Below are 72,089 nucleotides of genomic sequence, written 5' to 3' on the forward strand. Positions count from 1 at the left end.
CACCTAATATTGGCATGATGATAGATCTCTCCAACCCAAGGAGTGTAAGGTGGGGTCAGCTGCCTGAAAATGAGAAGCTTGAGAATGTCCTGGTGGGAGCTCCATGGAGGCAGGTTCTGTGAGCAAGGACCGATCAGGTGCTCTGCTGCAGCCTGATAGAAGAGTAATCCTTTGGATAGTGTATCAAAATAAGGTGCAGGTCATTTATTTGTTTTGCTGTTAGAGATCATATGATATTTCCTATGAAAGCCGGGAGGTTAACATCAACGTCTTTGCAAAATTCCTAAACAAATTATTATATGCTACTTTCCGAATTCCTCTTCTTTGCAATTAAAATTTCTTCCTCTTGCCCTTTTTTTCTTGGACTGCTTCAAGCACTGCAAAACATATAAAAAGATAACCTTATTTCAGTTTTTGCTGAAATGTGTTTTGAATACATCAGTAAACACAGTTCAGTGTGTAAATGCTCTCCACTTCTCATTGCCGTGATAGCAGTGTTTGGTGTGCACTTTTTAGTCCAATTACAACCCAAAGGAAAATAAGGGAATTTTTTAAACCTTCAGCTTTCAGCTAGGAACGTAGCTGTGCTATAGGCAGTGGGCATCAAAGAGCAATTTGTGCCTTCGAAATCTTCTTGCCCGGTAAAAGAGCCTCAGCTTTATCTATGAAGTTGTAGGTGATGCCAAAGACAAATGGACTGATTTTGCAAGGTGCTTACTGTCTGCATTTCCAACTCAAGCTAATGCTTAGTATTTGTGAAAATTAGGCAAAAGATTTTTTACAACCACTTGAAAGTGCTTTGTAGTCTCTTTTCTTAGTATCTTTCACATTTATCTAGATTGAAGGAAGTTTAGAGGAGCAGATAAAATTACTAGCACTTCTTTGTCAACCTGGCAATAGTTTCTGTCTGTTCTGTTTAGAAATATCAGTCTAAACAGGTAAGATACGCACGTATTACGGCTTTCCAGAAAACATCATTATGATATTTTAAGCTGGTGGACTAGTGTCACTGTTTCTAACTGTTTATTCCCTTTTTCTAATCTCCCCAATAGCAGGTAGCTCCAGTAATTCCTTAAGGACATATTGACCCTAGTTAGAATTGGAGTGAATAATGGAACACAGTTTATCATCTTCATAAATCTCTGTAGATGTAATTTACATTGTGAGGTGGACATCCTGCTGTTGCATTTATTTTGTCTGGAACCCCAGTTAAGCCATCTTTGCCCAACCTCTGACCACAATGTTGTGTTTTAGACCACAGTTATTTTATGTACTGCATCGGCATCTCTTTTTGGCTTCCTGCAACACTTGCCAAAGTCTTTCTTTGTGTTAACTTCCCTGTACCCAAATTAAAACATCATCCATTAAAAGTCTGACACCTCGTAATCCCTCAAAGATCTGTGCAATTACTCTTTGTAATACCTCGGGAGCAGAACTTATACCAAGTGGCCTTTGCTTAAACTCACTGTATAATATCCAAATGGTGTATTAAAAATCACTAGCTTAGAGCCTGAGATAATTTTTTTTTTTTTTTCTTTTCCAAAAATGCCTGTGTTATATCTAGTATTTAGAATATTTTTGTTTTTCTGGCAAGATCTTAGCTGTGCTTTCTTTAGTGATTTTGATCAGATGCTTTACAGACTTTATGGCTTCATTTCAGTTATGTGAATCAATACACATCCATAGCATATTTGACTCAGTTACAGCCACGTAATTCTTTCAAACTATAAATTGTTCTTCTCTGCCATAAGTGCTTGCTTTTTTTTCCTATGATCTGATTCAGTTTTCCTACTCATTAGCCTGAGCAGTACATTTTTCTGGGTGGCCATCACATGAGAATGACTGATTTATCAAAGTGGTATTTGGGAATGTGAGGATTTGTGTAGTCTGTTTAGGATTCTGTAGAGCTTACTACACACATCACTTTTTACTAACTTGGACTATGTCATTTTCAAGTCCCAGCATTTTCCCCGGAACACGTTGCAGTTACCCAATTTAAAAGAATACAGCCATGCCATTAACGTTTAGCTGTGTTTGCCTGTCTAAGCCATTTGTTTTGCACTCTCTGTGCCTACAAAAAATATATATTCCATTGCCTTTCTGTTCTCTAGAGGTGCAGACTCTCTTGGTTTTAATGTATGTGCTGCAGCTTTGAAAATGTTTGGGGTTTTTTTGTCTTTGCATCTATAAGGTATTTGGCCAGATTCTGAGGTTTGGCTTAGATTGTGTACCCAAAGCTGTTGTGTGGCTAGGGGTCTGTGATTATCAGAGGACCTTTTATTTCTCTTCTGGATTCTTTTTCAGATTCCCTTCATCTCCAGCTTTCTCTTTTTGAAATGATGCAACATGGACATTCATTCATCACTGAGTCATACAGAGCCCAACTGTGCATTTCACTGCCTTTTCAAATGTCTCTCTTCCTGCGTTAAGATTATATAGCCTCTACTTCAGAGGTTTGCATCCATCTGGGGTCTGATCCAACGCCCTCAAAAGCCTGTGGCATCATTCTAGTTGCCTTCAATGGATTTTAGATAAGGCTTCGGTCATTTTGTCCCAAGGCTATGAATTTCTCTTTCATTTAAGGGTTGTGGAGCTCTTCAAATTCATGTGACTGAGCTTAAATTTCTATCCAGTCTCCAGTGCATCAGCTAGATCACATTACCCATGGTTGCAATGTTTTTAAATGATCACATTTTGTATAGTAGCAGCTTCTCCCTCTGCTTTTTAGAGCTTGAGCCAAATCCTCCCCAGTCGCTTCTCCTCCCATGCAAAAGCAGCGCACGCCAACAAATACCACCAAGTCCACTGCGTAGATGGTACTGCGGCTTTTTAAGTACCTCCTCTGCAGCTTATTGGGACTGGGCAACCGTTCAAACTCCTCCTGATGCTCTCTTTTCTGTTCTGAATTCTTGACAATTCCAAGAATTTGGGGGAAATAAACGTTCCTCTTCCAGCTGTAACTCGTGTCAGGGTTTAGTGGGCACAAAGGAAGAGAGGCAGGTGCTGTTAAGAAAAGGAAGGTAGCTCGTATGCATATGATTTTACTGAGGATGCTGGGAACATCTGAGTGGTACTGGGTGTGCTCAGAGTTTTAATACACATGCCTATGTGGTCCATCCCATGCTAACAGAATGGCCCCTTGGTTCCAGAAGCTAGCCGTGCAACTAAGCACTTTCAGGGTTAGATGAAGCATTGAGCTTGGGATTGGGCCAAGGCTGGCTGCAGGCCATAAAGATACAACATCTTTGGATAAGAAACAGGGCAAAAAGCTAAAAGTTGCAAGCTAGCCTTCCTGGCTGCTGTGAAAGAGAGGAGATGAAACACAGGAAGAAAGAATTTACTGTGAGGCATCCATCAAAGTCCTTCTCGAGGTGAATAATTACACTCTCTGTTAATTACACGTAGTACCATAGCTTGGCTTTCATGATATATGTCAGGTTTTATTGCTCTTGTTGTCAGTTTCTGGATGTCATAACTCTGCTCCCCAGCAGCCTGTCATCCGAAAGAGCTATGGTAAATGAATTCCATAAAAAAGCATTTGCTAATGTTTGTTTTCCCAGGAACAGCAGTGCAATAGGGTAGCTGCACCAAGCTCTCCCAGCAGGATGATGCTCAGAGTTGGTTTAGTTCAGCACCTTCCATAATAGAAGCCCTGAGATGAAACCCGTAGCCCGAGTAATTCTTGCTGCAGACGGCAGGGAGGTGTTCCTTTGTATGGGGTTTATCATGCTGCCTCTAATCTCAGTCACAAACCAGACAGGCCGCCCCTGGTACCCAGCTGGTTATCCCTGGCTCTCCTGTCCCCACAGAGCACCTCGTGCAGCTGTGGCTGCACAAGCAGGATTTTAGGTCTTGTCACTCTGGTGTGGGATCTCGTGACCTTCCCTCTCCCTGCATGTTGGCAAGGCTTGTTTTCAGTGCTCTGCTGCTTTTCTTTCAGAAATGTTTCTTGGGTGAATTTTGTTTACGATTACAGAATCACAGAAGTAACTAATGAAAAAATGTATGTGCTTATAAAAGTCCTGTCAGCTTGAACTCATCCAATCAGGGAGAATTACCAGTATTATTTGACTTTGCTTTGTCATACCAAGTGATTTGCTAGCCAGCTTGTGAAGAGCATATGAATTCTTGAAAGACTTATGGTTGGACGTTGTGATTTAACTTATTCAAATAGAAATGTGTGAGGATGCTCTCGTTTTGTCCCTTTCTTTGCCAAGAATAAATACATTTCACTTCACATTTGAAATTTTTAATTTGCTCTAGTCATGGGGAAAAGTTTTATGTTTAGTCCACGGGCTGAAATACGTTCTCATCAATTTTGATTTGAATATGTTTGCATAAGGAACAGATTAATCAAAAATGTCTATGTGCCAAAAATTTCATGAAGAAACATTGCCAAATTTTTTGCTGCAAACAACTCGTCCAGCTCTACTGATCAGGATGAATAAGAGAGAGCAGAAGTTCTCACAGTAGGTTTCTGTCTCTGGTTCTTCTGTGCTCTTGATCATGGTTAGTATCTGCAGGCCTGAAAATATTTACCGTACTGATGTGTGTAATAACCCTGCGAAATAACAGGGAGTTATCTTCTTTCTTGTGGAAGGCTCAGAAACTCAGAGGCTAAAGACAGGGGTCAAACCACCCAAATGAAATACCAGGTTTAGGATTGGATGCAGTTCTGGCTGGGCCTGTGATCTTCCTCTGTAGGCTATAATGGGAGCTTATGATAGAAGTCCGCCTTGTAGGTAAAATGTTAGACGAGATAAATCCTGCTCTGTGTGGTGGGTGTCCATGGGAGGTGCCCGTGGCTATGCAGGAAAGCTCTTGGCAGAGCAATCTGGGATCGCAGGAAAATTACGGGACCTTTTTTTTTCTGTGTCATTTCAAGCCATCCTTCCCTCTTACTGATTCCAAAATACATACATGCTGATGCAAGCCAGCTAGCAGCCCAGCCAGAACAGCACTCACATCACAAGCAAGCAGAAAAATAAGCCCTCTGAGCGCAGCAGAGATGCACTGATATAGAGGATTGAAGCCAAGAAGCATCTTGTCTAGGACAATGCTGGTCTAACTGGCCACGCCTTGAGCAAGGAGTTGGACTAGAGACCTCAGGGCATCCCATCTGCACAGTTCTCTAAGCCTCTGACCCCCTGCTTGTTCTCTGGTCTGATCTTCAGTCTCTGAAGCTTAGGTGTTGCTCAGACCAGGTGCTGTAGCTCTTTCCCACTAACCACAGGGTTTAGGCACTGAAGTTCACTATGGTCTGTTCTTGGTGGCTGTGAAACTTTGAAGCCCTCTATGTCCATCTTGATCAAATGACCCTAACACACTGGCGTGGAGACGTACTGGAAACATACTGGAGCACCAAAGAGAAGCGGTGGGGAGCAGTTGTACTTTGGGTACTCAGGAAGGTTTGCAAGTAGGTGTGAGCACCCTCACAGGTTCACGTGCTGATAGGAAGGAGCTGGGTGTACCATCTCGGGTACTCCCCTTTCTGGAAGGGGGGTGCAGGAGCATTGCACAAGGCAGGCCAGGGCTCTGCTCCCTACACGCTTAAAACACCTCCCGCTGAATCGCCACCTTAGCTGCCTCCAGAGCCACAAGGCAGCAGCCTCAGCCCGGGACCCCCCAGCTCACGGGCTGGGGGCTGGGGGGGGGAGTGGGGGGCTGCCCCTGCCCTCCTGCCTTGCCTTCCTTGCCCTTCAGGGCGGGCTGAGGGAAGGAACAGGGAACAGCCTCCCATCCAGGCTGGATCTCACCCGTGGCTCTTCTGTTTTCAGACCACTTGGCAGTGCTTTGCTTTCCTTTGGAAACCAGACTCTCTGAATCTGGCAGTAATAATTGCCTAAAATTGCTTTTTACCCACGCTAAACCCACACACATCACCCGAGCAGTGAGCGTGATGCCCTCTCCGTTGTCCCGTGTTGGATTCCCCGGTGTCCCATTTGGCTAAGGCAGTCCTAACACCACCAGCCCTTGGGATGTCGCTGATGTCTAATTAGATGCCTTTCCTTTTTGAAAAGGGGAGACCATAACGGGACCTCTGCCCTGCTTTTCACTCTATTTCCGAAGTTCACAGGGCCACAGCAGCTGAGACACCACCGTTTTTGTGTCAGAACTACCCCATATTGTCTCCTATGTGGTGTCTCAGGTGACAGTGGCACCAGCTATGCTCTGCCTTCTCATGTAACTGCAATCAAGTCATATAGAGCCAGCTCCGTAAAGGCAGGTATGCCCTGGAGAGCCCAGAAACACTTTGGAAATCTGGGGCTTTGTCTCTCTTTCAGTTCCCCACCACTAAAAACGGAGTCCACGGCTCCATCTTACAACTCAGGGCTGTCCTGGTAACTTCCAGGCTGAATTGTGCTCCCAGGGACAATCCCTGCTATCACTGAAGTAGTTTTCCTACCAATATGTAACACTGTGAGATCTATTTACCGTTCAGCCTCCCAAGTAAATTAGCAGGTTTTGCCGTCCTGGTTGTCAAGTAGTTGGAAAGGCTTGCTGTAGAAAATCAGTGGCATTTGGAGATGTCTGGAAAAAATCCTAACTCCAAATGTAAGTGATATGAAGGAATACTGCTTACATAGATATTTGTGTATTTATTGTTAGCTCTCCCTATAAAAACTTGGTTTGTGGAGGAGTGATTTAATTCAATTACTTCGACACTGTGCTTAAAAGTCTTCCCTTAAGATCTCAGCATGCCTCTTAACCCACCAACATACTCGAAGACACTCTGCACAATGGAAACCTGAGATCTCACATTCAAGTTAAATCCCACACAATCTCCGTTGTTTTAACTAAATCAGCTTATGCCTTCTCTCCAGGAATATGTTGCCCAGATGCTTGGGGCTTTATAAGAGCAAGTGTTAACAAGCTTTAAGTCACAACAAAAGTTTTCATTTTCTCTGATAAATAATATCTTTGAATTGAAGCCATATAACCCTTGCTACGACAGTCTCTCGCCAAAGCTCAGAAGGCAAAAGTCTGGTGGTTTCATAGTGCAGAGTAGTGGCAGCGAACACACATTTTAGGAAATACACCTAAAGCATTTCTTCCTTTTTTTGATTGCATCTCTCAAACATGATTTTTAGTGGAAAGCAAGGCTGATGCCAGCATTGAAAGTTCTTTTACCTGAACATTTTTAGAGTCTTAGAAACAGAACTGGAAGAGTCCTAAGAACATTTCAAGCCCATCTCTCCACCTTGAAGCAGTGTCACCTGTATCTCTGTCATTCCTGCCAGTTGATTTGTTTTGAAAGCTGTCCAGTAAAAGAAACTCCACACTCTCCCCATGCCAACTTCCCAGTACTTTACCATGCATACCCACAGAGCTTTCATTCTGCTTGCTAGCTAGCATGCATCTTTCTGTCTGAAATTTAAGCCTTGCTCTTGCTGCAGTGGACATGAACAATTAATTCCTTCCCCATTTGAAAACAATCTTTTATATGCATGAAGATTCATACCATGCCTCCCCCTGTCCTCCCTTCTGCTGACTGATGGACCCAACTCCTTTCAATTTACCCCTGAAAGAGGTGTTTTTCTAGAATTGTAACTGTTCTTGTTTGCTCTTCTCTAGGCTTTCTCTTCTTGGGTCTACATCTTTTCTTAAAGTGTCGTGCCCCAAAGAGTACAAAGTATTCCAGCTGAAGCCACTCAATGCTTGATGGAATGGAAAGATCATATCATGTGTCCACATTCCTATCTCTACATGATATATGCCTTTTTCACAATGATTTAACGCTGCTGATATAAGTCCAGCTGGCAAATCACTACATTCTGCCCACCTCAAGATTATTTTCTTTCTGAAGAACTTCTGACTAATTAGTTGTTCACCTTATCTTGTGTCCATGCAGTTGTTTGTTCTTGTTGAAGGCTTTAATTGATCTTTGCTGAATTAATTCAATTTTTAAGAGTGCTTCTCCACATTGTAAAGATCCTTCTAATTGTAACGTTAGCTTTCAGCATTCTTGCAGCCTTCCTAGCAAGGTACCATCTACATGATTTATAAGCCAGATCGCCACTCCTCACCATCGTTCAGGTTGAGGGTAATGTTCGGCATATTTGTCCTGAGAGAGACCCCCGGGGAATCTCACTCGGTGCAGCTTCCCTTTTTGACAGAAACCACTGAGAGCTGCCCTCTGAGGAAGGCTGTGCCACTGGTTTTACACCTACGCTTGAGTACTTACTAGTCTGTGTTTTCTGAGATTGCTGAAGAGAATATCACAGGCACCGGTGTCACAAATCCTACTAAAAGTCAAGATATATGGCACCTATTGCTTGTCACCTTTGCCCAAGGTCCATTACCTGTCACACAAAGAAATTAAATTGGCTTGATACAATTTCTTTCTGACAACTCAACAGGGTCTGTTACTCATCTCTTCGTACTTATCCTTTTAGTTTCTTAAATATAGTTCGATTATTTGTTTCAATATTTTTTCTTGGGATGGAAGTTAAACTGAGTGGTCTGTAATTCCCTTGCATAATTTTTTTAGAGCTAGACACCATGTTTCCCCTTTCCAGACTTCTAAAATCTTTTCTGTTCTCTGTGATTCATGTTCTCCATGAACTGAAATTGCTTCAGCTGGTTCTCTGAGTATTCAAAGGAAGACGTTCATCAGGACCAGCCAGCTTGAAAACGTATTCCTCTGGGTTTTTTTCTAGGCTTTCACAGCCTGAGCTTTCATGCTGTTGACATTAATAACATAGTGTTAAATGCTTGCACTTGACCTTCTTAATGAACTGGCCTCCAAAAATTATTCAGCCTTTAGACTGTCATCTGTCCCTTTCCATTAACACTTTTCTTTCTGTTCTTACTAAATGAAGAGGATCCTTTTTAGTTATTTTTCGACTGCATCCTTTTACCCCCGCTGCAGTAGCCTGGTCTGCTGTCTGTGTTCCCTTCGTACGAACTCAAGAAACTGCTTGTGATTTAGTCAGGTTGGTTTCCTGCTTCCTTCCATCGTGCCTTCCCGTGTGCTGCAGTAGGACACCTTTCACTGGGTCTCTTGGTGGTGTTTCTCTGAGAAACTGCCAGCTTTCCCTGTCCCTCTTGCTTCCCATGAGAGACCACCGGCCTGTTTTCTGTGTGTATTGCAGCCTGTCTCATTGAAGCTCCTTGGGTTTATATCACTGGTTTACTTCTTACTCTTTGAATGGGTTTTGAACTCTTATCATTGCTTGTTCGCTCTCAGCAAAGTTGCTTTCTGCTTTCCTAATCCCAGTTTACCTTGGTTCCAGGTATTAAGCGAACTTGTATCACCAAAGAGATTCTGTCTTTCGGACTGCAGCTCTTTCTGCTCCAGAGCTTTTGCTGCTGTAATGGTGTTTCCCTTTCACTTCTTCCTTCCCTTCCTTGTCTCACCCCGAGCTGATGTATGTGCAAGAGCAACACTTGTAAGTGCCGGCTGAGCTGCAGCGGCAGAGATTGGAGCTGCTGCAAAACTGCCCTTCTCCCACTGGGTCACCGGTTAGCAGTTTTGTTTACTTGGGCTTTTGAATTCCTTTGGGCTTGCCTCACATTGCATGAACTTCATGGATGCTTTGCGTTTATTTTTTCTCATTTAATGCTCATCGAAGTTGAACAGCCCACTTCTTGCAACTCTGCTTTGATTTACGTATCAGTACCAGTAGCAACCTGATTGTGTTATCTTCTTGTGTCAAATCTGGTCACTCCTACAGCTGATGAAAGTCCACATTAAGGTCGTTTCTCTAAAAGAAGTGGCTTCTCAAATGTCTTCACTTTTAAAAAATTTTCTTTTGATTTCTGTTTTGAATATTCATTTCTGTTGTCACAACAATGCAGAAGGACTAAACCGTAAATGCACAAAATACAGCCAATGCCTGTTTTCATTTCTGTGCTGTTTTATATGGAAACTCTTTTTACATTCCAATCTTAAAGTTACTTGTGTTACAATGCAAATTTTAATGTGTGTTTACTTCTGTAAAATAATTTGTTGTTTGTAGTTTTCTGCATATGGTGAATAATTTGGGCAAGGGCTCTAGTGAATGGATTTTTCTAAGTAAAGTTATTCTGAATTGAATGTAGCTCTTCTGTAGTTAAAGTTTCAACTGGAGTTTACCTGATTTTGAACAGATGTTTGCCTTACGAGATAGATAAACAAAGGAATAAAACCCTCCCCAAAAGACAGACCATGTGAAGCCTTGACTAAGAGGTTTTTACCTAGTATGAAATGTGCAGGATTCACTGGGTTCCTGGCTGTAGCTACCTAAAGCTGGAGTTTTTCAGATGGCAAAATGTCCTTCCACTCACTTTGCTACTTTATAGCATAAGAACAAAAAAAAACAAACCAAAAGACAGATTAAAACTACTTTAGTAGGCTCATCTTGTTGAAATCTAATGCACAAGTGCACTGAAAATTAGTTGATTGAACTCTAATTTTAAAAGTCACTGACATTATAAAAAAATGTCAAAGGCCATGGCATCAAACACAGGCTTAAAATAGGATGTCAGCTGACTGCTGAAGACCTAATTCTTTTTTCTGTTTCTGTTCTTAATTTGTTTAGCAGTTTGCAAATACTGAAACTACAAAGCAATTGTCAGAGGATTTAGTAACAGAAATTTCCGCCCCCCCCCCCCCCCCCCCCCCCCCCCCCGCGTAGACACACACACACTCAGATGACCTGCATGTAAACGGTAATGCAACAAGCAAACAAAAAGCCTCTTCAGGAGGAGCTGAGCTGAGCCCCAAGAGAGTAAACTCCACCACCATTTCTCTCTCTTCCCTTTGAATTGCATCATCCTTTGTTCAGGACAGTGCTTTTAGTATGAACAATTTAATGGTGATGACTTTCTTGTCTGATGCTGATAAGAATTAAGTCTGTCAGAAAAGCTCTGTGTTGATACAGACAAACCAAGGAGACCTATTGTTTCATTTTCTGTTTCAGAAACATGCCCTTAGTTTGTAGGTGATTGCTTACTTTGGATTTCATTAAAACTAGTTTTCTGTAGTAAAAAAGCAAATGGAAATGCTCTGCGCTGATTTGGAGAACCGGTCGTGAATTGTGGCCACCGTGCAGAAGCTGTTGCGAATGCAGTGGTGTAATAAGGAAAGCTTGTTAAGTCTTGGTGTGTCTCCTTCAAAAGGGGGACAGCATGAGACTGGGGGGAAAAGGAGGGCAGATGGACAGCCACAGCCACAGCTGATGAATAGTTTCTTCAGAGAAGGAAGAGGGAAAGAGAGTTATCTTCTACCAGAAGAACAAAGATGCCAGGAATTAATACCAAGTGATGCTGCACACCGTAAAAGACTCAGATTGTGGATCATGCCTGTCCCATCCCTGGACAGTTGGGCTTCTCAAGAAGGAGATCCTGTACAATTGCAGTGTGTGGTCTGGTGTTTTCATGTTTCAGTGATGCACATTGAAATTTGTGACTATTCGCCTTAAATTTCCAGGCTGCAAAGTGCAGAGCTGTACGAGCTCCTTATGAGCATCTCAAGTCCGTCTGTATTAGGACAGAGACAGGACATTTTAAGTCAACACGATGGCTGTCATCCTTACTCATGAGCCAGAGCCTTCAGGGAGAATGAAGAACCAGAAGAAGCCTGGTCACAGGGAGGAGGAAAAATGCATGTTCAGATAGCACAGGGCTCTGTCTCCACTGTGAAACCGGGTAGGAGAAGGAAATTTAGCTGCTTGAAAGAAAAAAAGCAGGAAACACAACTGTTGATGAGCTAAGACCCTTGGCTACCTAGCAGGATCATCCCAAAAATGTCTCCAAGTGGTGAGGAAACAGAGTCAGAATACAACTGAAAATCCTTTTTACTGTTCTTATAGATTTTTCGGTTTCTCATGCCAGCCAAAGTAAAGAACGATTGATTGGGGAAACCTCAGCAGAGCCTGTAAGTTTTCTCTAGGATGCATTTGTGGGAGGGCGAGTGTCAGTTACCAGCTTTTGCTTGCGGTTCTGGAGGTCTGGGGCAAGGCTGGGCTTGAGTCTGTCGGAGTTCGGGGCTGAAGCCAGCGCCGGAGTCTGAGCTGCTGCGGGGGGCTTGGATCAGCTGTGCTCCACGGGGGCGCAGGGGTGACACGGAGCAGGAGGCAGAGAAAAAGCTTAAGTGTGCCGGGGGGACTAGGGAAGACACAGTGCAGCAAGCCTGCTCAGATCAAGGCAAGCTGAATTGCACATGGGCCCAGCACGTGAGACACAAATATAGCAGCCTGATGAGTGCCCAGCTGGGGCGAGCTTTATTTTGCTTTTTAAAGGAGTGCTGTCAATTCCTATTTGGCTGACAAATTTTTGCTTTGTTTAAAAAGGAAAAAAAAAAAAAAGAAAAGAAAAGAAAAAAAAAAAGGTGATGGTTGGAATTTTTTCCCCCTCACAAGCCAAGAGCAAATAATTCCCATTAAGCAGTTCATTTTTTTATAAGAGTTCCAGTGCCAAGGGTTGTCTTAAAACAAAACCAGCTCCCCTGTCACCTGATTCTCAGATTCACTGGAGAGAAAAAGGAAAGCGGCTGCATTGATTTTCATTGTCCTAGCTGAGAGGAGTGCAAAAAGCTAAAAGGGAGAGAGTAAAAGACAGGCGGATGGGAGAATACTCCTCCTGACAATAATCTGAGGAGTTGTTAGCGATGTGAGTAAGGGGATGTGTTCCTTTAAAAAACATTGTTGCTTTTTAAGTGGCTAGTTGTGCCGTAAACAAATCTTGGGAAGCACCTGTGGAATTAGATGTATTTCAATTAAGGAACTCAAAGGAAATAGGTTTTTACCTACAGCAGGGTATGGAAATGAGGGTGGGAACATAAAGCATTTTACAAAGCAAGATGTAAGTTCCTTTGAGTAAACGGGGAAGTAACAGCTGTGAAATGTTGCTAGCAGAAATTAAATATTGTGGCCAAAAGTTTGTTTCTCTTTTCGCCTGTTTCCTAAGGCATAATTGTTCAGGTACAACACCACCCCCACCCCCACCCACCCACCCCAATCCATCTTCCAGCGTAAAGAAAGGGTTGGTGTGTCCATTTCATCAAACCAGACCAGTACATTACTGACATGCCAGATTAAATTGTCCAGAGGTGCGAAGGATGTCAAAACATCGTGCCTGCGATGGATTTGTTTTCCTCTAGACAATGATTTTTTGGGTGTCTGGTTGCAATAGTTAGAAGTGTGTCTTTCAGAACTGAGAACTCCTCGCCTACCAGACAGGCAGAATTAAGGGTATTTTGGAGCATGCAGCAGGGTGTTTAATAAGTCAGCTCTTGTTTTGCCAGACCTCATACAGCAAGATATATTTGCTTTCCTTTTCCCTTATTTATTTATTGGCTATTAGATGCCTAGAAGGGAGATTTAAGTGCAGCAGCCAGAGGTTTCTCTACCCATATACATATGTAACTTGTATAAAGTTTGTGAATTCTTACTGGCAGCAGCAGAACTACGGGTGACTCAAGCTACACGTGCCTATTTACAGATGCAAGTCACAGTAATCGTTAAATTCAAATTAATGAAGCCTGTGCAAGGTTTAGTATCTTTATGTGAGGCTCGTATTTCTGCTAGTGCTCTGCACAGGCTAATTCACAAGCAGCTTTGGGACCCTGTTTGCCCCCGTCGTCTTCCCACTCTGGATACCTTTGGATTTCTGCCCGTTGACTGCTCTGCTCTCTTGCCCTGCCCTGCACACTTGCTGTAGTTCCCTTATTTCTTATAGGAATCTTCCCTGTGTATGGGAATGAATTGCCAAAAAAAAAAAAAAAAAAAGTGTCTGCAAGGCTTATAGAGCGCCTGTCAGGGACAGACTGGAGATAAGCAGCTCTTTGCCACATGATGTTCTCCGCTACAGCAAATGCACTTGATTTCTGTCTTTCTAATTATTTTTTAAAAAGATTTCTTAATTGGCCATGTGCAGAAATTCGAAAACAGCAATTAATACAAAAAAATGGAATATTTACAACTTGCAGGGATGGATACTTTTTTCTTTTTTTGGCGGGGGCGGGGGGAGAGCTACTTAGGAACAAACTAAATGTCTGGGTTGTATTTTATATTGCATCCAGTGCAAACATGAGGTTTATGCAAATAGCAAAAATAGCAACTACATATAATTGCGGCCAAAACTTTAACCTCTAGAAATAAAAAACAGAGCCAAAGTAATGGAAAGTCTAATCTGCTTTAGTACAGCATAGGAAGAATTTTGTGTTTTGTGTGCAGCAATTTGCTATTTCCAGGGCAAGTGGAAAGTGTTTTGATAGTTTTCCATGTCTTCAGTGGAAAAGAGTCTTCTGGTTTTTAGGAGATTCTGGTTTTGTCTAAAACCAGAAAGAGTCCTCCATCATGTGATTTCAGCTTTTGTGAGGTTTTCCAGCTAGCATTGGCTACCAGAATACCACCTACATATATGCTTAGTTTATTACAGCTGAATGCTTTGGTTGTTTATGACTTTCTGACTTGTACCTTATTTTCTGCAGCTGCTGCTTATGCTTATGTTTTCAAAGAGATTTGAATTTTGAGTCATCGAGGGAGATGAAAAAAAAACCCCTCTTTTTCGGTGGGGGGTTGTTTTGCTTTGTTTTCTCCAGTGAAAGAAGCTAAGGAAACGTTTAGTCTGGCAAAGGTTCTGTCTGGCATTGCCTAACTCTTTGAATTATAGGTCCAAGTTCTTCAAATTGTAGTGAGGAGGAGGGAAGGAGGAAAAACAATCTTTTTAGCTTCAATACCAAACCCTGCAATTATGAGCTGAAGTTAGAGGAATCCACATGAAGAGTTATTTAAGTCAGAGCTGAGAGTGGAAACTGATTACAACCTCAGCTATGAACGAAGAGACTCCAGCCCCTCTGTAATAAAACTGCAGCTCTAAGTTTTTTGCTTTTCCAAATCTGCCACTGTGATCACCTTTGACCAATGGATGCAGAATGAGGTAGAGGGCGGATGTTCAAAAATCAGAGGTCTCTGTCCTCAGTTGCCTCAGAGGTGTCAACTTCTGAAAATTTCACCTTTGAATTTTCCCTAAACCCTCTTGTTTGAGGGCAAAAAGCAAGGAGGAGAATAGCTTTCTTGGCTGAGGATGATAGGCAGTATTTAAAGGCAAAAAAGCTGGAGCCTTTTTGAACCCTCCCCTGTTAGTGCCGTGGATGTGGCTTCTTGCTTCAGCTCCAAGGGAAGGGGTCTCCTGAGTCCCTCCGATCATATGTGGGTCATCTCTACAGTAGGACCTCAGTCCTTAGCATCTTAGGCTGATGCTCCAGCACTGGTGAGTGAGATCATCTGGTCACATCGATCATGAGTGTTTTTACCAGCCAGCAAATACAGTGACCATGGGAGGGGGGTTGCCAAAGTGCCAAAGCCTTGGTCTCACAGCAGCTGGGAGGTGGTGATGGAGGAAGGCACACCGAGCAGATGCGAGCAGAAGCAGCTTTTACTGCAGTGTTGCGGGGCAAAGGAAACAGATTTCATCAAATCTGACTCTTGGCAGCTTGCAGGTGGTGACTGTTTGTCCTGGTGCAGCTGAGGAGCTGTAACATGGTGGACACGGTGGGTATGCAGCATCTCTTCCTGCAGGTTCCTCATGTCCAGCAGCAGGAGCACAGGAGAAGCCAGAGGGGTGGACCTGTTGGCCATCACCTGCTCAGCAGGGGACCATCTCAGATGGAATTCAGCCAAGCAGAGCCCTGTAAAGAAAGCATTGGATGACTATGTGATGTTTTGCTTTTTCTGACATCCACATATGGATGTCGATTCTCTCCTTTTGCCTTCTCTCTTGCTGTCTGTAAGAGATAAAAAAAACCACTTTGCGGACTAAGCCCAAGCTGGGCAATAGTTCCCCACTCTTGGCTGGTTGGGAGCAGACCCCAGGGAAGGAGCAATCCTCAGGGCACTGGGCTTTCTGCTGTGTGAGCTGCAGTGCTGGGGGTGGCCTCCTGTGGGTCAGCTTGGGGAAATGGTGCTATTTTGTTACAGGGGTTTAGGGTGGATTTTTTGGTTAAGCTAATTGTACCTATTTTATTTTGTGCGGCCTCACGGTCACTTGTATTGGTGCAAGCGAACAGATGCAGACACTATTCAGACAAGAGGATGGGGGTGATGGGAGGCTCACACTGCACAAGATGTGCCTGGGAACCCAGATCTTGGTCCTTTCAGTGTCTGGGAGCCTAGTAACTCGGAGGTGGCCACCCGTTCCTCATTTTGTCAGGCATGAGCAACAGAGAAGAGATGAAGGCAATAACAACAGCTGTCAGAATGCAGCCTTTTTAGCGGTATGTTGGAAAGGAAGTTTGGCCTGTGTCCGTCTCAACTGAGAATGCATCAGCGAATCCTGGGAAAGATGAGGAAATGAGTGTGCAGCAGTGTCTGTTCCCTCGTTTGCTGTAAACCATATGTCTGTCTGTAGCATACACAAATACTGAGTAGGTGAATAGGTGACTCAGATGTTCAGTTGGCCAGATATTATGATTACCAGCACTACCCAGTCATGCAGGCTCTGCCAAATAACTTCCAGGCACTTAGCACCTGTGGATGCTGTCTCTGTCAGCATGCCAGAACCGACTGCCATCTGAATAACAGCAGCTCCAGCCCCTTGGTGGTGTCTGCGTGTCTTGCTGAGCCAAGCTTAATGCACACAGGAATTGTTTTACCTACAAATGAAGTAGAGCCACTCTGGTTGGTATTTTCCTGTGTTGCTGCACTACACGACAGTGCAGGCAATGAGAAAGATGCAATTTCTCGTTGAACTGCAGGTAACACAAATGCAATTAGCTGTATTGGTATTTGGCCAGCAAAAATACAGTAACATTCTCGGAAGCCCGAGAGTTAATGATGTTAAATCTTCATGAGTGGCCAATGTCTGTCCTCTCCTACCACTTTCTTTTTGCCTGCCTTAATGTGTAACTTTCTAGCTTTGAATTGTAGGTAATTAAGCTGGTCTCCTCTGTGCGGAAATGTCACACTTACCACCTATAGGCTTCCTATCTTCAGCTTTAAAAGGAATTATTCTTCCTGCAGCTCCTGCTGCTCCTGTGTTCGACTCTTATTAACCTCATGGCCACAAAGAACAGGCTCTCCTGTGTTTTCATTAGATCTGCCTTCTAAAGAGATGCAACCAGAAACCAAAGGAAAATATTCAGGGAAGAGGTTCGACTTCTTTTGCTTGTGGGGTGAGGTGAGGATTTGGAAGGATTCCTTCCAGCTCTCATGGTCCCCTCTGACCTGGTCCTTCTGCTGGATCTGTCACAGCCGTGTTTTCCTGGTTTGTCTCTCAGCAAGGAAGCAATTGCAGATACACACGTTTGCCATCATTCAGTCTCACATTTCAAAGCAACCTTGATTTGATACTGTCATAGAACTGAAGAGTATTTTCACCCAGATGGGGCCCTGGCTCTTGGAAGGCTTTGCAGAATAGCAGTGCACTTTTTCTGTGTGGTTAAATCTTAATTACAGCTTGAGGTCACCCTGTGTGGTGACACTGGACGGCACAGACAGTGCTGGTCTGCAAATCCAGGTTCTGGAGCTGAGCTGGAGAAACTATTACATCCATTTGAGCAAGAGAATCCATCAAAACAGTGCATTACATTATACATTCAGATCCCTTCACCCATTGCAGCACTTTGCTGGTGCTTTGCATTGCTCTGTGCCTGCTCTGCAAGATGTGCAGATGCACCGTGGCGGAGCTGCAAAAGCATTGGATCCACAGCGGATGCCAGCAGGAGACTGATGAAGTGTGGTGACATGGTCAGGTATTCAAACTTGTGCAGTAACTGTACCTTCTGGGTACAGCACAGACGCTCCTGGCCTGACCTTTTTGATTTTGAGAAAAGATAAATGTCACTAGGGAGATGAAAGAAAGAAGAGCGTGTGTAAACCGAAGCTGGTTTTGGAGCCACTAGAAGTTGAAGGTTCTTCTTGATGAGTTCATATGAGCAAGATTTTCAGTTCTCTTATGCTGGCTGTAGCCTTTTATGCTTATATTGAGTATTTAATTCATTACCAAATCAGACAGAGACTGTTTGGTAGCTGCTTTGCCCAGATTTTGAAATTATAGTTCAGGGTGCCAGGTGATAAAAAACAGTGCCCAAATTGTTTGGGAAAGAGCCTGTCTGCCCTCACCTCATGGATTTTGTATCTGGAGGGATAGGATCATCCTTTCCTCTGGCAGGGCACGGAGCACAGAAAAGCAAATACTTGGGAGCTGGATGTTCTCTCCTGCCAGCCTGGGCTGCGCGACCAGGCGCTGCTGAGAGCTTCAAGACCTCACCTCACCCCCAGGGGAGATTAAACTATAACTGGGTGGGTTGAATTTTCATATAGAGCTTGTTTCCACAATTATTTTTTTCCCTGCAGTTGGAGTGGAGGGAGGTCTGTGGGCTAGGATGTTTGCAAGATCTTGTCCTCTCCACCCCGTAGTGCTGCACCCGTCTTGTAAGGCAGAGGCACAAGGAGCACTGTTTGGTTTCCTGCCTTCTGATGTTAAAAGCTTATTCCCTGGAAAATGTTTTCCCTTCCCTCAGGACCCTCTTCTCATCAATCAAGAACAGGAGTTACAAAGACACACAACTGATTTTTAGATCTTAATATAAACAATTAGCAAGGCTTTGGTATGTACCATGCTCGGGAGCCCTGGCATGTACAGAGATACTGCTTTTCATCACCTATTCCACAAGACAATGAAGTCCCAACTGCCCCTTACAGCAATCTGAGGACACGTGATCATTCTGGTTTCCTTGGAGAATTCAAGAGATGGAGGGCTCCGCCAGTAGGGCACAACTGCCAGAGGCATCCCCAACCTAAAAAGCCTCTCCCACATGCTGAGGGGAGGTGCTGCTCACCTGCCTCCGCCTTTTTCCGTGTGATGGAGATGTTTGAGGCACTGTGGGTGTGGGATGTGGTGGAGCCTAGAAGGGTGAGGTGAGCAGGGCAGGCAGGTGACATCCGTGCTGCTGCCATTCTGCACTGCTTGGCATGGCTTCTATGTACTGCTGGTATAGGCGCACAACCAGCCCCAGGTTTCCGATATCTTAATAAAGGTCCTTATAGTGAGGATCTGAGAAGAGAATTTGGTGATCAAGACACTGCCTGTTTTGTTAGGGAGTAAGAAAACAAGGGTGAGGCTATTTTTAGGAACATCATGTCCAGGCAAGTGGATGACAGTCATACTTCACAGCAGAGATTCTGATGCTGAAGTGCAAACGCTGCTGAGCTTGTGCTGCCAGCCTAATGAGCAGAGGAACATGACGAGCCAACTACAGTAAAACAGGGATTGCTGGCATAGTTCACAGCAGATTTGAATGGGAAAGAGGAGATGTGCAGGAGTGGATGGCAGAGAGAGTGCTGCCTTTGTGGGTAAGTCCCCCATATAGCTTTCCCCATAGAGGGCATCAGTGCCGTGAACATGTGGAAGGGGAGGTATGCAGTGACATCCGTTGAGTGGTTTCTGTCGGAAAAGCTGAACCAAAGCTCCAGGCTTGCCTCATTTGAGAGCTGCCTAATCATACCTGGTGGGGAGAGTGCTGGTCCCGTTTCTTTTGCCTGAGCAGCAGCTCTGGAGCCGTCATTGCTTCTGTTCATCTCACTCTGCCAGAGCCAGCCTGTCTGGGGTCAACATTCAATCCTACTCCCACGAGAAGGAAAAGCAGAGTTTTGGAGGCTTGCATTTCATCTCCTTGCAGACTTGCCCCCCACTTTCTCCATCCTTTGCTTTGGATCACAAAAGATAATAAACCCAAAAGAAAAAAAATCAAAACCCCAAAAGCCCACCATACGTGTTTAAATTTAATGCACTCACTCCCCTAATTCAAACTTTGTGAAGACTCTGCAGAAAATCATAGCTGTGTCAGGCAGGGTGAGCCCTCCAAGGTGAGCTCAGCTCTGGAAGCTCTGAGTTGGAGGGACGGCAATATGGTCCTGCCTCCCAAAGGGATATGCTGGTAAATTGCGTGGTAATTGTGTTTGTTATCTGCAGCGTGTCGATTCATTACATTAGGTACAGGTAACAGGCGATTGCAACTTAACCTTGTCATTTAGGATGCAATGCGAGCATTCCCCCTTCCCCTGGCCCTGCTATCAGCACACGTGGCTGCAGGACCCCTCTGCAGCAGGATTGCGTGTGTCTCTGGCCGCTGGGTTTCAGATGGTCTGTTCGGAAATGTGACATGGGCACCCAAAGTATCCAGACTTGGGGAACTGACAGGCAGGCAATGGGAAAGAGCTGTGTGTGAGACCACGTTTATCAAAAGCCTGACATGAAGGGAGGGGTGCAGGTTGAATGTAGCTTAGCCATAAGGGGTTGGTTCTCTGCTGACTACAGGCCAGCAGGCCAGACTTTGGCTCCTTTGAGATGACGGTGAAGAGCCAGCCAGTTTCATATTTAAGCACTTTGATGAATATCCTGGTCTGCTGAGTCCCCTTGCTGCTGTCAGATGGGATCCCAAGGCTTGTCAACATGAGTGATTGCAGCGTTATGTCTCTCTCTCTACATATGAGTAAGAGGCCCCATGCTCATTTGGATGAGCTTGGCTGCGCAGCCCCGCCTGAGGTGGTGCTGTGGCCGAGAAGGCAGCCCGAGGAGCCAGGTTGCTGGCTTGGGAGCAGTGAAGCTGTCAAGTGACTCAGCACTCACCCCCCACCACCCTCCCCCCCCCCGCCCCGTGGTGGCGAGAGCAGCAGGACAGTGCCTGTGGGGCATCAGGGTTCAGGCAGTTGTCACCAGAGAAGAGCAGGGCTGGTCTTGACCCTTCTCCCTTGACAGCAGCTAATCGGAGGGGACCAGGCAGCGTGGCAATGACACTGACCCCAGAGCAGTTCCTACACCCACGTGGAGATGCGGTGTCACGCCATGGTTCCCGTGAGAGAGTACCATGGTCATCGTTGATGGCTGTTGTGGGCAATAAAGGAGCACATCTTCCCTTGCTGATGGAATGAATGTCATGTATCTTGTGCTGTGAGCCTTTCCTCTCTCCTTCTCTGTTTGCCAAATCTCTTGCGTCGGCGCTATATACAGGACTTGCACTGGTTTTAACTGGGCTAGCTTAGGAACAGAGTTAATTGAACTGCTGGAACAGGTTGGTGGGGTCTCTTGGTTTGGGTTGGGGGAACCCGTGTGGATGTTGCCCGTGCACACCGAACTGGCACCAGAACCTCTTACATCCCAAGCACAATCAGATGAGCAAGGAGTCAAGTAAAATTCAGCAGCCTGATTTAAAAAATGATTTTATTAAACCAGAGCAGTTCCTGTGTGTGGATTGGACCCGAGCTAAAGTGATTGTTAAAGTCACTGTAGTTAAACTCATATAAATTTGAGTGCAGGCAGGCTTTTACGAGTTCATTTGTGTGGATCAATCATACTGTTGATCCCACAGAAGCACTTTGCAGAGCTCAAGAAAGAAGTTAATATGCTAGAAGTCGGTTATGGGCTGGTATTCAAAGGGCTCGCATGTTGGTGAAGGCCATGTCCAGGCACGCGAGGTGGGACACTGCCATTTTTACCATCGCAGGGGCACTCAGATCTCCATCTAACCAACCTTTCAACATCAGCTGCTGTCCATGCTGAGGTGTTAGCCCTGTCCCATCTGTAGCTGAAAGAGATTCAGACGGGTATTTTTTCCACAAGCTGTGACACTGCTGGGGCATTGGGATAATTCTCCTTTGTAGGGGTGAGATCCAAGACGTTCAAAGCCAGTAGCACACCTGACAGCTTTCTCAAGCTCAAAATAATAAGGACAGTTTGCGTACCAACTCCAAAATACCAACCTTTCCCTAAAGGAGGCTCCAGCGGGAGTGCGAACGAGGCTGCAGCTCATCTTTAATAATGCTACTTTTAAAAATAAATCATGTTTTATGGATCTAAACTTAGCCTCTCCAGATAAGCGAGTCCCAGGGCCGCTGGTGATTAATATGCAGCGCTGGAGCGGGGCCCAGCGGGGCCCTGATTAATAGCGATGACATCATGACTTTTAAACATTCAGTTAATGCCGGCCCTGGTGACAAATGGGGCCGCGTGGCATTGCTTCCTGTGGCATTTGCGTCGCCGCAGCGAGGGCTGGGAGCAGCACCCTCTCGCCTCCCCAGGGCTGGGCAGCGGGAGCCTGCGGCTGCCTGCCAGGATGACCTGCACCGGGGCCGGGAGCCGTGGGGCTGGGAGCTGTGGGGCTGGGAGCCGTGGGGCTGGGAGCCGTGGGGCTGGGAGCTGTGCCCCAGGGGCCGGCACTGTGCGGGTGCCCCCCTCCTCCTGCAGCGGCTTACATGAGTCCCTGGAGGGAGAGACAGGTGCGCCAGGGCTTTTTAGGCACTTATCCACCTGCAGCTTGCTCTGCTACCCCTCTCATCAGGGAGCTGCTTATGCTGGGGGCCACGCAAAGGCTCCTGCTCCTTGTTGCAGTCCCTGAGCCTTAGGGGGCTGGTACCCCATGCCCCTGGCACAGCACGTGCCCCTGGCTGGTGTCAATCCTGGGTCCATGCCCTGCTGGGCATCATCAGGCGACAGCTTTGCTTCAGCCACTGCCTCTTGCCTTCAGCCCCCGGAATTAATTAATTCGTGTGGGTGCTCGCTGTGCTGCCAGGAGGAAGGAGCGCCGCGGTGCTGTACCATTTCACGCTGTGCAGTTTTGTGACCTCCAGGTCTTCAGTGCCTACGGTCGAGCTCCCGTGCCGTGGGGCAGCACGCTGCAGTACCCCACGCCGTGGGGCAGCCATGCCTGGCAGCTCCCCAGGTTCGCTCCGTGCCTGCAGGCTGCAAGCTGATGAGCAACCTGTTTGCCTCCATTGCCCTCTGCTGCTTTCCTGGCATCTTAGAGGCAGGAGGCTTAAACCGGAGTGCTGGCCTTGACCTCCAGGGATGCTCTGGAAAGTTCTGGCCACATTGGTGTCTGGTTATTAGGGCTTGGGATCTGTTTCCACTTCTTTTTGCAGGGCTTGAGCTTGACCAGTCCGGTGTATGGGGAGCAATCTAGTAGACCAGACTGCTAAAGCTTGAGCATCCTGCTGAGCAGGTTTCTCAGCTGTAAGATTTTGCTGAGATTTTCTTTGGCCTGGTTTCGAGGTAAATTCTCCTCCACCATCCCACCAGCACCAGCGAGAAGGAGGTTGGTTGAAACGCTCTGCCTGTGTGTCCAAATCATAAACCCCCGTGAATCCAGGTTGCATTTTAGCATCCAAAAATAACCGCAGGAGGGTCCTGTACAGTTTGGGTTTTGTAACACCAGTTCTCCTTTGCAGTGATCTCAATGCCACACTAATGTGTAGCTTGAGGACCAAATACATGAGCAGCTGTGAACTGGCAAACATCCACGGGAGGCTCACTGGTTGTGCTGGGATAAGGGGCTTTTCCAGGCACTGCCCCATGGCATCACGGTCATTAACAGTTCCACGAAAAGCTGGTGGTTGGAGACTGTTGTATTAAAGTTATATTTGGCCTTTTGCTGTCTCTTTGAGCCTTCCTGTATAAAATGACTGTGGTGTGTTTTTAAGAGCTTTTATTGTTGAGTAACCAGGTTGCTTTGGGCTTGCTCAGTGTGTGGGGAGGTTTGGTTTTTTTTTTTTTTTATCCCTAAACCCCTCCCTCTGAAATCTGAGACATCTAACTAGTGCTGTGCAGTACAGAGCATATTTTATGATCTTAAAGGTCTGAGAATATAAAAAGTGTTATAAATATATAACCTCTGAGCTACCGAGCATCAGCCCGGGAGATGTGCCCCCTCCCCTTTGGCATGACTAGGAGAATGCAGACACGCTCCCTGTCAGAGAAATCTTTGCTTGGTGGCATCATCTGCTCTGCAATGCTTCACCCTTGCAGCAAATCCTCTCACCCCTTCTCCAATCAGTCTTGTTCTTTGCACTTTCAAAGTCTTTGCCACCCCACCTTTAATGTGTGCTCCTCATGCGGTGATAAAGCGCGCCTTGGAGTGAAGGCAGCGTGGATGGCATCAGGGGCATCTATTTTTGTGTCGCAGCCACGGACTCTTGGTTTCTCTGTGCTTCAGCTTGCTCCTCAGCGTCAGGAACAAATTGGTATTTGTCATAAGGATCTTTTGATCCTTGAAGAAAATGAAGGGCCATTTAACATTTTTAGAGTAATAATAATAATGGAGGAAAAGGGACGTATTCTGGTATCTGAGAACAGCAGGTATTTGTTTAAAAGCGTACTTTAGAATAATAGCAAAAGGGACCTTTAATCTCAGAATTTCAAGGCACCTTGTAAACTATAAACATCGATTCTCCTTCTTCTTGTTATTCCTTGTGGGCATTTTACCGCTATAAAATAGAGCAAGGTTCCAACCCTGATGATCTTGCAGCAAGAACAAATGAGTATTAGAGAGAGCTGAGGCTAAGCGCAAGCAGGGTTTGGGTGGCAGACACCACCAGGGAGGGTGCTGGGAATGGGTGGTTTATGGTCAGGATATCTCACCCATGGGGACATGCATTCTGGGCAAGTCAGCCTCATGGACACCTGTGAGAAAGGAATTTATCCTGCCCTGGGGAAGCTGAGTAGTGGGGCATGTAAATGAGATTGGTCACTCGGTAAATTTCTCTTTGGGAAAATGTAGCTTTTAACCTGACAAGGAGGTGAGTGGGTGAGTGTTGTTGGATTGCGGAGGGGACAAGCAGCAGCCAGGGGAGTTCTCTTTTGGCTCCAAAAGCTAAAGATTCGCTACTAGAAGCCAAAGGAAGGGGTTCTAGGTTTGCCTGTGTGCGTATCTGCTGTGTCACCTTCAAACTGATAACGTTATGCCTCCTTTTTTCTTTTTTCTTTTTTCTTTTCTTTTTTCTTTTTTTTTTTTTTCCCACTTTCTCTAAAGTAAGCACTGAAAACCAATTCTCAGTTGATCTGAAATTTTGGGTTCCTTTGTTTCTCTGCATTTCTATTGGATTACGTCCCTGACATTATTGCCAAGAAGTTAAATAATACACCCAGAGATGGCGGAAACTGAATAATGCAGCTCTGCAGCTTATAGCTTTTCTAGTGCTTTGCCAGAGAGCTTTTTGAGTTGAAAATTGTGACTGGCAGGCAAATTTAGACAAAAATGTTTGGGAAATTATTTTTTTCTCTTTTCTTTTTTTTTTCATCTGATAAGGACCAAAATATACTGCTGAAAGCTGTAATATTCACAGCAAAGTAACGACAGAGATTCAGAAAAAGCAAATGCAGATAAGTAGGAAACTTGTTTGCTTAACAAGCACCTGTGGTTGCTGGTCGTGGGTTATTAAAAAAGCAGGGGCTGTGCCACTCCATAGCAAAGGAACTGGACACGCCTGACTTCAAAAGATCAAATGAGAAAAGGAAATTCAGACTGAGCTGTAGGGCTGATGGAGGGCTCCCCCAGCAGCTATGGAAAGGGTGGACGGAGTTCTATTGTCACATATCTGTATCAAATCACATGTATGGTCACATATGACCAAATCAAACTTGCCAGATCCAACGCCAACCCCTTGCACACCGCTGGCAAGTTCTGCGGCTTTCGCCCAGTTTCCTCCTCTCTGCAGCACCCCGCGTTGTTGTATACGCTACAGTCTGGGCTTAGCTTGTCTGCTTTGACTTGTCCTCTCTCTGTCCTGGGATGGTAGGTAGAGTCAAGGGTAACTGAGTTGGACCTTGTGTGCCTCAGGTGTGACAGCCTGGATGGTCTCCTCACCCTATTCATCACCCGTGGGTTCCCTCTTTACCACCTGCTGCACCATCCCAAAGCTCGTTCAGGAAATTACTGGCCAAGCCTCAGTCAGCTGAACTCTTCCTCCCTCTCTTGCCTATGGGAAGAGAAAGAGCTAATGAAACCCCTCCAAAACAAACCAAACAAAAGCCGTTGTTTTGTGTCCAGGCCTTGCTGAGTAATAATGTTCTGCCTTTAACCACCCACTCGTGCCTCTGCTTATCCCTCTGCTTGTTCATGACCTTCACTCATTGTATCCTGTTGAATTGAGCTTGTATATTCCTGACACACAGGAGCTGCATCTTCATTCATTTGCGGTAAATGCCTAAGACACTCAGGGCACTTGAAATTAAATAATCAGCCGTGAAACAAAAGACCCCAAATGAGCACGCAGGCACATTGTCTGTTTTATTTGTGGATAAGTTCTGTCTAAAAGCCAACGATGTGTGATGTTCTTGCTGCTTTTTTAGTTTAAGGCAGATGTTATATACATTGTTAGAAGCCATATCATTGCAGTCCATGATGCAATGAGAGCAGCAAGCAAGAGGTGAGGAGCTGGGATATCTTCTACTTTTTTTAGTTGAGGCTGCAGGGAAGGGAGGAGTGTGAAGTGAGGGCTCTGCACTCAGGCAAAATGTCCTGGGATTTTGTACCTTTTGAGGCTGGGTGTTTATGACAGGTTGCAGGTGGTAGGTGCGTAGGAGGGAGGGAGGGATAGAAATAAAGGTTTTAGTGCTCTGTCTTGGATCCATGGGGCAGGGGTCAGGGGGGATGTGATGTGTGCTGGGCTCTGCAGGGTGGTGTGTCTGTGCTGGAGGTGAGAGAAGAGTCTGTGGGTGCTGGATGCTCTGAGAAGCCAGTATTTTATTAACACGAGCGTTGTAAAGCATGAAAAACTGTGACACATAGAGGCATATATTTGCACCCACGATAGAGTCAAAAGGGCCTTACATCCCAGAAGAATCCCCTTTCTCTTTTCTTCCTCTGCATTTTTTGGGAAAAGCCCTGGGAAGATGCATTTGCTATCCCTGATGAAGAAAAGCCACGTGAGAACAGTCCCATGCAGCACCCTGAGCACGGGTGGGACATCTTCAAGAGGGAAATGTGTAGCGGCACAGTGAATTCTTCCCATTTTATTTCTCTTCTTGGGAGCAGATAAATGCATTTGATTTAAAATTTTGAAAAGACAGAAAGTATTTTGTGTTTGCATGCATGCACCTAAATCTCCCCTTGGATCACTGTAAGCGGCTGCTAGGCGTGTGCAGCTGGAAGATAACACGCTCATCTCCTCCGCCGAGGGCAGGCAGCAGCAGCCGGGCCGGCAAGCCCAGGTTATCTGTTACCAGCACGCCGCTTGCTGTGTCTCTCGTCTCCTCCTGCCTAGCTCCAGCCAATTCCATGTAAAACCCACCACGCAGGAACTCACGGTTGTAATTTAGTCCCTCAGCCCCCCTGATGCTGGTGGGTTTGGCTGTGGAGCAGGGGGGCAGTGGGCAGAATGAATTAACCAAGCCAAATTGGTGTCTGGCAGCATCTGGCAGTCCCCAGAAAAGTCCTGGTTTGTATGGAGCAGCTCGCAGGTTGCTGGTTACCTGCCAGAAATGGTAGCCATGGGTTGTTCTTCCTTTTCCTTCTTTGCCACTCCTGAAAGATTTGTGGAAGCCCTTGAGGAGGTCTGTGAGCGTGGCCCAGGATGCTCAGTGCATCAGGGTGATACACCTGGACAGAAACCACAGCTGGGCAGGGGAAACTTGGAGACCCGTGTTTGTGTTTATCTGCGTGAGGTTAGCTGGCACTGCTTCTGGGCTAATTGTCAATTATTATTTGAATAACAAAGGGGTTTGGTAAATCACAGCCACTTCCTCATGTTGCAGGCTATTCAGGTTGTTACTGCATGGAGTAACACCTTGCCAAGCGGAGAAGTGGTCGATGTGCTTCAGGTACAGTCTTAGCACAGTCACCTCTCCCCGCAGAAATTATAAGTGCAGTGCCCAATAAAACATCCATAAATGGAAAGCAGGTTGGAGCTTCACTCCCTCAAAAAAGACCAGAAAGTTTTTATGTGGATAGGGAGCAGGAAAGCCGCTCCTCCTACGTGCTGTCTGTAGAGTAAAGAGGGCTTTTTGTTGAAATTGCCGAGAAATGGGAGTTGTCCATGTAAACCCCTCAGGCAGGCTTGGAAATCTAAACTGGAGGCTCCAAAGATGTCGATTTATTCTTTTTGTCAGCATTTTATGTGTGGTTTCATTCTTTTTTTAAAGAAAGGAAAAAGTAGGGAGTAAGAAAGAGAAAGGAAGGAAGGAGGGAAAAGAAAAGAAGGAAGGAAAAGGAAAAAGGGAGAAGGAAAGGAGGAAGAAAGAGAAAGAAAGAAATAAAGAACGAGGAAGGAAGAAGTAAGGAAAGAGCAAACTACACGAGGAGAACATTAAGGTTTGATAAGGTACAGATGAGATGTGGAGCTGAGGAGCCTTGCCTCACTCGTCCTGTGTGTTGCATAAGTTATAAAGAAAAGTGAGTGACATAATATATCTTGTTATTTAAGGAATAAGATGAAGGCTGTGCCATGTAGTTCTTGCATTTCCTTACATTAATGTACTTTGCAGCTATCATATTTTCAGTGTATTCATTTAGTGGTGGGGTTGTTTTTTGGTTTTTGTTTTTCTTTTTTAATGAATTTTACTGGGTGGGTCCTGTCTTAGTAAAGATTTTCTGTATTCCGTAACTTTCTGTGAAAACCGCTGCATAATCCCGAATTTCAGCAAAGCAGAGCCCTGAGATGACGAATGAATTATGGAACAGTTGAGTTTGGAAGGGACCTCTGGAGATGATGTAGCCTGACCCCATTGCTCAAGCAGGGTCAGCTGGAGCAGGTGGCCCAGGACCGCATCCAGTTGGGTTTTGAGCATCTCCACAGATGGAGACTCCACAACCTGTCCAGGCAACCTGTTGCAGTGTTTGACCACCCTCATAGTTGGGAAGTGCTTTCCTACGTCAGGTAGAAATTCTTGGGGTTTAGTTTGTGTTTTTAATGAAGGAGGCACTGCTGCAGGGCCCCACCTTCCCGATTCTTTGTGGAAGAAATAGCAGTATCCTTGAAATGGAAGGTGGGAAGACAACCCAGAAGAATTCCTCTACACACTTATTTTAGCTTAGAAAAGTGATGGGAGAGACCATCTGGAGAAAGCGGGAACTAATCTGAATGAGTAGAATATGGCTTCATCTGACAAAGTTAGATCCACAGTTAGCTTTTAAGTGTCTTAAAGCTTGTGATGTAATCAGAGCTTTGTGTTTCATTTGTGATGAAGACAAACAGGTGCCAGCTGTAAAATTTATTCCTGGATCTGGACTCAAGAGTTTTTATCCCCCACAACTTTTCAGAAGTTTTGATTTAGATTTTATTTCTGTTTTCCCCCTTTCCCTCTCTGGCCAAGATGAAACAGCTGAGCCTTGATTTGAAGTCCATGAGAAATCTGCAAAGGAGGGGGTGGATATGCATCCCTCCTAGGACTGGCATCTCACTGCATGCCCTGGGGTTACACCAAGCGTTGCACCAGGGTTCCTCAGTTTCCTGGGGCTGCTGGTAAAAATTACCAGATTGAGGACATGAAGCAAAATGTCATCATGGCCCAAGATGACCCGAAGAGCTGGTGCTCGAGAGAAAATACTGCAGCCCTGGTTCCTGGACATGCACAGTGGCATCTGCAGGGAAGCATCCACAGGTGTCACCTCTCTCTCTCCTGTGGTTTCACAGCTCAGAGACTAATCCTGCGAGTTGATAGGCACCTCTTGAAGGATGATGAGGATCTTCAGCTGCCCACTCAGTGCAGCGTGGAGGGGAATCTGCCCTGGCAGGGATCACCGGGGTGGATGCCGCTCAGGAGGAACTGCTGGGCTTTGGTGCAGGGAAGGATCCGGGCCCCTTGAGACCTTGTTCAAACTGAGCCTTTAAGCAGGATGATTGCCCATCAATAAGGAAGATACCATAGAGCACCACCGCCTGGTTCTTGACAGTGTGATGGGATATTCATGACAGTATAATAGGATTTTGGTGAAATGCGATATTTTATTCTCGTTACTGGAATACAGCAGGGGCCCTTTAAGTCAGAAAAATTGATTTTAGAATAGGGTTTGTTAGAACCTTTCAGTCCCACAATCGATGTAAATGGGCAAATATCATTCTCTTTAAATCCAGTTTCCTGAGGCACAGCTGTGCCGGACACACATCGGAGAAGCAGGGAGAACACCCCTGTGCACCATTAAAGCGGAGAAAACCAGACGAATTCTTCATGCACAGGATGACCTCTGAGGGGAAGGCTGAGAGAGCCGGGCGTGCGTGGGCTAAATTACACCTTCACCCCTGGTGTAATGCCATTGAAATCTGGAGAAGGAGGGCAGATGCGAGCCCTGCCTGCTGGTACATGAAGGAGTGTGTTGCAAAGAGGAGAGACCAATTATTCTTGCCAGCCAACAGGGGAAGTGCAGGGACTATTTAGGTCAAGCATTAGGACAGAATTTCTAGTGGGGGAGTTATTAAGGCAAGGCAGGCATTGGAAAACCAGCCCCGCACTTGTAGACTGGGAAACAGATGAACGTTGTTTGTCTGGAAGAGCAACTAACTGGGGATGTTGGGGCGTGAAGCTGAAGTCCTGGCCCTGGCTCTGACACCGAGTCACAGCGGTCCTGGGAAGGTTGGGATTTGCAGTGCCTGCAGGCAAATCTAAGCTGCCTGAAGGCTAAATAGGTCTGCTACCAAGTAACAGACATAGATGTGTAAAGACATGAGCAAGATGTTGGTAGCTACTCAGCCACTGGCTCGCCAAACTGCTAGGTCAAGGAGCACCTGCCCAGATTTGGGGTTGTCGCCACTGAAAAGATACTTGTCCGTCTGCGTTGCTGGGCAAAAGGTATTTATTTCTCTGTGCACTGAAAACTAGATGGAAATTGTAAAAATGCCAAAAAAATATATCTTTGGGAGCGTTCTAAGTGATTGAAAAACAGTTTTTCATCTCTGGAAAATCTTAAGATTTCAAAATTTATGTCACCTGACCTGAGAAAAGGTGGTGAGGAAAGTTATAATATTGGAAACATTCATAAAGAGTCTAAAAACGTTTTGCTTCAACCTTACCGAGGCATGTTACTTCCCCTTTGTATTATATTCACACAATGCAAAAGCAACTTTTTTTCAGCCTTATCCAAATGAGATGCTGTCATGAAAATTTTCCTTGAAGATTTCAGCACAATTGATATTTTCCTGCAAAACGTGATGTTCCTGTTCAACTTGAATTTTCTCCCAGAAAATGTTCCTTTCAAAAATCATGGGCCAATACTAATTACCGTTATGGAGCTGCTGTTGTTGCAGCAGATACTTTTAAACACAGACAGTGAGAACGTGGGTTTGTAGCCTGTACCTCATGACACCAAAGGACGTAGCACAAACACCCCTTAGCTGCGACAGAGCTGAATTCGGGATATTTTATTTCCTCAGCTGACAGTTGTAACTAGTGCAGCCTTATCTCTTAATCGCACGACAAGACTATACCTGCTTCCATAACTGCGATGCCAAGAGCTGAGCACCACGGCGCACAGGCTTGCTTACCAGCCTGTCTCCAGCACCGTGGCAGAGAAGGATGCTAAGGTTTCCTCGGAGGGCCCTGTGAGTACCTGTTTCAGATGTCTCCCCAGAGTCAGCTTTCTTGCTGTTGAGGTTGTTTGTGGTTTCTGTCATACATACGAAGCTCTTTCTCTTGGAAGTGTAGCCCACTATGGAAGCGAGTACCAACTCTTACTCCTGGCAGGAGCTCAGACCGGGGACCCCAAGGTGTGTGATTTCAAGCCAGGCTGATGACACAGCCTAGACAACCCAAAGCTTTCCTTTGTTGGGTGCCTGTGAAGATCAGTAGATAGTCTAAATGTACCTTGCCATACACACACACACACACACTTTTTTCCCCTCCATCCCAACCCTTAGACGGTTGTGTCCCTGGATTTCTGTTCTCAGTATACAAGCAGTGTCTCTTGCTGCTCAATAAACCATGTCACAACAAAATGAGCTCTCGCCTTCTCTCCCCCTCCCTCACACATGGACAAGTTACACAGTTGTAATGTTACAAGCACACGGACATTACACAGCTGCAATCCCTGTGAACGGGTCAGCTTGGACGTTGTTCAAAGGGGACACTTAGGCGGAGCCTGATTTATGTTTTTTGAATTTTGAATTGCAGTCGCTGGGCTTGAAAATCAAAGACTGACCTTAATGCCAGCTGTGCAACTGCAGGGTGCATGGGTCAGCGACTGGGAGCCTGGTGGAAAACTTCAGAGACAAATTTATTTGGATACAGGTGGGCAGGAAGGCTGCATCATTTGAGGAGGTGTGACCCTGGCGTTACGGTCACTGACAGAGGTGCTCTGTAGGTAGCTTTGCGCCCTCATTAGTCTGTGCTAGGGCATGGCTGTGCGCTTGGTGTTGACAGTGCCGTGTCCCTGGAGCCACCTGGGAGATGCCATGATGTGGAAAGTGGAAGCAAACACAGGACCCAGGGAGTCGGCTACAAAGCGAGGCAGTTTCCACCCCTGCTGGATTCTGCTTTCCCTGGGTGCATGGGCAGCGAAAGTGGGATCTAGCACGGACTGCAGAGATGGAGAAGGCCTAGGAAATCCATCCAGTCCCTCTCCAGGCAGGTGCAGTGCTTTTATTTGAGCATCACACTGTTAGGATTTCCTGAGGTGATATTAAGTGGATTCATGGTCACAGCTGAGCCTGACACCACAGCAAGCCCCAGCATGTTGTGGTGCCATTATTTGGTCTAATGAGGGGAATAAATACACCTGGAAGTAGGGAATCCTCTCTCGTCCTGGGGATTTGGCTGGATGGATGTGAAACGTTATCAGCCTGGTGCCACATAGGAGATGGAGGGTGATTTTTAGTCCCTTCAGTGGATGGTAAGTGATACTTGAGCCCTGTTGCCTCCCAGTTGCCTCCATCCTTCATTACCCTCCCATCTCCTCCCACTGCCCCCTCCCTGTATTGCCACCCACTCTTGCAATAGCTACCGCACCAGCATACCACCACTGCAATAACAAACACCGCCTTGTTTCAGCATGATGAATGAAGAGTTTTAATGAAACTGGCCTAAGCCGTCCCTGGCAAGCTGCCTGGTTTTTGTTTGTTTTAAGCAGGAGTGATCCATCACCCTCTCGACTTCTCTCCATCGCAGCATCCCCAATCAATGCACTGCGCCAGCCTCCCCCCTGTATCCCTCGCCAGCAACCCGGTCCCTGGCTTCCCGCAGTTACCTCGTCTGTGACCCCGACCCTCTTCCAGGTTTGCTCCCCACAACGCAGACCTTGGTGGGGCATCTCTTCTTTGGCCAGCAGCCCTGGCCGTGGGTTCGCAGGGTGCTCAGGGCCATACCCATGGGGGGATCATCTCTCTCTGCTCATCTCCCAGTTGACAGTGTTTGCGCACGCACAGACGTGCATATTGCTCGCTAATAGTAGGGTGGAATATCTGGTGGGTATTAATTACCCTTGCAGCCTGCTCTTTCATTAGGGTCTGCTGCCTCTCCAGGGACAGGCTGTAAATCAAAGTGTGACATGTTGCTTTCAGAAGGGGCAACTATAAGCAAGCAAGCTCTGAAGAGGGGAAAAATAAAGCAGAGCTCCACCCAACCTCTTGCGGGGAGGGAAGGGAAAGGAAAATAAGTGTGGGGGGGAAACCAATCTCAAAAGTAGGAGACACTTTAATCAAGTGAGCGGGTGCCAGTCCCCAGCTCAGCACACTGGAGGCGCTTGGGAAGGAGGGTGAGAGAGGTCCCTGTATGCATTGCTCTGTCTTCTCATGCAGTTTTTCATTATTACAGGGCAGGGAGAAAGAACTATGTTGTTCTTTTTCGTCTTTGAAGGAATTAAGCTGACGGGTGTATGTGCAAGCGGTGGAATGAGGCAGGACAGAGGAAGGGAGCAAGGCAGCTCAAATACAGAGCTCAGTGTAGCATCAAATGTGGGGCTTCTGGAGGAAAGAGTGAGAGAGCAGTGCCAGCGTAACTCGCGTTTCTAACCTTTCTCCAGCTGTCCTTAGTACTTAATGTTTTTCAGAGCAGCTTGATGAGCTGTGCTGAGTAAGTGCCATTTTTAAGCATTTGTCCAAATGTTTGACTATTTTTTCCTGAGAGAATTACCTGCTGAAGTTCATTTCTGTCTGAGAAGTACCTGGGGAAGGGAATTTGGTTTCTCTAAGTGCATGACGAAGCAAAATATGGAGTGCATGAGGCAAACAGCAGAATCCATGAGAGTTAGCAGAGTGCGTCTGAAGAAACTTGTTAACCAGAATATTCAAAGTGAAATCTGGAAAAGCTTCTGGATAAAAGTGTGTGGGGGTGTTTTCATCTACAAAAGCTGTTCTACATGGGCAGATTCTTGTAGCTTTCGTAAGCACAATGAACAACAAAATCTGGAGCACCATTGCTCTTAGTGTTAAGTCGTGTTTTGGGAATGGGGAGGTGACATGTGCTGTCCTTGCTGTTTACTACGCCTGATATTTTTGTTGAAGGAGTTTCAGAGCAGAATCAAGACCTTGCAAGTGCCATGAAGGGATTTATATTTCTTTCCTGCCTTTGATGCCAAATTGCTTTACAACCTCTTCTGGTACAGAGCGTTAGGAATGCAGCTTTCTCTGTGCAAGGCTATATCCAGGTTTGCAGTTCAAAATCAGATAGGAAGGGATACTGTTGGACCAAGGCTGTGGAGGAGAAGTACTCTTTTTAAAAAATGTCTTGAAATCTCTAACGTTTCAGAACAACAGATCAAACATTTGTCTAAAACCTTTGCATGGACAGCTGATGGGAATGCAAACTGTTGCACAGGGGTATCCATTCCAAATCTGCACATTTCCATCCTTGCTGCTTTATAGCTTTCCAAGCTTTAGCTCGTTATGAAGGAAGAAAATTTTTCTTCTTTTCTTACCTGCTTATTATCTCGTCCCATGATGATAAAGCCTGCTGGGGGGTTGAGGTAACCTTGGGAGCCCTATAGGGACATATAGATTTTCTTCTTTTGCCCTTTCAGTTAGGAAAAACTGGCTGCACCTTGTTAAATACATTCAAAATCCCACAAGGTTTATCCAAGCTCATTCTTTTAATCCCAGGGTTTGTTCATACAAAGAAATTGTATCCTGTACAGCTTGCTAACGAAAATGGACTCATTTTCTTATAGGAGCCTGACAGCAGATGGAGTCTTTGTAGGAGAGCTGGAATGTCTTTTTTCTGTTTGTGACCATTTCTTTTCACCTCTGTTCACTTGCTGTGAAAATAACAGATGACCTTGAAGAGTACTGTATGGTCCTACATCCCACCACTGTTAGACCTTTGAAATTAGGGTACCCCTCAAATCTACACACCTCTTTTACTACCTCCTCCTCCTCCTGAATCTTGGTCAATTTTTTTTGAAAAGAGAGCTTAAAGTAAATGTACCAAGATACCTCATTACCAGGAGTACAAGCAGGGATTCAGTTAGTTGACTGCTGTATTCACAGAGAGATAGAAAAAGCATATGGAGCCTGGGCTATCTAATCTAATCTCACTGTGTCTATATAATCTGGGTAAATGGCTAATCTATCAGAAAGAGATAATAATATTTAAGGCTGCAACCCGGTTCCATTAGCAAAATTGATGTGCCCTGATTCCTATTGGGTTTACTTTGAAAGCAAAAGGGAATTTCTTTCAGTATAGCTCAAAGAAAATTAGTCAAAGTGGTTTTTTTAGTTACAAGGCGTTAACAAATTAACCCAGATTTGAAATTTTGGCTCCTAACTATCATTTGTTTTCTCATCTTCTAGCTAAACATAGCTTTATCACTGTCCTGTGTTCCAGATTTGCATACGGTGAAAGTCTCTTGAGAATTCACTGCTGGATGTATTAGTGGAAAATAGGTTGTAAATCAGCAGAATCATTAACTCTTGTTTTATGTAAGAGCAGTGATTCCTCGGTACTCTGGAAAGAGGTGTTTGGCTACCTATTAGCCCCTCATAATCCAAAGAAAATATAAACAGTCATTTTTCAAGATGCCTGGAAAGGAGGTTTTCATTTACTCAGATCCCTCTGAGTGTTTGCTGTCCTGGTGGTGGTGGCAGCAAAGTAGCCCAGATTTTTTTTTATCTTTTATGAAAAACTCTAGCGTTCACCTTTAACACTGCAGACTTGGCATGAGGAGGTTCATGAGCATGGGAAGGGAGAAGAGTGCTTGCGACTGACTTGCAGCGTGTTTTTTGGGAGTTTGGTTTGCTCATACAGCTTGCTACGAAAGAAAACAGCTTCATGGCTTGTTGATTCCCTCTCGTCTATGCTGTTGTTTTTGAGGCATAAGCTACAAAGTGATCTGGTTGAAGGAAGATGGGGCTTTAAATCAGCCCAGGTTTTGGACTAGTGCTTCTAAGCAGTCCTCTGAGCATCCTCTATCAGGGGAGCCAGGGATGTTTAAATTATGGCTGGCTCCTGTCTGGCTTCTTATGAACTATCCTGCCACACAACATGGGCACGGCAATGTAATGCTCTGACAACTCCCTTTTTTGCACTTACCAACCCTTTTCTTTATCTAATCAATGTCTTCCCAGCAGATCAGGGAGGAGAGTCCATACAGTGCCAGGGTGAGCATCTCTGCCTGGGCTGTGCCCTAGGACAGGTTCTCCTTATGGCTCTGCTGCAGCTACAGAGCAGATTGCCAGGATCGGAGCTGAATCTCACTGATTGCAACAGATTTGATGGGACCAGCTGCATCATCAATTCTGGTCTCTTTAAATCATGCAATATACTTAATTTAGAAAGATCCACAGAAAAAAAATTGAACAACTAATCCAAAGATCCTTAGGCAGACCACAAAACACACTCGTAGTGCCCCAGAGGAAGGGCAGATTTTATTTTTTTTCCCCTTCTATGCAAAACAGCAGTTAGTAAGCTCTGCTCTGTAATGAAGAATTACTTGAAAGCTGTTGGGCTATCTGCCAGGGTAAATGGTGGAGCAGTACCTGCTGTTGGCTGTGGGCGGGTGTGATGGTGAAACCTCAGCAGATGAGGGTTTGATTTGAACAAACAGCAGCTTTTAGCTACAGGGCTCTGGTCTGCAGAATGGTACATGTAGAAATTCCCTGTTTTCTGGGGGAATATACAATATAATATTTTATGGATATCCATTTACTCTAGAAGATTTATAACCTTGAAGGAGTTTGATTATTTACCTTTGGACCACAGGTAGAAATGCTTGGCCGATTCTGTAGCTCTTCCCACCAAAACGTTTGGTCAGTGCCTCGTGAATGATAAGAAAAGGGGTTTGTCTTGCTAGGAGCAGTTAGCTGTCAGCTAGGTGTAGGGGTCTGCACCCAAGGGTGCCGAGTGTCTCGTAACTCCAGCTTGGCTTGGTCTGCAACACTGCTAAGACAGGATGCAAAGGCTGAGTGTGAGACAGACCATAGTACTGTGAAGAGGCGATTTCATGTTTGTGAAGGGTTGGGCAGGCACTTAAACTGGTCATGTGTAGCTCAGGCAGTGAGCTGGTGCTCTTCCTCTGTGCCTCCTGGCTCCTGCCGTCTTCCTTGACTTATTCAAAAAAGCAGCTGGTCTAAGCTGCTCTTCCAAACTCAGAACATATTCAGTACCCAAAGGGGATGGGGGCTGTGCTGTCAGAATTTCTGTTGTTTTTCTAACTTCAGCATTGCGATGTTTATGGAAGCAAGGAGCTGAAAGCAAAGGCCGGGGTCGGATACCACTAGTCAGGAGCGATATGAAGCCCCTTCAAACCAGTGGATCTCTGTTTTGACCAGCATCCATCCCAGGGCTCCCCTCACCATCTCCTCCTGTATGGCACCTGACCGCATTCCTGGCTTTGCTGCACAGCTGTGCCCATGCCTCTCCTGTCTCCCACAGATTCCCTGGCTTTTCAAGGGTTGGACTTTCCTTTTCAGGGATGCATGGAGATGACCCTTTTTCCATGCAGATGACTGCAGACTCCACATCCCATTCCCTGCTGCCCTGAGCCTCAAAGCTGTGGGAATAACTACTGGAGAGTATAGTGGAGCAGAAATTGCTCCAATTATATTGAAAGCTCCAGTAGTTTGAACATGCATCCTAGGAACTATGGAGGGATCTCTAAGTTGCTTTCCTGCTTCTATCTTACTTTCCTTCATTCCCTCCTGTTTCCACCCTATCCCATATGGTATCTGTCAGCTACTGTACTCCTACCCCCAGAACTCTTAATAAGGCGGAGATAAAAGGGCGGAGATAAAAGTGTTCCTTTATTAATAATTGTGAAAAATGTTTTGTGTGGAGTTCAGAACTGGGAAAGTAAAAGAAAGACAGTAATTAGGTTGTTTCTGTATCTCTGCTCACTGAGGCATTTTGGATGCAGGGAGAAAATTCTTGACAGATTTTCTTTTCTTTTCATTCCCCCCTTCCACCTCCCTTTCCTTCTTTTCTTTTGAAGTATCATGCAAAGTTCTTGGGTTTGGGTTTTCTTTTTCTTTTTTTTTTTAATGATAAATTCTATAATCCGTGTACATATTTTTTTTCCTTCCCTCTGACTTGTCAGAGATATCAGCTCACAAACATATCCCTTTGTTTGCCTGTTTTCCTAGGCAGTTCTACATTTGGTCTCCTGGAAGGAAGTAAACATGCCAATTTTCCGTTGACTAGCAATGTTTAAGAAGAAGGGGTGATTTCATTAGCGGGGTCCAGAAAACCATTTTTTCACCAACTTTGTTTGTCCCTTTGTGGAGGACAAAGGAAGAAAATTTAATATTCCTCATTTGTCATATTCATCATATTCATCATAGGATACATTCTTGTATCCTATACTAACACATGCTAGAAGGACAAGGCAAATAGTTTTCATCTGGTGCTGTGCTCCAGTTCTCCCCAGAGGAGCCGTGCTCTCTCCCTCACCCAAATGCATGCCAACTTCCTCCATGGAAAGGAATTCTCTAGTAGGATATACACGACCAAATTGCCAGCACCTGGACCCAAGCCCTCGCTCGCACGCGCCCTGGGTTTGGCTCTGCTGAAATGCATGCTGAGCTCCTTCCCAGCTGCGTGAGCTGCACGCAAGGGCTTAACACCCCTGGGTAAAGGTGGCGGAACTGAGCCTCGTGAGGGTTGATGCCAACGGTGTTCCCTAACAAGTGGTGCATTGGGGAGGATCACACTGTGCTACCTACAGAAGCACAAAGCCTCCTCTACCTACAGGGAAGATCTTTAGGACAGCAGCAGCCCTGTGCTTTCACCAGCCCTTGACCTTGACTGTGCTGCTGTAGCACCCAGAGACCCCTGAGGTGACCAGGGACCTGTGACGCTTGGCACGGGGGGGGACAGGAGCATGGAACAGCCCTTGTCGGTGGCTCTGGTGACCCAAACAGAGGGCAGAAAGGAAGCAAGGGCTTCCCCAGAGGCATCTGCTGGATGTAGAACCAAGAAACGTATCTTTTGACTCAATGCCCAGGGTCCTCACGGCTACCGTAGCCTGTCTCTGAGTCACCCTACGTATCCGCTGTAGAAGCGGCAAGTGTTTGTTTCCTTTTCTGAAGCCTTTACAGGCAGGAAGAAACAAAGAGGATGTGAAATAGAAAAAGGGCACTAAATCAGTGCAGCTTTGCACCGGATTTTCTTTTCTCATGGAATGAATCTTAAGTGACAAGGCAGAGTTCAAGTTCACGGGTAAAGGAAGGGATTACAACATCACTTTTGATGCCTTCAGTAACTGAGAAGTCCTTCTCACCTCACTTTGGAGCCCTTCTTCAGGACTTCCTTCTGCTGCAGGGTACATTTTGTTGATTTATATTATGAAGCAAATCAAAGTCCGAACTGGCATTGGCTAGGTGTGATAGATCCTTCCCATTTTGAAAAGCATTTTGCGGTAGGCAGTAGTAGAACAAAACCAAACGACTATTTGGAGCCAGTAGAAGATTATTTTGACACTACTCTTCCCTGCAGAAACCAAGAAGCTCCAAAAGCGTCCAGCCTGCACTGCCTGCCAGGTCTCCCTGTTCTAGAACAGGGTCACCTGAGTGAATGTAGTTCATTTCTGTCCAGCAACCAAAAATACTTGATCTTAAAAAAAAAAAACAACACTCGTTCTTTATATCAGTTCTTAGTGCATTAATTAAAAGCTCCTATGAGACAACAAGGATGAGTGGGATGCAATAAAGATGCTAAGAAAGAATAAGAACATTATTATAACGAAAGCAGATTAATGGGGCTTCACATAGTGGTGCTAATGGATGTTTTTGAACTTAGAAAGGAAGCGATGAGACAATTGAGTAATGAATTTTGCCATCAAAAAATCACAGCTGAGCCAACATCACCATATAAAAAGGGAACTGATTTATTGATTATAATGGAAAAGACTAATAGATGGATTTAGTGAAGACACAACACTTTTTTTTTTTCTACAGGAATGCCCTTAAAAGGCTACTCTTTTATACATCGCTCCCCAAACTGGAGGAGTAGCAATTACATCCTTTGTTTACACAGTTCTTGAACGCACACAACATTAGCACCAAGCGTGGGGCATATGAGTAGAAAGCTTAAATAAGAACTGCAAAGGTTGAGGAGGCAACAGGGCAGACAAAGTCTACCGGAGCATTGCCGTGTTACTGCGAGAGCCTGCCTGCAAAGCAGGGGGACAGGGAACTGTGGGGACAGCTCTGTAGCATGTTAATGTGATGGTGCATGGATCCTTAGTGCTGGATCCTCAGCTGCAAAAAATACGTGCAGGCCTAACCACACTGTCTCAGGAGAGAGGTGGCTGAGAGCTGGACGACTGGAATAATGATGTGCCTGGGAGGATTCTCACTCAGAGAGAAAGTTCTTTGAAAGTTTGGGACCAACAAAGCTTGTATGTTACTAAAAAGAAGGGATATGTAAAAGTCTGCATGCTTGTAAGCAAGCCCCCCGGTTTTCAGAGGAGAGAACAAGGAGGTGTTTGATGACACTGCAAGATGAAAAGGGGGAGTGTTTCTTCCCCTGTAACAGGCAGGTTGGCTGTAGAAATCACTGTCATGTAACATCAATAGTCAGCTTTCAGCGTGGCTCAAAAATAAAAAAGGATCAAGTATTGAGAGTATCCAGAGTTGTCTTAATCAAGGCGAATACATTCTGGGAAGGAGAGCCAGCCACACGCCGTCAGTAGGGTTTAAGGCTTATCTAGGTCTCAAAACCCAGGACAAGGACAAATCTAGAGGGACAAGCTGTTCCACATCTGTCTGCGTGGTGTACTTCTGCCTTCCATGAAGCATGTGGTACTGACGACTGTCACGGATGGGATAGGGAACTGGATGGACACCATGGTCAAAATAGCCTGGCACTTAGTGTGCTGCTCCATGGAACCCCTTCTCTACCTTCCTCAGCAGTGAGGCAAGGAGGGGGTGCACACAAATAGGTTGAGAAGTCGGCTTGTGTTATGATCATGGCTTAACATGTTACCTGTGATGAGCCCCTGCTCTGGGTTGCACCGGCGTGCAGCCTGCTGCACCCTGCTGCCTCCTGCACGCAGCCTTCCAGGGACTAATTATCATCTCATCCTGAAATCGCTTTCACCACCGGAGGGAGGGAGGTGACATCTGCTGAACATCTGCACAGCGTCAGGCTGCCCGTGAGCTCGAGACATGCAACACAGACGGAAACATCCAGTTGAAAGCGTGAGGAGTGATAACCGCAGCCGGCCGTTACCGCCGAGCGCGTGGGCCGCTCGGGTACCGAGCTGCTCGGGTACCAGCGTGGTTTCCTCCGGTAGGTTTTGTAGCAGCAAGGACCCGGTTAGACGCTTTGGGAGACACTGCACAGCCTGCTGCCATACCTTGCTGTCAGGAAGTTTTTCTCAGGTTTGGTCTGCATTTGCTTTTTTCCCTTTGTCGTATTTGTATTGATATCCTGTCTCCTATTCACAGCCACGACAGGCATATTTGACCCTTTCATTCTTTGACCACTCTAATTATCTGACTGTTTTGTTGCTCTTCTCTGCTCTTGTTCATTTTTGTCAATATATTTTACATAATGAGGTGCTCAGGAGTGAAGATAGTGTCCTGCATATGCTCATGTGAGAGCTCCACACAGAGAAAAGCGAGTCCCTCCCTACTCCAGGCAATTCCACGTACACACAAAGGAAAAAAGGGCTTGAGGGAAGATTACAGGGTGATTAAAGCCTCTGTCTTCAGACACGTGTGGGCACAAGATGGAAATGCAATGAGAGTTGTGATGGGTATCTGCTCTTGGTAGACATTTTCAAGCCCTGCTCTTCACTGTCACTGTGGTGAGCTTTTAGGCCATCAGGGCCCACAAAAACACTTAATGATGACACTGCAGGTGGCAAAACACACCGGTCCTCTATCCTAAATGATGGCTGAATCTCCAAAGGGTTGGAGGTTTTGTGGTCTACAGCCCCTCTGAACACATGGTACTTTAATACTGAAACTTATCCAGCACTAGTGAGCCAGAGCAGTCGCTTTTTAAGGCCTTTTATGAAATAGTGAGAGAGTGTCATGATGATGTCAACATAATAAATCATCACGTGTGCTATGTAGACAGTGATCAAGGCATGGAGGAAGAGAGAGAACTGTTCAGTGAACTAGCTCCCTCCTGCATTTTGAACTGCATTCCCAGTGGTTCAAAGTCAGACTTTCTGTCCTTAGGGGAATCTGATCTGATCAAATATCAGCATTTCCAGTGAAAAGAAAAATTTGGAAATGAGGGTAATACTCTTCCTTGGGCTTGTGGACTCTGTGACATGACTGTGACATGGAGAGGTCTGGGGAAAACCTGGTCTACCTTGGACCTCTCCAGGTATCTTGATGCCTTGAGCAGAGAGAAGGCAAGCCCCAGTGACAGCTGCGGTTTAGTAACTTCGTAGCAGGGAATGCTCCAGGGGACTCTGGAGTGGGACTGAAGAGGTGGGGAATGCCATTGTCCTTTTCAGTATAGCATATAGTGGGCCTATATTGATGACAACTGCATAGGGCCATCCATGGGCAGGCACATCCAAGTGCCCCAGTTCTTTCAGCTGTTCTTAGTATTTTCCTTCAGAGTGCTTGATTTTCGGCAGTTATCCTTCCATCAAAACCAGTGATGAGAAACCCATTGCTTTGAATGGGCATGATTAGGCAAAAGTCACCTCCTTGTGAAAAATCTCATCCTTGGTGCTAATTGTGACTTTACTGTGTGCAGGCTATGAAGCAGCGTTGGTCTTTCCAGCAGGAATTGGGGTAAAGTGTGAGGCACGTTGATTGGTGGGGTGGGGGACACATTACTGGCTTCCACTTTGGTGAAGCAAATGCTGTTGCTGCCAGTGCTGTGGCTGTGATGGGATCAGACCTGGGTCTGGCTGAGGTTGTTGAGAGCACTGCTGCGGAGTCACACTAGGTCTCATCCTGCTTTGGATGAGAATGGGGAGTTGCAGGACCGAAACCCACCCCTGGCTACGATTCTGGAGTAGCTCTGCTGATTATAGTCGGGATTACACAGGGTTGACGATGCTGCAATTGAGAGAAGAATTTTGGCAGGTTAATCTCCAGGGCTATTGAGTTGGCACCTCTCACCAGAGCTATGTTTAGTTAACATTATACAACTGGAAAGTGAATGGGGCATGATTCTCCAAACCTTGAATCCCGTTGAGGGCTGATTGATCTTGAATGCTGGCTATCCTGTTTCCCCCAACACGAATAAGCCTGTATATGCACGTGAGCAGCATTTTTCTTCCTGCTCTTAAAGAATGCTACACAAATCATATTTTATAACACAGGAATGATGTAAGGTCTCTCGCCAGCTGTTTCTTTATACATCTTTCTGCCCCTGCGTTGGGAGCGGTTTGAGTATCTAGTGCAATATCTGCCCAATGCGTCCTACATCTGGACTGAAAGGTACTAAATGCTGGGGCTTTCACTGCAATTTGTCGCAAGCTGGTGGCTGACTGGGATGAAAGTCAGGTCCCTGCATCCCCGGGCTGTAGGGTGAATGGTTATTTGTCAGGGAAGCAGAAGGTGCAAAGCCATGATAAGAGAGGCAAGAAGGAGCCTCTTGGTTCTTGGAGAGCCCCTCCTGGTGCGTGGAATAGCCTGATGTGCCAGCCAGGGCTGAGACCAGTTGACACCACCAATCTAGGACTGATGTGATGGGGAAGGAATGCTCTTCAGGGCGATTATTGCAAACACTGTGCCTTCATTGTTTACCTCTGTTTCACAGAGCCAGCTGACAGTCAGCGGAGTAGATTTCGGGTAGGCTTACTAGTGGGGTAACACTTGGTTTTCAGCCATCGTTTGGAAAGCAGAATGGAAGTAGAACCAGTTGTGCATGCTGTTATTGCAGGGAATAACGGGAAGAAGGCTGGGAATGAAGAAAAGATGACAAATGAAAATGTAGATGTTAATAGAGCTGTAAGATGGAAGAGGCAGTGATAAAGCAGGAATAGGTTGGCACAGGAAGGGGAGCAGCAGGAGGGGCTTTTGCTTGGAATTGGGGTGCATTGGGGGGACTGCAGAGGGGCCAGGCTTTGGATGGAGTGAGGTTGTACGGTGCAGCAGAGGTCCCCAAGCAGAGCCGTGCAAATGAGCCTGCGAGAGGACAGGAATAGCTGGGGTTGCCAGAGCTGGGTGGGTGTGCGAAGTCCTGGAGACTGACACAGGGTGCAGGGCAGCTGGTCAGGAACAGGGGTGCGGGAGCCGCTTCTGTGGTATCTCAGCTATTCTTTCTTAACGAGAATGAAACATCAATTGTAAAAAGAAGAGAAAAGCAATTACCTGAATTGTGAGAGTTCTACAGGCAGCAGTCCTGAGCCTCTCCCTGCAATAAAACCTGCCAGGAGCAGCTGGAACAAGCTGTAGTCATCCCCAGCTGTTCCTCCAGCACGGCCCCAGCTATATCGTCCGAGAGACTCCCTGAAGTCTCCAAGGGATTTTGTTATTGCTATTGATTTTACATGGGAGATTCTTAGATACCGGGGTGATGGGTCGGCAGCACAAAACCTGGAGATAGAGGGATCTTCAGAGTGTTTCTCGTCTGTGCTGCCATAGCTGTGGGCAGCTCCAGTGCTTTTCCACCAGCCGCTTAGCACCTCTTGCTGGGAGAAGTGGAGAAGGGAATAGCCGCTTTGCTCTGCTCAAGGGATAGGGAGAAAGCAGAATTCACTTTCTTCTTTATTAACAACACGCTATGCACAGCACAAAATACTCTAATGTATATATTTAGAATACACTGCAGAGCTATTTCTTTTCCTTTTCTTTTTTTAAAAAAAATCACACCACACTTTTATAATAATAATAAAAATGCAATTTATATACAGTATCTTCATATCCCAAATATTTATAAACATAGTTATCTTTGGTCGACTGATTCCAGGAAGTTTGCCAGCACATCAAAGCGATGACATTTTACATCTCATATTCTTTTCGTTGTGAGGAATTAGATGCTTCTCCATTTCTTAACTGATTTTTCAGATTTTCTTTCAAGACTGGTGCAATCAGGGTAAAAAACCTGCAGTTCCCAGAACAGACGGGAAATTCCATGAGATTTAATAAATACCAGGCTTGGCTTGATATTGCAGTAGGGTATTGAAAAGGAATGTTATTGACTGTTAGTTTGCCACACAGACACATCTATAAGTTGCTGTCACTGGCACTGAGCTTGTAGCTGTAATGAGTTACAGATGACTTTCTTGGAGCCTGGCCCCTGGTCTCACAACTCCTAGAGCAGAAATCCTGTCAGGTCATCCCACCCTCTACTTCTGGAGTAGTATGGGGCAAACAAGTGGCCAGTGGTCCCTCAGTAGAGTATGTCATGTGCTGGCCTCCTGGAATAGAAATGGAATGCTTTTGTGCTGGTACCTGATTGCAGATGTAAGTCAGGGACCCGTTGAAATGATTGTCCGTTTGCTGTCCTAATGTCTTTTCACCAAGACCTAGTGTGTTATGTTTGTTATGCATTTTACTTGGGACTTGCTCTCTCTGTGAAATCCATAAAGGAAATGCTATGGCATTCTTGGGTGCTCTACTGGATATTGTCTCCAGATGTTTTTAAAGGTCCATCTTCTAATTCAACCCCCAAGAGGCTTTTCAGAAACTAAAGTGAGCAATTGGAGGCAGCTGCATAATACCTCAAACGACCTACTCAGTCCTTCCTTTCCTGATTTTTTTCCCCATGTAGGTTATCCATTTGCAACTAAAATCATAGTGCCAAAGGCAGTTTTGCATTGTGTAGAAACCATTCATGCACATCACTTTAACAATAGGGGGGCAGACCTGTTGAGAACTAGCCTAAACGATCTTGTAAGTGAAGGCTTTAAAGGAGGAGGAAAGAATGGTGGATGTAGTATACGGGGGTCCAGAAGACAAAAGGGCGTGATGAGAGTGGACATGGGCTGTACGGATTTGAATAATATTTGGGTTTGGGGACAGCAAGAGGATGTCCTAATTTTCACAGTGTTCAGTCCACCGTCAGGGTACCATCAAATGGGGCTTCTTCCAAGTAAAGTGTGAAGTGACAGCATCATTTTCTCCTCATTCTGCACTCCTTCAGCTGCTCTTCATCACAGCTGCCCCAGCTTATCTTTTAAGGCAGCTTTTAATGTTGGAACACGTACTAGGCAAGGCCCTTGTATTTATTTACATAATATATAAAATAGGCTGTGTGCGCGCGCATGTATGCATGTGTGTGTGTGTTTGGCTGTCTCTGCACGTAACAGAATCTTGCAGGAGGGTAAAGCAGGAGGTGTTCAGGAAGCAAATGGTATTCAGGAAAGAAAATAAAGCCAGTCCTCAACCTTTCATGGCTGGACATGGCACAGGTAAGAGGCAGAAAGCTGAATTAATGCTGTTTCCTCCAGGTCCCAAAGCCACCACGTATTGGAGGAAGCTCCAGGAAGAGTGACAAAAATGCTGATAGGTTTGGAAAGTATAGCGTAAATGGAAAGATTAAGGAGGCTGGTATATATTCATTGAGGAGGAAAGATGTGAGAAGGGAGATGTAATCACTGTCTGCAAATCCATAAAGAGACGCTACTGAGAGGATGGGGATCCATTTTTCTCAGTGGTTGGTACAAACAGGCCTAAGACATAATGGTCCTGAGTTGCAGCAGGGAACAGTTAGTGGAAAAATATGAGGGAAAACTTTATAACTCTAGGAACAGTTTGGTGACAGAGCAGGCTGCCAAGGCAGGCTATAGAGGCACCAGCACTGGAGATATTCAAGCTGGAGATGAGTCACCCATCTGTCAGGGATGGTTTAGGTGTAATCAGACCTGCCACAATGTGCAGCAGTGGCCTGGATGATGCACCAGAGGTCTTTTCTCACCCAAATGAGTCTGTGATTTGTCATCTGTGCCTAATTCAGCATGTGGTGCTGTGCATGTGAGTGTTTGCACTTGCTTCCTAATGTTCCCATGCACACCTGCAGCTTGGATGCCTCCTAGCCTGTAGCCTGCCAGTTAGTCTGAACCCTTTCTGCCTGTTTCTTTCTTGCCCATTTGCTTCCACCATGATCTGTTTCTCTTACATTTCCACATTTACTTCTCGTTTGCTGATCCTTTATTTCTATGTGACCTCTTGCCTCTTTTTTGTCTTCATTTTACATATACTTCTGTGTGCTTTTATGCTGACGTACCGGTGCCTGAGCACATCCACATGCACCCCTCTCCATGCTCCCTGCTCTTCCCTCCTCCTGTCTGTCCCGCAGTGAGAGTTGCAGGTGAAGAAGGGCAGGCAGGAGGAGGGTTTTTCTTTCCACAGTCAGAACTGCTGAGAATCACCCAGGTTGGGTTTGAAAGCCTCAGAGGTGTACTCGCATCGCTGCTGCCTTTGGTGATGCGCTGGGCTGATGGGCTTGTGACACCAACGAGCGGTGGAGCAGTAACTCTGCTCCGCCACTTCCAGACCTGCTTCACATCTGTTCATCTAGGGCTGTGCATGGGACAAGCTTGAGTTGGCCTGCACCCCTCCTTGTGACTGACTTGGCACCCCACTTCTCTGCCAGACCCCACACAAAAGCCATTGCAGCCATCCGACAGCTTGCTGACAGTGACAAAAGCCTTGCCGATGGTGATGTGCTGCATCTTCCCGAACTTTCAGCAGCATTAGGAGGGCTTCATTAAATTAGTATGTGTTAAGTACTCATGCTGAGTGCCAGGTGGATTTTAGAGGGCAAACCCAGGGTTTCCTCCAGCAGCAGTGAGTATTCTTGGACAATCACCAGAGCCAAGTGACGTGTACTGGCTATTACTCTGACAGAGAGGATCATTAAGGTGATTTTATTTTGAGTGTATGAGTGTGCACGTGTGCGTGTACAGGAATCTGTGTATTGTCTGAATTTATTTCAGAAAATAAATCAGATTAACCAAGGATGTGTTCAGCTCTACACTGTTGCAGTTTTCAAATCAACATCAGATGTCTTTCTAAAAGAATTTTTTTGCTTTCCTCACAAGTTTTTGAGTTAGGAATGGGGAAACGATGGGTGAAATGTAAGGCCTGCATCGCTCAGGGAGAAACCCTACATGATCTAAGCTCTTCCTTTCTAATCTTGAATTTCAGTGAAGGTATCTGTTGTATCAAGAAACTGGTGAACCTCAGTGTGCTTAAGTCAGGAAACAGCCAAGCTAAATTGTAGGTGGAACCTTGCGGGGAAACAAAGGAGGCTGTGGTAAATACATTAATAACGACAATGAATATGCGTGTTTGCTCAGAAGTCAGCTGGTGCCACCTTATAATGGCTACACTGAAATTACCTCCCAAAATTACGGCTGAACTTTTGGTTTTACTGCTAGTCTCCTGCAGGTATGTGTTACCCTGTTCATTATGTGCCTACAGAGAAGTTTTTACATCAAACAATGTTACTCTTATTTTTTAGTTAACCTTAAGCACCCTTGTGTAGCATCTTTTGTGTGTCTGTGCTTTTCCATATATGGCAGATAAACAGAAGCTATGAAAGTAATTTGTAAATAAATAAATAAAAGACATAGTAAATTGTGTTAGACAACATGCTGCAGATCCAGAAAGGCAACAAAAGGAATAGTGAAGATGTACTGGCATATAGAAGGGTTTATAATTAAATTGCAACATTAGCAATTTCATTGTTGGTGTTTCTTTAATATATCTTACAAGAAATGCTCTATTACTGCTTAAAGTAATTACTTTGTACTTGAAAACATGCATATATTTTAATGTCATTTGATGAAAAAAATCTCACTTTTCAATTTACTTGTACTCATCCATTTAGAAATATATTGATAACTTTCAGATCAGTACTTCTGTAGGATAAATTCTTTACTTAAACTCTCACTCGTTAAAAAAAGAATTTAATGGTAGTTTAAAGAAAGCAGATTGATTACTGAGAGAAAGTAATATTTGAACTTTATTAAGGCAGTCAAAAATAAATCACATGCAAACTACGAAATGGTTAGATTGATACATAAGAGACCTAGTCAAACAAATCATCAGTTATCGTCATGAAAACTATACACTGTTAATACAACTCTGTATGCATATTTCTCAAAGAAGCAGCTTTGGTGATAGTAGCATAATGAATTACTGTGCAGAGGTGTATCTGTCTGCACCAGAGAAAATCTATCTTATTTTAAATGTGCATGGGTGCTGGGGAAATTATTAACACACAGACCTGGCACCAAGGAGAATACAGCATAAAAAGAAGCTTAAAGGTCATTTCTTGTGATGGACCAAGTGCTAGCAACATCCAGTATAACAGAGTTAAGGCAAGGGAGGGGAGGGAGGGGTGCTTAGCAGGAGTTCAGAAGCTTTAAGGATTTTGCCCTCAATTGCTAAAATTGTATGGGTCAATTAGGACAATTGTATCTTTCTCATGAATATCGTCTTTTGATAAAGGAGAAGCAATGGAGAAGAGGAATGACAAGAAATGACAAGAAATTTGGATGCCACTTCTGTCTTATCCCAGGCATGGACATCTTTTGTGCCAAGCTGATTCCTGGTACAAAGGAGAGAGACAGACCTTCCTGTCTTCTAGTGCTCCGTTACGTGTCCTTGTCTGGCCACACTCATCGGAGCATCATTTGTTAGGGCTGCTAGCCCATTACTAGCCATGTGGCTCAGGGGCGTATCGTGGGTTATGATCAAACACGCCTGCTGCTGGGTCCCAGCAGTAACCTTTCTGGGCAGGATCCAGGCAAAAGCAAGTCATGGAGCATTCTGGAGAGATCAGAGCGTTCTCGACTGCAGGCTGGAGGGAGATAACATCCTAATTAAAGTAATGAGAAAGCAAATCAAATGGCCACACAATATGAGTTTGGAAACCCCCAAGCTCAAAGATACCACCCTGCTCATTAATATGAGTTTATTTTCATTCTGATTCTCTTGGAGTGTGACTCTCATATGAGGGAAGATATCTTGGCTTGTATTACTGATCATGCTTAAAGGACTCCAGTTCAGGGCCCTGTCCTCCGAGACTCTGGGTAGGACATAATGGGAAACAGGCCTTGCTTGAAACCTGTGGCAACACTACAACAACTCGCGACCCATTTTGTAGGTAAAGAATCAAGGCACAGAAAGAAGAGCCCTACCCCCAGGCCATACAGAGACCTGTCAGAACTGATATCTGAACTGACAGGCTGCTCCACTGCCCTAAAAAGATCCCAGAAGTATTTTTTTCATTTAATACCAGAGGAGCAGGGGAGCAGCCTAGCCATCTCCCTGTCCAGCTCAAGAGGTTTCTCTACAGAATGTTGTCTCGTACTTTATCCAGTCTGGATGCTTCCAGTGAAGGACTCCATGCCACCTGGGTTGCTGTACAGAGTAAGTAGGGAGTAAGTAAGTAGGGGGGTGACTACCCAGAAGCTCTCATTCCCAGTGGCTGCTCTTGGGACACAAGTCAGGGAGCGGGTGCTCCAGACACTTTGTGAAAAAGCTGGTCGCCAGTTTGGCACCCAGGTGCTGGCCGCTGGCTGCTCAGCCCCCCAGGCCTGCCTGTGCTCCCCCCAGAGGTGCTGCTCCCAGCTGAACCGTGTGGAGGATGTCAGTCTGAATCTGCATTCAAACTCAATCACTTCAAGATGTACCAAGAAGCTGAAGTGACCTATTAGCACAGCCAGCAGTCTTTGTATTTTTCTGATTATGTTTTATATATTTCTTTACCCTTTGTTCAATTATGGCAGGATCCCTTCCTTCTTGTCCGCTCGTGTTCTCTCTCAGTGCTAAGTGCCAGCTGTCACTGCCTGCTGGATAATTACCATTTTACAAACAGTGTTTAGGGAAATGCCATCAGTTTCTGAATATGTGGCTGTCAAGGCTTATTTGAGGGGCTTTCCTATGTTAACTACCTCTTCTCTTTTCAGGCAGGAGGGCAAGGGAGGGGAAGGAAGCCGGGAGATCTGTCTTGTCTCCAGGCATTTGAAGAAAAATTACATTTCATCTTTTTCGCATTTTGACTGTCAATGCTTACTCCTTCCCCCACCCTTTCTCCCAGTTTATGCACTCCTCTCACTTTTTCTTTATGACAGGCTGCTCTGTCCTTCTTTGCAGCTCCAGTGGCCTGCAAGTGACTGGTGGCAGCAGTGAAGATAGAGCTGCTTATCATGGGGGGTTACTAATGGGAAGGAGGGCATTTTCTCAGAAATAGTCATGGCCCCTCATTACTGTAATATGCTACTTAAAGCTACATAGGTCTGCCTGAGGTTAAGCAGGGGATCTGGAAAAAAAGCTTATGCTCTGATTGCCTTACTGCAAGAGGGAGTAGCAGGAGTACAGCCAAAGAGGGAGAAGCCTGGATGTTGCTGGGAGAGGCTGAAATCCTGGGTGTCAAAGCCAGGCTCCAGAGAGGGAACGTGTTATGCCTTCTGCTAGGACATGGCTTTTCCAGGGCACAAACTGTATGGAGGGTCTTGTCTGAGAGGGGTCGGGGAAGAAGACGGGATGGCCACAGTATTTGATTGTGGTTTAATTTCCTCTACTAAGAAAAGTAGTGAGGGACATGTGTAAGGAACACATTTGCATTCATCTGAAGGTGCTAGATCAAACTTGAGCTCTCTCAGCTCCAAAACGTGCTGTCATTTAAAGAAACTTCTTCCCCTTAGCAACAACTGGCAGCAGTTTCTTAATCAAGAGCCTGGTTCAGCAGAAGTCAGCATGAAAATCAGGGACATGTGTATCGCTAGGTCAAGATGTGTGAGGTAGTCCCAGTAGTGCTCACATCCCCGAAAGAAGGATTTCCAAAAAGTGTCAATATGTTGGCTTTCTAAGGATTTTTGCCAGCTATCTGCTTCGTGGATGCTCAAGGAGAAGGCAATAGGAGCTACTTCTCAGGCACAGCAGCTGCTCTGAATCTCTTGCCATGGTCTGAAGAAGGGGGATGAGGTAAGGGAGGGTCCCAGGGGATTTATCTCAGTGGTAGCCTAGGACACTCTGACAGAGGAAGGTGACCTCAAGCTCTAGCAGCGTCTAAGGAGTGGTGTCATCTTTGAGGTTACAAGGGCTCATGTGAAGCGTGCAGGAAAGCTGCCGAGCTGTGCCATAGTTGGTTGCATGGGCTTCCCCCAGGTACCACCATGGCTGGATTTCCTCAGCAGACTGCCTGCGTGGCTCTCAGGGGCTCAGGTATGAGGCAACTGGTCCATTGTGTTCTGTGTTACTGGTTGGAGTTAGTGCAGTGAGAAGTGCCACGGCAGAGAAGGGTTTCTGCAGCAAGGCTTAAATACCAGCATAAAGAATAAAGACCTCAGTGCAGCTGTGATTTGGGCTCTCGGACCGACACGGTTTTGCAATTCAATGGTAAAGACGCTAACATCTGGTGGACTCAGGGGGCCTGATATACAGCCAGTCCATGCCTGTCCCATGTCCTCAGCCTTTCCTTTTGGTCCTGAATGTGCTCGTGAGCTGCATCCCCCGGGTGGCTGCTCTCTGCCCCAGCAGTGGCAGAGACACACGTCACTCCGGCGGGCTCCTCTCGATATGTGCCGCCTGCCACTGGCCAAGGCAGAAGCAGCCATCCCTTATCTGCAGAGGCCAATTCCATATTTTTTCCCCTTGCCCCTCATTTTCCACACCAGGCCTTATCTTGTTGCTATGGTGATGCACAGGCGATGCATCGGACTTGATGCATGCTGCTTCTGGAGGCTGAGAAAAACAATGCTTCTGTCCATGGCTTGGGGCTGACTCGGGGCTGTGGGGAGGAGGAATGGTGTCCTATGGAAGGAGAGAGATCTGCAGGAGATGAGTCTGTGGTTCCCACAGCTGGCAGGAAAGCAATTGTGAGATCAGTGCGATACCTGCCGAGCAGTCAATCTGAAGCGCCTGGCTCCAGGAAACTCTCAGGATAGAAATTATCTCTAGGAGATTTAAAGATCCTATTGATATTCACACACCGAGCCGCGCTTCCCCGCAAAGGCCACTCAACTGGAGACAGCGAATGCATGCGAGACCCTCTGGCAGGGGGACGCGGTGGGTCTGGTGCCGTGCCTTCTCCAGGGCCTTGCCACCGTGCAGACCGGCAGGGGTAGGCAGCGAGGTGCTGTGGAGGTGCGCGCTGTCAGCAGCCGCTTGCCTCGGAGCCCGCTGTGTGCTGTCTGGGGCAGGGTCCCCTTCGGCCTTCCCTGTGTTACAGGAATTGCATGGCCGATGGGCAGTGAGCAGTGGGGCAGGCAGGCGGGGGGACAGCAGCTATAGCCCCCATGCGGCTGGGCACCTTGGTGGGTCAGCATGTGGCCCGTTGCTCTCAGGGGCAGAAGCAACCTGGACCAGCAGCTTCCCATTTGCTTTCTCCAGAGGCCCTGTCTCAGCTTGTGCCCCCTCTAACCCATGGCTTTTTCCCTGAACTAGCTGCGAGGGAAAGGGATGCTGGATGTGCAGATGGAAGGAGAATTAGGGAGAAGAGGGAAGAAGAGGCAGAGCTACTCAAGTAGCTTAGACAGAAGCAAGGAGCTAGCTCGTAACACCTAGGTTTTTCCATCATCTGTCCTGTGAGAAGGACGTGTCCTAGCCAGCCACCTGCTCGTGCCTTCCCTTTTTATCTCCATCCATTGTTAGTTGCGCACTTTAAAAGGGAACAGGAGCCCAGGCTTGTGACGGGGAGGGAGTGGGTCAGACCCCTAGAAATCAGTGTTTAGCAGGTGTCCTGCAGCCTCTCCTCTCCCCAGCCAGACTGGGGAGCACACCAGCCCTTTCTTCATTGAAACAGACAACTAGGTTGCTCAAAAAAAAAAAAAATGGAAAGTGCTTTGAAAATCGTGTCTTATTTTGAAAAGTATTATGTTAGCCTGCTGTTCACAGTCAACATGTAATGAAACACGTTCATTAGCCATTTGGGTCATCACTTCTCATGCTTTCCCGTGTTTGAGCTGCTCAGCAGCAGATTGCAAGGCATTTTTCTAGCCATCCTTCCCAACCCTCTGATAGTGATAAGCAATGTGTTGTGTCCTGTTAGTATCATGGTTATAAATGACCACCGTACCACATGCTACCCAGATTTAACATGCTCAGACAGTTCTGTCTCTGGCAGCTACTCCATTCCTTAATAGCTGTCCCCAGAGTGAAACTGCTTTTAAGGAATATGATGGCTGCCATCTCCTCCTGTCACGCTGGGTATGAGGCAAGGCTGTCCTACTGCAATGAAATTTGCTTCTCACCTCCTTGTTTCAGCACCACTTGCTAAACTGTTTCAGTAGCATCATCATGCTCAGTGACGTATTGTGATTCTTCTTTAGGTAGTGGCATCCTGAAAGATTCAAATGACTTTGTGTGCCGTTACCTTCCAGCAACTTCTACCCACCCACCCACCATCCTTGCCTGGGTGGTGTCAAAGCAGACATTAATGCAGTCATCTGTGACTTCCCAAGACAGGGAAGAGTTAATAACGATAAGTCTTGCACTGGAAAATGAGCCCTGGTGAGGTCAGGCAGGTTGTTCAAGGTCAAAGCGTGAAGTCTGTGGCAGATCGAAGAGCTAAGCTGGTGCCTGTCATTTCCCAACCCAGAGCCTTAGCCACGAAGCCATGCTTCCTTCCTCTGGAAGCAGCTGGGTTTCTTCCATCATTTCTGTCTCTTAATTTCCTTTTCTCTGTGCTGCTTTTTATCACTTAGCCTGCAGAGTAATTGTGATCCTGTTTACTTCAGAGCTGCTATACAAAATACAGTTGTATTGTATTTCATTTCATCCACAAGCCAGCATTCTCCAAGGGAGGCCAGTCACCGGTAAGGACAAATAACCAGCAAAGCAAAGGGCAGGAGTGTTCAGCACTTTCTTGAATTTGATTTACTTCTTCCTTTAACATACACAAACATGAAGCCAAACCAAACTATTTTACTTCATGGAAGTGGCTGAGAGTTAAACCTGAGTACAGTGCAGGCAGGGTCATTATCTAATGAATGGAGGCTTATTGACTCCCTCCTCTCAATTTAAGACCTCCTTCTCGCCAATATTTCAAGGATAAAGCTATTAAAACTTGAAACAAATCAGGGCCATGTCAATCAAGGAAATTGCCATGCCAGCCAGGTTCGAAAGCCCTATGAGAGGGCTGGTGTCTCCCCATGCCTGGCATAATGCTGTGGCAGTTTGGGCCTGAGAAATCAGAATAACCACCTTGGTGCCGTGGTGGTAACCCAGTTTCTCCAGTCAGTAAAGCCAGGACCAGAGAGTCTGGATCAGAGGGAAGGTTGGACCGTGCAAATTGTCAGCGTGGTTTGAGCTGATCAGTTATGCAGACAGTTCTTTCCTAAGTCGGCTGTTCTGTCAAAACTGCTTTTCTTGCCGTCTGAGCTGTTCTTTCTCTAAGCTGGCATTTTCCTATGTGAGCAAATTTTCGGATCAGATAAAAATACAAATGGAAACACCCTTTCCCTTTCTGGTCTTCCACTCTCTCCATCATGCTCCCAGCTCTGATGTCCCTCTTTGTCTACTCTCCATGTTCCTCTCGGGTTTTTGATGGATCTTTCCCTGCCACTCCACCACCTTTCTCTTTCCTCTGCTTTCTCCTTTGCCTGCCACTTTGTCTCCAGCACACACCTAAATGAGTGGCTGTCCACGTTTCCCACCTGGCCTCCTTTCCTACTTTTCTTTTCTTCTTCTCAGTGTGTCTCCTTCCTGTGCAGCAGAAAGGCCCCCTAAAAAAAGATTGCAAGGCAGGAGACAGCAGCTCCTGATGGTGAGCTCTGCAGGAAATACCAAGTCACCAAAGGCAGCATGAGCACTGGAGATGAGGTGCTGGGGTTAGAGAAGGAGCCTGAGGAGACTGTTGATGGAGATTAGCATTTCACGGTGCCTTTCACCAGCACAGTGTGAGCACGTGCGTCTGTCTGTGTAACTGAACGTTGGCTGAGATGAAGACCTCACACATGGTGCCTACCGGGGCTACTGCTATCAAAGGGCCCATGTGCGCCCACCACCAGAGCCGTGCCCTCAGCCTGTTGAGTGGGGTTGTAGGATAATTCAGGTTGGAGGGCACCCCAGGAACTTACCTAGCCCAACCTCCTACTCATCATAGGTACACTGGAGTGATGCCCTTCTGCTGTTGGGATGTAGTAAGTTGTGTAGACCTGTGCTTATAGCAGGCTGTGTCTGTACCAGCACCAAGAGGACGAGCGCTTGCAGCTTGCCTGGGTGAAGCTGAGGAGTGGGAACTCCACACTGCTCTTCTGCAGTCGGTTTGTGGCCTCCCAACCCAAGTCCAAGAAGGGACCACGAAGCAGGAGGAGGAAACCCAGTCTCTCCCATGGGCTTTCCCTTGGACTGGGGTGTGCATGTGCCCCCACTTGCTCAGGGGGGACGTGCAAGTCGCTCGCGTGCAGCATCGCTCCTCTCGGCTGAAGGGGTACAGTTACTTCCTTCCTTTCTTTTATTATATGCTCCTGCAGCTGACAAACCATAACCTTAAATCCCACTGCTGTCTCCTGTCTTCTTTAGCACGTCTTATTACAGGTACAGCCATGCTAATTAGTCCGACAGGGAGGTCTGTCTCCACAGCACCAAAAAGCGAAATACAGGGCAGAGCTGGAGCAGTGTAGGCCGGGGTATCGGGGCAGTGCGGGGGGAGGTCAGAGGCTCTCACGTACTCCGGCTTACACTGCTTGCCCTGTTTTCTCAGTGCTCCACTCTTTTGGTTGTGGTTGCTGTTGAAAATGTCAAAAAAAATTAAAACAAACAAAACCATACACACTCCTGCTCCCACTCCTTAAAAAAACAAATCAAAACAAACCCAAAACTACTTGTTTCTAAGGTCAAGATTTGTTGCTTTCCGGGCCAAGAACAGCTTTAGCACGGGTGCTGTAGTGCAGAGGTGGGCTCTGTTGTTATATTGACGAGTTCACTTCTACCACTGGTTGCTTAACCATAAACTTTTTTTTCCTGCTATCACGGTTTTAGGCTCACACCCTTCTCACCATCTTCCTTTCCTAAAGCCTTGCCTTTGCCTCCAAGTCTCTGGTTGCAGTGGGTGAACTGTCTCTTTATGGGCCATACACAAAATTTTCCTATTTCTGTTGTCCTTCCCCATCCTTCCCTTCCTCCTCCTTCGTTCCCAGTCTTACCTTGCTGAGCCTTTGACCCCTGCTGGCCCTCTGTGGAGAGTATGACGTAATTCTCTACTGGTTTTATAGAAAGTCCACAGCTTGGTTATCTAGTTAATTTCTATTGTTACCCAAACAAACTGTGAAGTATCTACATTACTTTCCTGGGTCAGGAAAAGCAGGTAGGTGCCAGGGTGTAGTCTGGCACCTGAATTACAGGGGTCTGAATGGACTATCCAGAATTTTCTGCCTGTGAACAGGGGCAAAAGAGCAAGAAGGTAACATGATGTTTTAGTGCGAGTGGTTGAAAGCAGCCTGGCAGGCAGCTGAAGCTGGTAGCTCGGGCACAGGGGCTCAGCCCTGGGGATCTGAGGGGCACGAGCAGCCAGGCTGCGCTGCACCATTGTGCATTCACGTACCTTTCTAGCTAGCAAATGCAATCCAGACTAAAAGGGAGCTACCCTGGATAATGGCGATAGATCAACATTTGTGATAGTCCCCTGGAAATTAACTCTCCTGTAAACAGCTCATACTCTTTTTGAGTCCTTCTGAGAGGACCCCTGTAAGAAACACTGAGATCAGTTGCTGTGTTGTGGAGATACAGGGTTTTTTGGTTTGTTTTTTTTTTTTTTTTTTGCAAAAAGTCTGTTTTCAAATTCTAGCCATAAGTAGGGGGGAGCTGCCTGCCTCTCCCTGCCTCCCTTTCTCCCTCTCTGCCTTCCCCCAAGATTGCAAGTCTGGTCCTCCTCATCCTTCAGTCATATCACAGAGGAAGACTAGGGTAAAGTCGCTTTGTTGTCTTACGTGCCTTACGGATGAGGATGGATGCCAGCACTGAAGTGACTTGGTATGTAATAGCTCTGGTTTGTGGACAAAGGCTGGACCATGGAACTGGATCTTCTTTGCCTTGCTTCTTCAAGCAAGGGGAGAAAAATGCTTGGTGAGATCAGTATGGCTGAATAGTTACACCCAGGAGAATGAGTACTTACGTGTACTCAGCTTACAAGACAGCAGTAAATCCAGGTCAGGATATAGGTTGTTGATTCAATACCACAGTTTGATCAAACAAGTATCACTGAATACCTGGAAAGTGTTTGTGGTTGTAGTGGCATTAAACAGTGCAGAAGCAAAACACTTGGCCAAGACCTGAATGAATTCCACGCATAGCTCTTATTTGATATTTACTACAGATAAAATCTTCAGAGGTGTCCAATACTGCATTTTTTATTGTGCTAATGTTCTCATCATTGAAGCCAATGAGAATACACATGGGTCAAAGCTACTACAGTATTGAATTTATTGAAATATGATGTATGTTTGTATTGAAATATATGTATAGTTTATAATAGTTTATAATGGTATGTATTGAAAAATGCATATGCATAACATGGAGCGTAGCAGGGCTTACCGATGCATTATATGGGAGTGTCCCTTTGTGATCAGTCTGGCTGCAGATGTCTCACTGTGAAAGCTGCCATTTTGCTTTGCACTCTTTTCTGTTGGGAAATGTAGCCTGCAAAGAATACGGCAGGTTTTAAATGAAGCTTTCAGAGCTGTTCACAAACATGAATGAATTAAACCTCACAACTCCTCTGTGCAATACAGGAGACATCCTCACCTCATTCAGAAAGGCAGCCACCTGTGGAAGGCAGCAGCTGTTTAATAGTGCGTGGTAACATTTTACAACTGTTGGGTACAACAAGTGATGACAGAAGATATCCAGATTAAACTTGTGGGAATTAGGCCCAGAGAACATAATTGCTCGAATTAAAATGTGTGTGGTTTAAGTTAACGCCTATATGATGGGCAAACTGCCACCAACGCCTTGATGAACACTTCTGGTTAGGGTTAAGGCTGTAGGAATGTTTTCCCCGTCAGCTTCTGAAACAAAAGATTTGGAGGTAGAAAAATGGGCTTGCGCTGAGCGAAAATTCTCTTTGTGTTCATTAGTTTGCCTCTTGTTTGGTTGCTCTCCTTTCTCATATAGGACGGGGGAAAAAAAAGATGGAAAACATCATTTCACTTGACGCAAATTATTTTGTTTGGCCCAAAGCAAAACCTTTCAGAGCAGCAACTTGTGAGAAAAGGCCAGGGAAGGCTCGCTTTGCAGAGCTACTCTTATTGCTGCAGATGTAAAAGGCAGTGCCACCAGCAATGCACGACCTCCTAAGGGTATTCACCTCGCTGTCGGTGGGCTGGGCTGCCAGTATCCTGCCCACCTGGGGAGCCCGAGTCCAGCGCTGCTAGCCTTGGGAGAGGTGGAGAATTAAAGCACAAGGAAATGTTATGTCTATAGGGGAGAAAGACAGAGTGACTTCCCCACAGAGCAGGAAAAGACGTGTGCTGTAGTTGAGCCCTTTAGCCAGTCCAACCATTTTAAAGGAATATATCCTTGGAAGGAATATACACATGGCTGAACTGAGCTCCTTTCTCAGTTGGCAACGAGAGCATTTGTCCAGCGTGGGCTAAAATTTCCACTTTTAATGGAATCAAATGGCTAATTTAGAAGGAAATCAAAGCAAAACAGACTCTGCATCTCAGCATTGTTTTTTTTCAGGTTTAACTTACCATGGGGAACCATTTCAATAAACTGTATTATCAGCCGAGATTTCTTCTTCCCTTCGTTTGGGTCGTTGCCCGAAAGCTAGGCAAATGCATATCCAGTTTTATTTAAATTCACACTCTCATGGTTAGAAAGTCACAGTATTACTTTCTCCTCCAATGCCAGGCTTGCGGAGGCCTCCTTATGATGAAAGATCTTATTAGAGTTAGCGCTCTGCATCAAGGAGAGACAATCAATTCCTTTTGGAGATTTAATTTTAATCACCCGGACTGGCTTCTGTCGCCCTGTCTTCCATAAAACTTTCACCGTTCCCTAGTTCTTGGTATTAGTTTCTGTGGATGGCAGGCTTCAGAGCTTGTCCCGCTAATCGGAAACAGGAGGTTACATTAGTCCCAGGTTGTGTTGCACACAGCAATTCTATTTGCAGAGGCTGTTTGCTGCACGGTTAACGGCTGCTTCAAACAGCGCACAAGTAATTTCCAAATGACATATCTCCTCTCTGTCTGCAGCTATTTTAAACTTGGTTTGCCACATGTGGTGTGGCCGTGACTCTGGCGGGAGTAATTCCCCCCCCAAGCCCTCCCCTTCCAGAGCCAATGTGCTGTCGCCCTGAGCTGAATGCTGAATATTGAACTCTTCCAACAGATGAACTTCAGGCCAATTATTATTCAAGGAATAGTTTTAGTAGCTCATAAAACTAAACTAGCAACCCGCCATTTCCAGATCATTTCTATGCAGAAAAAAAAATAAAAAAAAATAGAGACAACATTCATCCCGTGAGCCATGGCGAAATTAGTCTCAAAGTTCTTGTGCTCAGGGAGAAATTCGGAGCAGGCACAGAGAGGGTTACTGCGCTGGCTCCTGGGAAATTCTGTCCACTTTGGCTGGTAATCATTGCTGTCCTTTAACCTGTGAACTCCAGGGCTGCCAGGAGGTAGGTGAGCGTAACAGAGAGTATCCTGCATGTTCCCAGTCAGGCAGCCTGGGCCCGTATCCCGCTGGCACTGCCATTTTTCAGCAGCGTGACTGATTTATATCGTGGCGGGCTGAAGGGAATCAGGCTCTTTTGCTTTGGCCATTCTCCAAATATGCCTTTTAGGAGCACTCTTCTTATTTGCATTCCTAACATTGACTTTAGTGTTGGGACTCAGCATATCCACTCTTGGGGTTTCTTTGGCTCTAAAGACAGATGTGACTTTGGGGCTGACCTTTTCTTCGAACATGATCCAACTAGAACTTCAGATCTAAATGGTAGCACATGGCAGAGCTCTGCATTTCTAATTGCGAGCACACCCCACCCCCACCCCCACCCCTACGTCTTTATGCAGAGCTCAACATCATCTTCATTCTCTCCACTTGTCTACTTCCAGCGTCCTTGCTCCTGCTATATGATAGATGTATCGGGGCTGGTAGACTGTCTCAGCTAATGGAAATAATTTGAATCTCTTCCTTTGGGTTGTTCCCCTGTACATCTCTGTGCCTGGGATTTGAAGCTGGGAATGCTTTTTTATACGTCTGTCTACTGCTGCCTTTGAACCTCTTCCTCATTGCTCAGCCCATTCTTGTTCTCTGATGCAGAATGGCTCTATCAGTCTGGCGCAGAGTGGTCTCCAAGCTGGTATTATAAACCTGACTATTGGACTGATCTAATCCTATAGGCAAAACCTGCTGGTTTATTTTCAGTAGTCTTTATCAATAAAGGCTATTTTTATCTCATTCAAAAAAAATAAAAAAAAATGTACTGAGATTGTTGGGAGCCAGCAAGGAAACAGCCGTGCACTGACAAGAGTCTTAAGAATGCTTGAATGGAAATACTCACCTTGATCAATGCCAAGACTTGATGATTGCTGAATTCATAGCTGCCACTCCACTTCTGTGTGCACATCACTGTAACAAATGAGTGGTAAAATAAAAAATACATAGCATTTAATAGCTGTCAAAAGAATCTCAGCTGAAGTGAGGTTTACCAGCTGAACAGCTATTCACTAATCACAACCTAAGTAAAGGTCAGGAGCAGGCATAGCTCAGCAATAAGGCCGTAGGCAGACACAGACAGATCCACCAGCAGCTTCTGCTCAGACAGGGTTTTTGTGATTGTTACCAACATGAGATTTTGCATCCTTGTTACCAGTGCCTGGGCAATAACAGATTTTTTTGTTGTAAGAGCTGGCTGGGAGTGATTGGGTTAGTTGGTGACTGTTATTTTCTTTTATTTGGGTTGGGAGATGTTAATTTATTGAAGTTAAGGCTGTATTTATGTAAGCATACCATCAGCTAGAAATTATTTTCATTCTAGGTTTTGGGAATGTCACACACCAAGCAGCTAGTACCTGCTTGTGGTACTAGCTTGTGGTACTGGAGATGTAAGAGATGTGGTTCAGGTCCTGTAGTGCCATAGTCATAGTAGGGGTGCAGGTGTGGCTTTCCCATACCTAGACAGGTGTGAGAACCACCTCTCTGTCCTGGAATTCACCTCTCAGTTTCCTATAGAGCTTCATCAGCTACTTGTATTTGTCCAGGTGTGATAGTTCTGAAATTTTAATTTTTTTGCACATGTGAAGGACAGGAATATTGATGCTTTGGTTTGGTTTGGTTTTTTTCACCAAGTTTAGCATTTCATTATGACCAGTTATTTTCTAAAAAACTGAATTGATTTGATAAGTGATCATTAAAGGGAAGGCTCGGGGAAAATAGCACAGCAGCCTAGGTCAACAGCATCCCGAGAGCTCTCAGAAAATTGGAGAGATTTACAGCTGCGGGCGGCTGAAGCCCCAACCTCAATGACACAATTGTTTTGCCAAGGCTGAAGGGAAGCGAGCTCAGAGGGAACAGTAACTCATTAAGGAGTCAAGGCAGGGGGACAGGCTGTGGCGGTGCCCCTGAGAAGGGGGAGAGACGTACACAGACCCACGGGCGGCACACGCATGCATGCACACACCTGCCTTTGATGTTTCTTTATACCTCTCTTTTGAAGGTCTTGAATCCTGGAGCAATATCCTTAGGTCCTTCTTCTTTTTTCCTTAAGGTTTTCAAGGCTTGGATTCTAGAAACAAGAGATGAAAAAGATCTATTAGTTCTTTATTAAACCTTGCTTATCTTTTGTTTTAGATTAGCTTTTAATTGGAATTTTCTTTTAATAACAATACATGGATCCTGTTGACAGTTTGTAAATGCTGATATTGGATGCAGTATTTAAAAAAGAAAACATTAATCTTGAAAAAGAGTAAAACAGAAACTGCATTTTTCTTTTTCCTTTATTTCATCCGTTACTTCAGATGAAGCCTTTATAACCTGAGTGCATTTTGCTAACATAGAATGTGCTGTCTGTGTACTGTTTAGCAAGTCTGCACAAACGCTTAGGGCAGCAAATGAAGATGGAAAATGTGCAGAGGGAACGAATGTAGCTGTGATGGGCCATTGCACACTCCCCATACCCATCACAGCTGTTCTTCCAGCAGCCTCTCCACTTGGCAGTGCAGAGGACTTTTAAGGAGTAGTTTTGAGGAGTAACAATCCCCTTAGTCCATATGCCCCTCAAAATCTGCCTCTGTGTATCGGTAAAATCCCAGACAGTTATCGTACTGCTCTGCAGCCCACTGATGAACAACCACTTGACAATTCTTTACCTTCAGCTTTTATCTCTGGAAGTCTCTATTTCAAGCCCATTGCGCCAATCAAAACACTTGATTTTGAATTTGTTGAGCACACTAGGATTTTCCCACCCTGCAGTTAGAGAGGGTGCTACTGAGACTTTTAATAAGTGTAAAGAACTGAATGTGTTTCTGGAGATGTTTAAGATAAGCAGCCTCTACTGGGAGAGTCCCCTTTCTGTTGTGCCAGGACGAGGACTGTGCAGTGTCTGTGGTGTCGAGGATTTTCCAAGTCGTCTCTCATTTCATCAAGGAGGAGATGTTGCCTTTTAAGCAAGGGCAGCCCTGCTTGGGCTGTCCTCCGGGAGGCAAGCCGCGATCTTCCATTGCTAGTGCCACGTTCCCCTGCGCTGCACACATGCGCTGGGGCTCCCTTTCCAGGTCTGCTACTCACGCTGGGCAAGGCACGGAGGTGGTAAGGGTGTTGTACAAGGATGAGCTTAAATAGACCTGCTCATCGTTCAAAGATTTCCCTCAGTCTGGAGTGACAAATCCTTGTACTTGTCCATGTTTACATCCCATTAGCTTTTCCCTGTGAAGTTCGGTATCGGTCACACTTGATCTGTAGACTTGTTAGCGGAGCTGCTTCTCTTACGGACTTGCTGGTGCTTTGCCTAAGGCAATGCCAAATGATCTCCCAGCTCCCTCCAGTTCAACTCTCACCCCCCTCCTTGCTTATCATTCATTGAACCCAGACTGACTTCAGCATTCCTGCGCATGGTCCTCCTTGGTGAAAGGACCCTCAGTGCCTTAATGCAAACTCTGTCCCAACCAACTCTAATATGAACCCGGGTCAATATAGTTATCAGCACTTCAGATGAGACCTTCAGACGGTTTGTTCGATATGCCAATCTGCAGCAGACCCGCAGCTCACTTTGCTCCTCAGCGTAAGGTATTTTTAATCCTTAGCGTTATAAATGTTGGTCCCTCTCATGCAGCTTTCTCACCGAAGTCTAGAAATTATTTAAATTTAATTACCGCACCTATTTAAAATGTTGGAGAAGATCTAGATTTACAGCGCCGAGAGCTGAAGATACGTGTCTAGATAAACATGGAGAATGGCCAGTCAGAGCAGGGGTCTTGTACTGCACCAGCAAGTTGACCTAGGCTGTGCTGTGCCAGGAGCTTCTGCCCACCTTCTCCGTGCTGCTTCAGCCATAGCAGAGGAGGGTTTTGTCAGGATATAGTACCACCAGCTCACAATTTACCTGGCAAAGCTGGCTTTGACAGAAAATTATCCAGAGGGATTTGAGTCTGTCCAACCCAACCTAAGACTTCCTAGCATTGCAATTTTGGTGAAATTATCTTTATTTCTTCAAGAAAAAGATTGACGGGGAAATAGGACTTATTTAGTTACAGCTAGATTTCTAGTTTGGTCCAGTTTCTGTGGCTTCAAAGGCTGTGAGGATGGATGTTCAACTTTCTGCCAGAGGACATCGGTGGATGGAAAGGAGTGAAAGAAGAATAAAGGAGAAGATTTCTTTCTTTAGGAAAGGGTTGTACTGCGCATAGACAACGGTTTCAGGCTGGTTGTCTTCTAAATTGCTGTGCAAAATGATGAGGATAATTTTGGCTATATAAATGTGTGCTTTTTTTTTTTTTTTTTCCCTGAGTGACATCTTTGAAAGGTTATACTTGCATACGTGGGTTTAGAATAAGTTAGGGAAGTGCAGACAGAGCACAAGCAGAGGCAGACAGCACAGAGGGCGAGTGAGAGCACATGCAAGGAGAGTGCAAAGGTCCTGATCTTTTTCTGCTGAACTCAGTGCCAAAGAGGGAGGTTGCAGAGAGACAGACAGATGCAACCATGTCAGAGACCTGCCAAGAGCTATGAGCTACAGCCCTGACGGAGAGATAATGCAACACTGAGTAAAGGAGACTTCTGTGTGCATTGTTGGAAATGAAATATATTTTTTCCTCCTCCTAACCCTTTTAAGCCTTTAATCTTAATCCTATTCATCATCATTAACTTCAGCAATTGGCCAAAATATTTAAATGAGGTGAAATGAAAAGATTTAAGAGTCTAGTGAAGTCTCATCAAACCACAGAAGAATAATCTCCAAAGATTAAGCAAGCTGCGGTGACCCAACCTGTAAGGAATGAGAGGAGGAGGAGGGAGAGGGGGCTTCTGAGATGAAAAGAAGTTACCAATTAGATTCTTTTACTAATAGTATTGAGTCTTTCCCCCCCTCACAATAGCCAAGTGCAGAAAAAATTACAGAAGATGAATTAAGAGTTTAAATCCAGTAAAAGAAAAAAAAAAAAAAAAAAAGGCAGGTAATATTTTAATAAGACTTAAATGAGTCTTTCAAAGGGACTGGGGAGCTCCTGGACCAGCATCTCTCCCTATTTCTGGGTGTAAAATGGGCTTTTAACTATTGCTGTGCTATGGAGCTCTTTGATGTTTATTCCACAAGGCCTGGTTTTTGCGCCTGACGCCATTTGCTGTTGGTGCCTGTGCGTATGTGCGCGTGTGTGTATGTGCGTGTGTGTATGTGCGTCTCCTATGTACGTTCCCCCGGGGCACCCATTGTAACTTGGTTTCAGTTACGCTTTAGTTAATGGGCACTTAAAATAAAGTGGTACCCATTTCGCTTTAATTTCGCGGAAAGGGGTAAAGGCCATTTCCTTTCCATTTCCAGATGAAAGGAGGAGTGCTGCAGCTCCATAAGGAACCTCAAATGAATTGGAGAGCTGATAAATCTAACGATCTCATCAGCATATAAATATATGTGTCTGCCTGTGTGTTTTTATATGCACACACAGTTTGTACCTAAAACTGGAACTTGAGGGAGATGGGGGGCGGACAGATAAGGGTTCAAGGGGGAGAGGGGGCAGGCTGGTTCTGGCAGAGCTGCGTTTGAGCCCCTCGTTGTGCATCGGTGGCTGCCACGCGGCTGCCTCATGTCCCTGCTGAAGGCAGGGGGACAGCAGGGCGTGAAGGGCACCGTGCAGCCCTTTTTGCCCAATCATAACAGTCCCATTTTGCCCACCTGAGTCCTCCTGCTATTGCCCCAGCAAAGAGTGAAACTGCCATGAGCGCTGATGTATCTCCTAGCCCCACATGGGTTCTGTGGAGACGCTGGGACATTTTATACAGGGACTCTTGTCAGGCCACTGATGCGTGCCCTCCAGTTCCTGCTGCATCAGGACTCTCCTCTGGGGCAAAGAAGAGTCACATTTCTTTCTCTCTTTCCATGCCTGCATGCAGTAGGTCACAAAACATCTGTAAAACTCAGCAGGGTTGTGATGGGGCTGAATCTTAGTTCAGAAGATGTACAGATACCCAAACTTTCTGCCACAGATATTGGTAGCTGGGGGGAGATGGAGCCCCAGTGAGATGTTGTGTTTGTGTGTGCTCCGCTACTTCCAGTAGATGGTCTGACTCCTCTATTATTTCATGTGCAGCAACTCCCTGATTTTCCACCTCCACATAGCTGGGGCTAATGGTGCCAAAAGCAAGATGGGTACAGCATGAGAAAATACTGAGGTTCCTAGTAACTCTGTGCCTTACCCTTGCTGGTAGCAATACAAGTAACAGGTAGCCCCCACCCTGCAGAAAATGAATGGTGACAGTCAGTTAATTTTTGGAAAGCTCTGTTTAAAACCTTCGGTTATGCATTTGAAGCTCTTGGATTTTCTCATGGAAATCATACCTTACGTTGAACCTGTCCCATGCCACTTAAGGACAGCCCTTCCTCCCAGGGAATGGTCTTTTGTTGGCAGTGTCAGGGCAGGACTCGGTGTGAGTTCCTGGAGGAGAAGCTCATCTTGCGTTGGGGAAATTTTGCATGGCCTGCATGTAAAAACTTGCTTGTGGCATCTGTGAAATCCAAACCTTCATTCCCACTGTGCAACCCTCCAAAACCCCCACATCCCCAGCTCTACTTAAAATCAATCTTCAGATTCCACTGTGCTTTCAGAAGGGTAAAGTGGTAAGGACCGTCTGAGAAACTCTGTCATGAGAGCTTCCCCCTGCTCCTGCCTGAGGACTGTGGCATTCCTTTCTCCATCTTCTGAGTGGCCTGTTCTATCCCAGCCCTGATCATCAACGCTAGCCTAACAAACGGGAGCCTCTGGCTTCTCCTACCCATCTATACAGCAGGTCACCGCAGGGTAAAATATCACCTCCGTCAGCACCGACATCCATCACTTTAATGAACAGCAAAAATCAATCTCTAATTGACAAAAACATTTTTAATCAAAGTATGAGGCATTTAGAGCACAGAAGCAGCCTTTCGTCTTCTGTCAGTGTTTTCCTCTACAAGTGGCAGCGGCACAGGTTTGTAGCTGGCCGAAGAGGCCAAGTGGTACCTGTGAAGGAAAGCAGGGACAGTGCTTTCAGCTGCTATCGTCAGAAGAAATCTGCTGCTCCGCTGCTCTACTCTTCTTATACCAAAGCTCGATTTTCATTTGTGGGTCCATGAAGAATCTACGATGATGCTAGGAAGAGAGAGGGAATAGCAGAAGTTTTAAATGAGCATAAGATCTCTAAGACATCACTAGGTGCTTTTGCCCTAAACACCCCCACCCCACCCCCCACCCCCATCTTTTTCCTTCTTTGTACATGTACCAAATTCTTAGGCTCAGCCTGTACTAGGCATTTGCCATTGATGGCCTGCTAGTGGGTGCACTGTGCCGCTGCAGCCCATCACAGTAAACAGGCAGGTGAAGAAACTCAATTTAGCAGCAGTGGTTTGTGTCATAGCCTGTAGGGATACTGCCTGTGTACATCTGAGGTTTTCCTTAGGGCAGCTCTGCTGCTGGTGAAGACAGGAGAGATGGTAGTTATTGTAAGAGTAGTTGCTTTTAAACTTGTAGGTAACTCTGAATTACATACGAGTAGGAGAAACTACCCGCCAGCAGCACTGAAGTATTCTTTTTTCCTCTGATTAGGGTGTCCCTCAAAGATTTGTAAGGTTACTCTAGGCAGCTTGGTATCCTTGCCAGTGTTTGCAAGCCATAAAGGGCAAGGGAAGGTTATTAGAGCACCATCTGGACACTTGGGTCTTTTTGCCATTTCTTGCAAGAGGGGATTATTACCAAGGGTCTTCATCGATTTCTGGCACAATTTGAGTACCTTGACATCACTGCCAGTACTTGCAATGGAAAGGGTAAAGAGACACATCACTAGCGACGCTGTCGTAGCACCTTTGCCAGTGCTTGAGAGGGAAGCAGTTTGGAAGATGCAGCAATATTTGGCACCGTGAGGGCTCACTGGCAGCTCTGTCTTGCTTGTGAGAGGAGCGGCAGAAGTGCCTGAAGATGCCGGGGAAATCTGGCACACCTTGCTGGATTTATGAAGGGAGCGGTGGAGAGGGAGGGTGCATCCTTGCTCATCACAGTTGCCAGTGTTTGCAAGGGAATTGGTCCAGGGGGCTGCAGTGGTACCCGAGCACCATCTGGCCACTCTGGCACTCTTGCTGGTGTTTGTAAGGTTGGCTTTGGATAATGTCTTTTTCTGATCAAAGGCCAGCGTTTTGGATGCAAGCCTGGAGTGTGTGTTACATAAATAGTTTGCGCTTCTGTCCAAATAGCTCCCACAGCCACGGAATCTTAAGAGCTTCAGACGAACTTCAAATTGGGGCCCCTCATGGAGAAACAGCTCCTCCAAGTTTACTGGTAAGTGGGATATTAACTCATCCTGTACTCCTTGTGGCTTGGCCAGACATGGTTTCTTCCTAGTAGAACAGACCCGTTTTTTTTTTCTGGTTTTGCATATAAGGAGAAGGAGCTGGTTGAATTCCCTTGACGTTCACTGCAGCTGCTCTCTGGAGCCATAAGCTGTGTGTGTTGACGTTCGGCTGGAAGTAGGCTGGCATGGATTGCTCTGGGTTGACAGGTTGCTCAGACTTCTGAATGTTTCCAAGAAGACAGTGATATTCACCTGACTGTCTTATTTGTTCAACAGCAAAATACACCGTGATAACGTTTTCAGCTTTCCTGGGCTGTAAGTATTCCTTGTCCTCCCAGAGCTTCAGTGTGTAGCCACAGAGGAAGAGATGGCTTTGGAACAGCAGCCTGTAGCAGCAGCAGGCAGGACAAGGTCTGGAGTGGGGTAGAAGAGCCAGGACTTGATGTTGCAGGTGGATGTGGGGCATGCATCACAAGGGGAGATGGGGAATGAGGCAGAGATGGACCACATAGCTGCAGAGGACATGGCTTCAAGGCATGCTTCAGTGAGCCCCGTGCCTACAGCATGTGCAGAACAGTGGTGAGCAGAGCACGCTAGCTGGTGGCTCGCCTCGCCCAGTGTATGAGCATTTAACTCCTTCCATGAATGAAGGCAGAACTGGGAATCACTGCAGTTGTGGAGATACCAGGAAGCATGGGGGAAGGCAGAACCATGAAAGAGTGACAGTCTCCTCTCCCAGAAAGACTTACCTGGGCTGCCCATGTCAGTGCCCTCAAGACCACATCCGTGGGGCTTGATTTCTTCCACTGGCTGAGGTAGCATAGATGCTGTCGTTCTTAAAAGTATGCAGAGTGCCTGGCCAGGCTATTGGATTCTCCTGCTACAAGTCTTCCCTAGACTATGTTGAAATATATGGATGTCCTTCACTTATGAAGATGGATGAGTTCTCTAGATTGCAGGTTCCCCATGTGTCATGCCAGATGTCATGCTCAGACCTGAAATATGGTGGAGAAGGGGGAGCTGGGTAGAGTGAGCAGTGATTTAGGCAGAGCCACTTTAGATAATTTTTCCTTCAAAGGTGAAATGGAAAGCCATTGTACAGCGGTATCACTTGCCAGTTTGAATCCAGCCCATTTCAGTAATCTTGGAAGCTGCTACCATGCAGCAACCTATGGGATACGAAATGAGTTGCTCAGTTCCATCCAGTTTAGGTGGGCAGGTGTTCACATCAGAAACCTCAGCATTTCAAATTGACCCCCTTTTCTGGGCAGACTGCAGAGAGACCATGGGCTGAACGGGACATTAGGAGTAACTTAACCTGTTATCTGTAGGCCACTGTACCCCCAGGATGGGGTTCAGGAGAGTCAGAGAAGGTGACCATGAGGATGGACATTCATAGGGATTGTTCAAGCCCTGGGGAACATCTGTCCCCAGCACTATGTCTGGGGTGGGCATGCTTTTCAGAATATATGGAAGCTGTGAAAAATGTCAGGAGTGCATTGGCTCCAATACAGAGATTTTAGAAACGTTGAGCTCATGTGTGTGTGTCCGTGTGTCCCCCCGCCCCCCCCCCCCCCTTTTTTTTTTTTTGATAGCTTGGTGTTTACCAGAAAAAAGAAAAAAACTTTCTGTAAGCAGTAATCTACAATTTCTTATACTCTACTCCTCCTTACTTAATAGTCTGGATGCCCCAGGGATTTACACACGTGCATGTGTGTGCACATATGTGTACGCATGTTTCTGGTGATGACCACGGTAGCCATATCAATCTTCCCTCTGTACTAATCCAGCTCCCTCTTGGCCACTTAGACTAACAAAAATTTACCCACCAAGCAACAGAGCGAAGCAAACATATTAAGAAAAACAGCAATGAATGCAGCCTTGCGAAGAGCCATTGGCATCACTCATCCCACAACAATCTGTACCACACGCCTCTTCTCTGTAAGGCCAGAGACAGCCTTTCCCAGCCTGCAGCCCTTCCACAACATTAAATGTAATGGCTTTCTTCCTGCTCCGTGGCAGCGGAGAGGAATTCCAGCAGATGGGAATCCTGCCCAAGACTTCTCTTTAGAAAACTTCCTCCTTTAAAAATCTGGGTTTGACTTTGTAAAAATTTATGCTAAGCTTGAAAAATAGCTGTTATATCCAGACTGTTTGCTGTTCCTTCCAGAACAGGATAGCCCCAGGTATTGCTGCCAGATGAATGAATTATCCTGTCCAGTTTAAGGTGGAGTTATCAACACATCCACTGGGAGCATACATAACTATCAGATAGACCAAGATCTTTTCTGTTCTTTGAGCCGAGTATAATTTCAGCCTGTCACTCCTTATCATATCCCCTTTAATCATGCAAAATATTTCTTTCCCTTCTCCCTTTCATCATGCTTGTAGACTTATCATTTTCCCCTTTAGCCTTCATTTAGTTGCAATATTCACGTCGTATTATGCATTCTCTATACAATTAAGTAGGGAAATTGTCACCACAGGATGTCTGGGAGGCCAGAAGTATGAATGGGTTCAAAAAAAGGATTAGGGAGTGCATGGACTAGTCCATCAAGGGCTATTAAACTCAGATATGTATGTAAACATTGGCTCGGGAAGTCCCTGAGCTGTATTTTGCTGTACGTTGGGAGCATATACTGGGGAAAAAACATTGCTTTATCTTTGCCAGGTTTTTTATCACCCTTTCGTAGGGAATTTGCTTCTGGCCAGTGTCAGGGGCAGACTAGGAGCTAGCAGGACTTTTTGACCTAATACCACTAGATTTATATTCCTAAGAAGTTTGGGAGGGGATGCTTTATCAAATTATAGATACGACACCTGGCTCTATTGTTATGATTATTACACAATATAACTTTAAGATCTGTACCCTGAGATTTATAGCATTGTAGAGTCTTACTGGACCTCTCCACGGGTCTTCCTGATTTTACAGGCTGCGGTTATTCTTGCTTCTTACTGGTTCAGCAGAAGGGCTTAAAACAATTAATCTTCAAGCAAAGTCTCTTTATGCTAGGGGCTGTACAAATCCAGAACTAAAACAAGCTGGATGTATTAGATGTGTGTTTTCCTGGTTGCATCTCAGTTGTTATCCAAGTTAAAAATCTCAGGGGAATATGGAGAAGGAACAATCGCGAGGGGATTTCTAGGGTCTTAAAGTCACCGCATAGCACTCCTCTTCCTTCTCGT

This window comes from Falco cherrug, chromosome 5 (genome assembly GCF_023634085.1).
Source record: "Falco cherrug isolate bFalChe1 chromosome 5, bFalChe1.pri, whole genome shotgun sequence".
In the NCBI taxonomy this organism is placed as follows: domain Eukaryota; kingdom Metazoa; phylum Chordata; class Aves; order Falconiformes; family Falconidae; genus Falco; species Falco cherrug.